The sequence below is a fragment of the Chrysemys picta genome, chromosome 2 (assembly GCF_011386835.1).
Source record: "Chrysemys picta bellii isolate R12L10 chromosome 2, ASM1138683v2, whole genome shotgun sequence".
NCBI classification, from domain to species: domain Eukaryota; kingdom Metazoa; phylum Chordata; order Testudines; family Emydidae; genus Chrysemys; species Chrysemys picta.
The window spans coordinates 201094790-201166878 of record NC_088792.1 but is presented as its reverse complement, the minus strand read 5'-3'; the positions used below and the strand labels follow the sequence as shown (position 1 = coordinate 201166878).

General features: G+C 39.9%; 2 protein-coding genes across 10 annotated transcripts in view; one reads left to right on the top strand and one right to left on the bottom strand.

Annotated features, from left to right (window-relative positions):
• The window catches only part of PSMG2 (proteasome assembly chaperone 2), an 18146-nt gene extending 10033 nt beyond the window's left edge, over positions 1 to 8113 (top strand). The window contains exons 4-7 of one of the 2 annotated variants that reach the window (XM_065585248.1): positions 1145 to 1263; positions 3710 to 3883; positions 6674 to 6794; positions 7776 to 8113. In XM_065585248.1, the coding sequence (XP_065441320.1) occupies positions 1145 to 1263; positions 3710 to 3883; positions 6674 to 6794; positions 7776 to 7871 (510 nt within the window). In that variant the 3' untranslated portion in view covers positions 7872 to 8113. The remainder of the gene's footprint in view (positions 1 to 1144; positions 1264 to 3709; positions 3884 to 6673; positions 6795 to 7775) is intronic. The other variant, XM_065585247.1, reaches the window with a different exon arrangement.
• A 6436-nt stretch (positions 8114 to 14549) lies between these two features.
• Positions 14550 to 70197, bottom strand: PTPN2 (protein tyrosine phosphatase non-receptor type 2). Of its 8 annotated transcripts, none has more exons than XM_065585239.1 (11): positions 69516 to 69772; positions 62299 to 62389; positions 60581 to 60659; positions 47041 to 47141; positions 44123 to 44221; positions 41729 to 41866; positions 32159 to 32368; positions 30780 to 30938; positions 25240 to 25433; positions 19519 to 19722; positions 14550 to 14972 (listed from the first exon to the last, which is right to left on the bottom strand). In XM_065585239.1, exons 2-11 carry the CDS (start codon positions 62368 to 62370, stop codon positions 14951 to 14953), a joined length of 1278 nt encoding a protein of 425 aa, XP_065441311.1. In that variant the 5' UTR covers positions 62371 to 62389; positions 69516 to 69772; the 3' UTR covers positions 14550 to 14950. The 8 variants fall into 8 exon arrangements, with proteins under 8 accessions (XP_065441311.1, XP_065441314.1, XP_065441310.1 ...); XM_065585242.1 differs by having other exon boundaries at positions 19621 to 19722; XM_065585238.1 differs by lacking the exon at positions 60581 to 60659 and having other exon boundaries at positions 69516 to 70197.
• Positions 70198 to 72089: the final 1892 nt, after the last annotated feature.

The following is a 72089-nucleotide window of genomic DNA, read 5'->3' as shown; positions in this document are numbered from 1 at the left end:
CCACTTTTATACTCTCGCACGCTCTACCCAAGGCTGGCCAGGAGTTCTGTCCTGGGATCAAGTTGTTTAAGGTCCGCAGTTGATTTCCGAATTGCTCCAGCTCTCAGGAGGGTTTTAAGTCCTGGTTTGTTTTGTTGGGGGGGGTGGGGGGAGTATTCCGTTCTACGACCTCTGTTCCTGGTGCTTTTTGTACCAGTCCAAACCGGCTTTCTGTGTTTTTTTTCCGCTTTCCCAAAACATACCAGCTCCAGGGACACGAAGCTCTGCGCTCCCCCCCACCCCAGTCTTACCTGTGTTTTCCATCTCTGGAGCCCTGGTTCAGTGGACTTTTTCTTTTCTTATGGCTGGCTGTGGCTGGGTGAGAGAGAAATGCCGCTGCAGACTTTTTGTCTAGTGCCGTGACCTTGGACTGGGGCCAGTGTCGTCTTGTCAGACTGAGCTTGCTAGCTGCAGTGTTGAGTTAACCCGTTCTCTGCTCTCTTTCTCCTTCCCCCTTGGCCTCTTGCAGCCTGCAAAGGAATCTTTCATTCCACACTCACACCTTTGATCCTTCCCAAAATGCCCTGCAATGCTTGCAACATAGTTAGCAATATACAATGCTGATTTGCCTCCCCATGGGACCCCCTGAGGGAGAGAGTCCTTGGGTCTGTGACATATGTACTTTTAGCAGTCTTTCTTCTGGGGTATGCAATGGAGGAGAGTCTAGACTAACCTCCTCCCTAGCCTTAAAAAGAATTTACCTAAGGCGGGAAACCTTTGTTTTGATCCCCATCCTCCTACAGAGGAAAAGAGCCAGCAGTGTCCAAGGTGGTATATGGGGTGTAACGTCACAAGATTTTCCATTAGGAGCTGGATCGGGCTTTTAGATACTAGTGTATGAAAATAGCTGGTAAATGTTGACTTGATTCATAATCATAAACATTGTAGTTAAGCTTGGTTCCATCCTTAACCTTCCACTTAAAAGCTGTATTCTAAAATAAAGACTTAACAGGCATGAGGAAAATCTAGTTTAAGTTAAATGAACATGATCTTGCATCGTCCCTAAACATTAAAAGCATTACAAACCATAAAAATTGTAGCTTTTTGTCATTTCTTAAATACCTAATCTTTCATTCTGCTTCTTCTCCTCCATCTTGATATAAAGAACAAGTATAGGTCATTTTGTCAAACACTGCTTTCTTGGGTGAAAAGCAGTAGATGTGCCAAAGTCATTCTTCTATCAAGCAGCCATGCATATCAGCGTGATGATCAGCAGCTTCATGGGTATGTTCATATGCGTGCTTTAAGGAATTTAATATTCCTGTTCTTTTCCATAAAGTTAACTGACATGTTTCCATTTAGCATAGGTCCCATTACTTTAAGTACATTTGATATGGTTCCTTTTGCTTAGCTGTGTGTGTATAGGTTGTGCAAACTTAATACTAGAGCTGTCAAGTGATTAAAAAAATTAATCGTGTGATTAATCACAGTTGCCGTCAAACTGTTAAACAATATTAGAATGCCATTTATTTAAATATTTTGGGGGTTTTCTATATTTTCAAATATAGGGTCAGGGTTGGGGGTTCTAGGTTTCAACCCTGCTCGGGGCTTTAGCCCCCCCCTCATGGCGTGGGGCTTCAGCCCCCTTGGGGCTCAGAGCTCCAGGCTTCTCCCCCCCCACACTTGGGGTTTCAGCCCAGTGCAGGACTCAGGGCTTCAGTCCCCTCTTGGGGCTGGGGCTGCTCCAGGCCCCATCTGCCGCCTGGGAAGCTGCGGATGAGGCTTCAGCCCCCCACTGCCGGTGCCTCCTGCCCCATCCAAAGGTATGCGATTAACATGTTAAAGAAATTAATGGGTTCATTTTGCTTTCAGTTAATTACAGGGATTAACTGCAATTTGCCCGCTTTACTTAATATGTATGAAATAGAACTGTAAAGGGATGCTTTTAGGTTATAGTTAAAATTGAATTTTAGTTTGCATCTCACTGTATCCTGGCTGTTTTGTTTTTCACATTTCAGCTTGGATAAAAGATGACTCACATTAATTTTCAGTTATTGTTAATTTTTGATCAGTTTAAGCTTCTGCTCTTTTACATTAGCATGACATTGCAATGTTAAGCTTACAAATAATCCAGGGTAATGTTAATTCTTTTAAAAATGAGCATTTTTCAATGATTGAGGGCATCACAATCCATGATTAAAAAATGTGACATCCCTGTTTTTGCAGAAGACCTACTGTTATTTCAGTTAAACAAGTCTTCAGTGTCTTAAAGGAGTCTTGAGATCTATAAATGTTTATCAGTCTGATGGGGATAGGCTGCACCTTAAGGGTACGAGGTGCTATGGGTTCAGCCCATTCCATCATAGTGTGGCCCTTTAAAATTGTGAAAGGTTCTATATCTGTGTGTAATAAAGAAAAAAGGCTGAGGAGATATAGATAGAGAGGAAGTGTGTGAGGGAATGAATGAGGGTGGGAGGAAGTCCTGTCACTGTCTTTAAGAGCCTGGGGCCAGGAGATTTTGCAGAGTGGGTGGGTCGAGATTGCTGTAGTCTCACCAACTGCTGCCTCCTCCTTGATAGCAGGGAGACAGCAGCAGAAAGACTGGCCTGTTGAACTTTCTGAGTTGAACTAATTGGGAAGAAGGAGCCAGTTGAAGGAGAAGCTGGTTGAGGCCCTATAGCTGGCTCAAGTACAAGCCAGCTTCTAGGAGGAAAGCTGAGAACTCCTGGCCTAAGGAGTGCCATAATAACTGCCTGAATTACTCAGCTCCAGGAGGAGAGTATGGGGCTCCTGCCATAAGGGGAGAAACTGACTGTTTGATGTATATATGCTGTTCCACAAGGAGAGCAAGGGGCTCTCAGTTTTGGGAGAGACAGAGGGATTGGCTACCTTACAATGCCAACTCTAGGAAGGGACAAACCAGGACCTGTCTTCTGAACCAGGGCAAGAGCTGATTGGGACTCTTAAATGGACCCACAGTGGGGTGAAAGTGGCACAACTAACAATGAGTTACACTTTATGGAAAGACTTAATAAATCAGACCCCACAAAGGGGATACATGTTTTGAAGCAGGTTAATCAGGGAGACTGATTGAAAGAAACTGGGTAAGGCGAGTGCTGAATGCAATTACTCAGCAGATCAGAGATGGTAGATCCAGTCAGTGAACATTTAAGCTCTGGCCCTGCCTCCAAATTGTAGGCTTGGGAATCGCCTGATTGGAATTGACATGAGCAATCACTTGAACAAGAAAACACGGTTACTAACCTTCTTGTAACTGTTGTTCTTTGGGATGTTGCTCATGTCCATTTCCATACCCACCCGCCTACCCCTCTGTCAGAGTACCCAGCAAGAAGGATCTGAGGGGATGGCAGGTTGGCAGGACCCTATATTGACCATCATGAAGGCATGACCCCAGGGCGCACCCAGACCGACTGTTGGGGGAAAATTTTCTGGCTGCTGAGCACGCGGCTTGCATGCACCTGATTGGAACTGACATGAGCAATCACTAGAAGAAGATTTACTTCCAAAATGTGCCATTGTGTGTGGCAGATTGCTGATCAGCTTAGATTTTTGCAACCTCAGATTAGTCTGTGGGTTTGACTTGTGGAAGAAAGCAATTGCTGTGCGCTTTCATTACCAGGTTGAGGCCCTAGAAGATTACAATTACCCTTTTATACAAGTAACCTATATAACTATTTACAGTATTCTTGCATTTTATGATTTATTCCAGTACTCCACTACGATACTTACTCTCACCTGCTATTCAGAAAACAGCTGGAGATCTAATGCAGAGGCTAAACTGGAAAGAGATGGAAAAAGTTGCTGCTTACCCAGGAGTAAATGATGCAGACATGGTACTACGTATTCCTGGAGGTGGCATCACAACATTATTATTCAGTGAGAGGTGGGTGAGCTGGCTGTTAAAGGGAACCATAGTAAGATGTCAGAAGTCCCTGTTTTTATTACCCAGCTACAATCTACTTTTGCCTGTTTAGTCAGATCCCAGGAAAAATGACCATTCATTGTCTTTTCGTGGGATGCTGTGTATATTATTAGTAATGGTATTCTTCAGAAAAACCTGTAGGCGTAGAACAGGAGATTGTCATCCCCACAACAAACCCGTGATTGAGAGAGGATTTACATGATGTATAAAAACCCTAGCAAAATAGAGCTGCAGCACAGTAGCTAACAATCTGACTTTCATGACTTTTGAGGTGGCTAGAGGGGAAAAGGAGGAAGGCAGCAATCAAGATAATAATTGAAACACTTGCCCTATTTGATTAAGAACAGTCTTCTACCATACGTACTTTAACGTATTTAAGCGCCAAATTAATGCAGAAATTATCTATTATATCAAAATAAGATACAGAAAACTTTCCTTGTTTGTGAGTTTGGTCCATAACAGAGACACATGTTGAGCTAAACAGCTTCTGTAAAGATACTTGCTTTCACGATGATTGAAATAGTTCCCAATGATATGCTCAGTCTTTAGAGAATAAAATTCTAAACTTTGCTTTTGTTGAGTCTTTGGCTTCAGGACCAGCAGACAGTTTTAAAAAAAAGAATGCATTAGGGTAAAAGATTATGCTAAAAGCAAGTCTGAGTTTCAAGAATTTGACCATAAAGCTTACCATGCTGAGTGAGTAAAACAACTTTTGCAATGAAGTGTGTTAAATTATTTTGTGCCAGGTACAAGAATTTACTACTTTCTTAGCATATGTTGCCTTTTAGCCCATCTGAACTTTAGCCTTGACGAGGGTTGAAAATCCTGGCCTGTTCCTTGATGCATGTATTATTTGATCATGGAAGCACAGAGGAGCCCCTATCAAGATCTAGACCCTATTGCACTAGGTGTTGTATAAACACAAAGAGACTATCCCTGCCTTGAAAAGCTTACAATCTAAATTTGCAAAAAGAACAGGAGTACTTGTGGCACCTTAGAGACTAACAAATTTATTAGAGCATAAGCTTTCGTGGACTACAGCCCACTTCTTCGGATGCTGTAGTCCACGAAAGCTTATGCTCTAATAAATTTGTTAGTCTCTAAGGTGCCACAAGTACTCCTGTTCTTTTTGCGGATACAGACTAACACGGCTGCTACTCTGAAATCTAAATTTGATGTGACAAGGGAGGAGATGAGAAAGGAAACAGGTATAGAGAGGTTAAGTGATTTGACCTAGTTCACACAGCAAGTCAGTGGGAGAGCTGGGCCTAGCATCCAGACTTCTTGACTTCCAGTCTACAGGTCTGTGTACACCATGCTGCCTTTCAGAAAGACAGTCTGACATTTTATGCACCAAATACTCTGTATCCCATGCTTCACAAAGGTTAGGCTGAAGATTCAATGTGTCTGCTTTTCTCAGGCTACTATTTTTAATGACTTTCCCAATCTTGAAACTTGAATTGGGTTTAAGCTATTTGTTTTTGTTCTTTTTTTGGGGTGGGGGAGAGATGTGAATTAACATTTATTTCCCCCTTAAGTTTAGAATAAACTTTCATATCTTTTTAAATTTGCCATTTCAAATGGGAAACTTATTTGAACAGTGTCTTCATGTTGTTCAAATACACATTTCATTGAGTATCTCATTCTTCCTTTACGGTGTTTAAGAAAGTAAGAGAATTATTCTTCTACTTGATGACTAGAATGTTACTGTCTGCTAGTTCTGAAACATTTAGTTACTGTTTTCTAACCCAAGTTTTATTGTAATTCCAGGTTGGAAATATTTATAGTTGTATTTGTAATGAATCGCTCATTAGAAATGATGGCTGTTTGAATTACTAATACTTCAATACAAGCTCCCAGTATGGTCGGTGTTTTCCCTCTTCAGGCATGAGGCACATCTTTGTTCATTTTGAAACTGAAGTGAAATTCCTAGGCTAAATATTAAGGGAGGCAGCTTCCAAACTGGATTATATTTAGAATTTTTCTACTTTTCCCCTCAGGCTTATATCAGATGGAGCTCTATCCTCATCCCTAATATCAAGCTACATCCATCCCAAGAATGTGTATTTGTTAGCTCAGTAAAGTTATACTCCCATCATGCCTTTCCTTGTCTTATTCTGTCCCTCTTGAGATTCCTTTCTAGGTCCTTCCTGTTATCTTATGTAAATTATCCTCCATCTATATTCATCTGGTTCCAGCAGCTATTCCATGATTTAACTGCCCATATCCAAGTCCTACCTTCTTTCATAGTGTGGGGGCACTGGTTTTGCACTTTACATATAACCGCTCTACTTTTCAGTGTTTGTAGTACATGAAGAGATTAAGGGTCAATATCAAAGGAAGCTGTATGAATGCCCAAGTAGTAGTACCAAAACCGCAAACTAGCTGTGTAGCAGTTTATAATCAGTACTCCCACAGCATAGGATCTATTCCCCCCAAAAAGTCAAGACCAGTTTGCATCCAAAGAAGTGAGGTTTTTACTCACAAAAGCTTATGCCCAAATAAATCTGTTAGTCTTTAAGGTGCCACCAGACTCCTTGTTGTTTTTGTAGATACAGACTAACATGGCTACCCCCTGATACTTAAGACCAGTTTGTTGACTATCAGAAGGCAAACAAAAAACCTGGATTTTTTTAATTTAAAAAACCAATGGGCTGCTCCTTTTTATGTGTAAAACTAAAAACTGATGTTAAAGTAATCACTGGTGGGGAGTTTTGTGCCAATTGACAATCTGAGCAATTTCTGTTCCAGTTGTTCAAATGGAATTCAAATGGCAGTTCTGTTGAAATTCTGCTCAGAGGGGGACAACATCCCTGATGCACTGGCTCTTGTTAACTATCTTAATGAATGGCTCCAGCTAATTAAAAGTGAAGTAAGTACTCTTTCAGCTAAAGTTTTTGCTTTTAGCTCTTACTGTTTATTTCAGCAGCTCAAAATTAGAGACGCCTTCCCCTTCATGAGGTTGCATGCCAGAGTAAGTGCTGTCCTTTTGTTCCAAGGTTAGTGGAAGCAAACTCAAACCCAGTATGTAGGGCCCTACCAAATTCATGGTCCAGTTTGATCAATTTCATGGCAATAGGATTTTAAAAATCAAATGTCATGATTTCAGCTATTTCAATTTGAAACTTCACAATGTTGTAATTGTAGGGGTCCTAATCCATAAAGGAGGTGTGTGTGGGGTATCACAAGATTATTGTAGCAGGGGGTTGGGATACTGCTGTTGGCAGCGCTGCATTTAGAGCTGGGCTCCTGGCCAGCATCCACCACACTCCAGTTGCCCAGCTCTGAAGGCAGAGCTGGGGGTAGCAGTAGCACAAAAGTAAGGGTGGCATTGTATGGTACTGCCACCCTTGCATCTGTGTGGCTGCTGGCTGGGGCACTCCTTCAGAGTTGGGCACCTAGCCAAAAGCTGCTGCTCTCCAGCTGCCTAGTTCTGAAGGCAGCACAGAAGTAAGAGTGGCAACATTGTGACCCCCCCCCCCCCCCCAAAATAACCTTGCAATGCCCCTGTAACTCCCTTTTGGGTCAAGGCCCCCAATTTGAGAAATGTTGATCTCCCTTGTGAAGTCTGCATAGCATAGGGTAAAAGCTCACACAAGACCAGATTTCATGGTCTGACACGTTTCATGCTGGAAACAAACATTACTGGGGTGGGTTGGAGTTATGAGCCTGTTTGATATTATAGTAGTTCTAAGACAAGCTATAGTGATTATAGGGATGTAAAATGCTGCAGTCCAGTACAGCTGTTACTAAATATCCCCCCCCAAAAGGGAAGGGAAATGGGAAAAGCTGACTTGCCAGCTGGGGTAAATGTAATTCCAAAGTTTGTAAATGTGTTTTGTTCTTAAATCAGCAGAACAGCGATGTGCCAGCTCCTCCTTCACACTGGAAAATACCACATTCTTGGAGATTACTCTTTGGCAGTGGCCTTCCACCTGCACTCTACTGATTTTTCAGAATACCAGACTAATCTCCCTCTAAAGAGTAACAGACAATGTTGTTACTTAGCATTCATTAATATTATGTACATTAATATCCTCTATTTATGCAACCATTTCCTTTGATACAATGTGAATATCAAAATTAATGTAGGTCTCACTTTAACCAAAGAGGTGTATGGTGTGCACAGAAGTTTTTGGTATCTTTTAGTGACTTTTTTCCTAATAAAATACTTAGTTTGTTTTTCTTTTAGAGGGTTAACCACACCATTTAATATCCTGCTCCCCCACCATTGCCATGAGGGTAACAAACTTTGATCCTTAGGAATTGCTATGAGACCCTTTACCCCATCAGCCTACTCCCTCTCCCCCCCCCCCTCATCTTCCTGGCAATCTAAGCAAGCTGCCAGTGGCTCCTAGTCCCTATCTGTGGAGGTACATTGCAGAAGACATATCAGCCTGGACTGTGTTCTCTTTTAACTTTGTTCCACAGGGTGGTAAATGAGACAACCCAGACTCCACCCCTTCCCACAGGCTACAGCTACACTAAAATTAAAACTGTCTAGGGGGATAATCCTTACTAAAGAAGAGAGCAAGGTTGATTGCTGACAGAGAAATGGCTCTAAAATTTAAAGAAAAACACATTTTAGAGTTAAGATTAATTGACTTTGTGCAGCTACAGTGTAGAAGTTAAAGATTTACAGGGCTAAGGCATAATTCAAATAAGTACCTTCTATACTTGTTCATTTAGAAGCTGACCCCCCTGCCCCACAATGGTCAGCTATTTTTACCTAACTCTATTTCAGGGGTTGGAAAACTTTGGCTCTGCCCATTGGTTGTGAACAGCAAACCGTGGCCATGGAGCTGAGGGGCTCTAGGTAAACAAAATGACAATATATTAGATATTCAGCGATTCCATAGAATTTGGGGTAGACCTGTTTATAAGCTAACCCCCACTCTTCAATGTATCACTTTATCAAATATTCAGCTTATGAGTATATACAGTAATTACAAAAGTAACATTGTACTGTTTCAGAAGAGCAGCCATGTTAGTCTGTATCTGCAAAAAGAACAGGAGTACGTGTGGCACCTTAGAGACTAACAAATTTATTAGAGCATAAGCTTTTGTGGACTACAGCCCACTTCTTCGGATGCATCTAGAGTGGAATAAATATTGAGGAGATATATACACACATACAGAGAGCATAAACAGGTGGGAGTTGTCTTACCAACACTGAGAGGCCAATTAAGTAAGAAAAAAAACTTTAAGTGATAATCAAGATAGTCCAGTACAGACAGTTTGAGAAGAAGTGTGAGAATACTTACAAGGGGAGATAGATTCAATGTTTGTAATGGCTCAGCCATTCCCAGTCCTTATTCAATCCTGAGTTGATTGTATCTAGTTTGCATATCAATTCCAGCTCAGCAGTCTCTCATTGGAGTCTGCGCCTCATCAGAGATCTACAACCTATCCTGAAAGATGATCCTTTACTCTCTCAGATCTTGGGAGACAGACCTGTCCTCACTTACAGACAACCCCAAGTTTTTTTTTCTTACTTAATTGGCCTCTCAGAGTTGGTAAGACAACTCCCACCTGTTTATGCTCTCTGTATGTTTGTGTGTGTGTGTGTGTGTATATATATATATATATATATATATAAAAATAATATCAATATTTATTCCACTCTATATGCATCCGAAGAAGTGGGCTGTAGTCCACAAAAGCTTATGCTCTAATAAATGTTAGTCTCTAAGGTGCCACAAGTACTCCTGTTCTATATTGTACTGTGGACATAATCAAACCACTTTAGAAGTAGTCAGATTTTTTTGGTCTCTGGGTATATTAAAGTTGTAATCTACTGCTGAGCACTCTCCAATTGACTCAGGTACTCCACTGGAGCAAGAAGTGTAGGTGGAGTCAATGGGGAAGCACTAGCAGTTGACCTATCACAGTGAAGACACTGGTAAGTAGCTCTCAGTACATCAACTTCAGCTATGCTATTTTCGTAGCTCAAGTTAGACTGATTTAGCTCACCCCACCCCCCCAGCATAGACCAAGCCTCCGTTACAGCCTGCAAACAATGCAGTACCAGTTACACACCACAGAAAGACCTTGTTAGAGCAACTATTTCAGACTATAGCTGTTTGAATGAAGTTCAAATAAATGTTAAGGGGAAGACTTTAGTTTCAAATAGCAGCTAAGCTACTCTATACCTTGCTTAAGTTTAGCTACATGTAGAGTAATACAGGCATGAAACAAAACTGCTACTCGTAATAAGGGGCAAATTATTGGTTTAATTTACTATAAGATAACTGCAGTGTTTAAACAACTGCTGCTTTTAAAAACAATGAGATTTTTACAGTACTGTCTGAAGATTTAAGCTAGTTCACTTTTCTCACTGTTTTTAGAATTATTTAGAAATCAGTCTACAAAGAAATGTTTCATAAGGGAGATGCCTTAGGGCTTAAGAGGAAAGTAGTTCTACCCACGCAAAAACAAAGTATGTGGCCATTAAATAGAACTGCTCTTGAAGGATTTGTGAATGACTGACATGGCATCTTATTCATAATGAAAATAAAGTTGCTCTGAATCAAGAAGTGAGTCTCAGATAATGGCATCCAAAAAGACAATACAGCTCAGAGAAAGGGCTAGGAGTTTAAGTACAATCACTAGAGAAGATTCTGGGACTGTCAAACTTGGTATTACTGGACAGCTCTTAGACAGGTCTGTTATTTCCCATTTCAGTCTCATGCTTGCTTTGAAATATGGCCAGATTAAAAAAATTGCAAAAATAAATTTAATCTTACACAGCTTTCTATAGTCCCCATTTTAGAACAGGATATATGTAAATATACTAACAGTATACAGGACAGGCCCAAGAAAAGAAAGTAACAGAATGCCACTAGCTGTCATCTTCAGCCCCCAACTAAAACCTTTCCAGCACATCAAAGATCTACAACATAGCCTGAAAGATGATCCCTCACTCACAGATCTTGGGAGACAGACCTGTTCTCACTTACAGACAGCTCCCCAAGTTGAAGCAAATACTCACCAGCAACCACACACCACAGAACAAAAAACACTAACCCAGAAACCTATCCTTGCAACAAAGCCCGATGCCAACTCTGTCCACATATCTATTCAAGTGACACCATCATAGGACCTAATCACATCAACCACGCTATCAGGGGCTCGTTCACCTGCACTTCTACCAATGTGATATGTGCCAGCAATGCCCCTCTACCATGTACATTGGTCAAACCGGACAGTCTCTATGCAAAAGAATAAATGGACACAAATCTGACATCAGGAATCATAACATTCAAAAACCAATAGGAGAACACTTCAACCGCTCTGGCCACTCAGTAACAGATTTAAAGGTGGCAATTTTGCAACAGAAAAACTTCAAAAACAGACTCCAACAAGAAACTGCTGAACTTGAATTAATATGCAAACTGGATGCTATCAATTTAGGCTTAAATAGAGACTGGGAATGGCTTAGCGATTACACACATTGAATCTATTTCCCCATGTTAAGTATCCTCACACCCTCTTGTCAAACTGTCTTAAATGTGTTATCTTGATTATCACTACAAAAGCTCATCTTAATTAGCCTCTTAGAGTTGGTAGGGCAACTCCCACCTTTAAGTTCTCTGTATGTATATATATCTCCTCACTATATGTTCCATTTTATGCATCCGATGAAGTGGGCTGTAGCCCACGAAAGCTTATGCTCAAATACATTTGTTAGTCTCTAAGGTACCACAAGTACTCCTGTTCTTTATACTAACAGTGCTTTTCTTCCTAAAGGATCATAACGTTATCTAGAACTAACTTTTGTGGGGAGCAGCTCATCCCCATCTGAACATTACTCAAGTTTAAGGACTTAACTGGCTAAAGGTGGGAGAGGGGTACAACCTGAGTATTTAGCAATCTACTTAATTGAAGGCACAAACATAGTCCCATTTAAAATCAATAGTACTCTCATACTTCAGAACTTTGTTGGATCGTAGCCTGAGGGCTCACCCCTTGCAGGACTGAATTCAAAATCAAAGTAAAAAATGCTGAGCTAGATTTGGGATCTGGAGTAACTTGAATAAAGAGAGTGGAGTCACCGCAGATTTACACCAATATAACAGATTAGAATCTGACGTACTGTATTTAACTGAAGCTGCAAGAATTTAGGGAACCAGAATGCTTAATTGAGAATTTGGACAAGACCTACCTAAGGCTTAACATTCATCTAATTAAGGAAACAGTCAGTCTTCAATGAGTGCAAGAGCTACTTGTGGTGAGTGAGATGCAGAAAGAGGGCTTTAGTGGGGTCCTTTAGTACCACAAGCTGTTACCCTGAACTGCTTCTGAAAAGCTCTTCAGGAAGGACTGATCCTGTACTCATGAATAGTCCCACTGCAATCAGTAAGGGTTTGCAGCTGTGGACCTACCTCCTTTCAGTAGTAATTAATGGTTAGCTTGTTTTTGTGAAAAAATATTTATTACCTCAGGCCTTTTCCAGCTCTATGGGCCTTGTACAATGCAGTTTCATTTTGATCTTTAAAAAAAAAAAAAAAAAAAAACTTGTTCCCTTAAGCTCTCTATTTGGCTGGGCCTGTTGAATAGTTTCAGCTGTTGGGAATCAAAGTGATTGCTTTGTTGAGGCCCTGCAGCAACATCATTCCCAGCAGACTGGAGAGAGAGCCTTAAAGAGATTACTCAATTCTGTATGAGGGATAGTCTTCCTAGACATGTCACCCCTAGCCTCAGCCTGATTTTGTATACGATTTTTAGTTACTTTAGTGCCCCCTCTCACTCCCCCCCCCCCCCCCAAAAAAAAATAGTATGAAAATCCTTGAGTTTCCTTTTTGGATAACACAAACATGTAAGCTACATTCTATCAATTTCCAAAACAAATTCACTCTTAAGCCAAGGCAGAAAAAAGGTCATGAGTTTTAAGTTCAGCATTCAGGCCTTAAAAGAAAGTACTTAACCTATTGTAGGATTAGGACCAGAGTGAATTTTAACTGGCTGTATCCAAATTAGCACACAAAAAAGCAGCTAGCTGCATTTCTGTCATTGGTAAAGTGTTATGAATATTTATAGTAACATGATGAACTATGAAAAACAAGTGCAGATTTTCAGAGCTGTAGGCTTATAAGAATCCTACCTTATAATGTTTACTTCATTATCCAATTCATTAATTTAACCTCCTGTTTTTGAAAGCCCAATTAATATGAAGTTATGGTTGAGATTCAAATGCATGAAAGTCATGGGGGTCATACATACAAATATGTAAAGTGATGTAAATAGGGCCTTATGTAGTTCACAGCCATGGAATATGCCCCAGAAAATTGTGCTCTAGAATCTGAGTTTTCATTTTAACAAGTATTTATAGCCTCATGGGTGCAAAGAAAGCCTTGAAAATATAAGTGAAGTGTAAACTGAGGTAAATAAGTCTCCACACAGCCTGAAACAATAGCTCTGAGGCATGAACTATTCATCTCCATGATTAATAGTAATCTCAAAAGATATTAAGCCTAAAACCAAAGTTATAATTTAGGCCCCAATTCAGAAAAGCATCCCTAATTCAGGACAATTAAACATGCTTTAATGCTATCTTGAATAGGAATGCTTTCCTCAATTGGGGGCTCAAAACCCAACATTAAGTATTTCTCTACTGCTCATTTCAACAGAAACGTTTAACTAGATATGCTTACCTCACGTGCTTCCTCACTTAAGACCCAGTTCCAACACTACCTCCTCCCCCCTGACTACTTCCAAAGTGCAGTTAGATATTGTCAATATAGAAGTCTACTACAACCTGAAAACAAAGTATAGACCGCACAAAAGAAATTGAGTATCAAAATAATTTACAAAGCGTTACTCTGTATTGATTTGTAGACTTTACTTTTTAATTCAACAAAACCCTCAATTTTTAAGTTCACCTAAATTTCCTGAGGACTGCAGAATCCGGGTCCAGTTTGCCACGCAACACAGTGGGCCTTGGATTAGAGCTAAAACAATCAAGATCAGTACATGAGTCAGTTAAATTGATTTAACTGATTCTGAGTGGCTGGAAGAGAAGGGTGCATGAAGAAAAGCAACTAATGGGAGGGTATAAGGTATAGAAGTGCCTACTTTGATTTACACTTCTGGTCCTTCAGTATGCGTGCTATTCCAACATAAACCATTGCAACAATTTTTGTTTAGGTTCTTTGAACTCTAATAGACTCACTTATCTTGCACACTACCTCTGAATTTGGCATATGAAACTCAGTGATTGTTAACTTGGCCATACTGCACAAGTATTAAGGTGTAAATTCAGCAGTATACATAGAATATTAAAGGCATGAACCCATTGAAGCTATAGAGAGATGCCCATTGGCAGTAATTGGCATAATGCAACAGTTTTGCTTGTTGCAAATAGAAGTTTGAGATTTTAAATGGACATAAGAAAATCCAACCATATCATATGGCAGCTTTCTTGCACTGGATTTTGTAGAGTAGCTTGTGCATAAGATTAGAACAGACATGGAAAGTGTTACTGAACCAAGTATTCTTGTTTTCATTATGACTGGAATGTTTGGAAAACGACAGGTAGAGTTCCTAATGGAGGCTACCTCAATACTCAGCATCAAATTTGTAGTTTTCCAGTTGGGTAAGAAAAAGAAAGCCTTGAGATAAATCCCAGTTTTCTTGAAATACTGTTTAATAGTTTTCCCCTAACATAATGCGCACACAACAGTATGTTGTCAATTTAAAAAAATATTTAATGCTGCCAAAAATGTATAAAAATACAATAAAAATGGCAGTACAAAGTATTTTCTAGTTTATTTCTTTTACATCTTTCTACAATTAATACAGGCATTATAAAAAACACAGAAGACAGCAAGTTATTTTGTTTTGCAAAGTAGCATGCTGGTGGTGTTCTTCATCCCCTGGATGTAGTTTACGTTGTAAACAGATAATTATGAGGCCTTCTTGGTATTTATCAGACCTCACTTTTGTTCCCGGAGAGGGGTTCATATCTTGCCTTGCATGTCAATAGTTTGCAATTTATATAGATGCAGAATATTCACAAGTCTTGGAGGTTTAGATGTCAGTCAGTCTCGGCCTACGACATACAACGCAAAACAAAGTCACCAATTCAGTAAAGACTAAAAATCAGTACAGACTAAGGGCTTGGAAGTCACTATAAATTGTAAAGCAAACCCCAAAACTGATAATTTGTTCCAATTTTTCACATTCGTTTCTCAGACTAATTACTCCATTACTATCAGTAGTAAAACTGTTTGAAATGCCAAATCTTTTTCGGAAGAGATACTACAGGTAAGGCAAATGCACATTGGAGAGGGGTTCATATCTTGCCTTGCATGTCCAGCAGGTCACTAAAGCCCGTACCTAACTTTAAGCATGTCAACAGTCCCATTGACTGCAGTGGGACTCCATGAGTATTTTGCTGGACCAGGACCTAATAACTGCTTTTTGAAATCTGAATGCCAGTCCTGTTTTAGAAGTTACAGTTCAAAGCAAAGTGACATTCCAAGTCTAAATTCTCTTGTCCCAATGAGGGAATTCCAAAACAACAATTTTTAATAAAGCAAAGTTTATATGACCAGAAACAAATTAGAAGAACCAACATTCATAAACCCACACTGATTTCTTCCAGAGCACAGTAATCTTTCCTTAAAGTTAATTGACAGCATTGAAAAAATATTTTTTTCACATATCAGGCCTTTTAATGCAAATAAAGACTCAGACAGATGAAATATTTTGAACACATTTATTTTTAGTACACAAGAGTGAGACTGAGCTGAAGCCAGTTAAAAAACAGCTTTAAAAGGCAGGAAGACTATCACACAATTTAACTTTGCCAAATTCCACCCTGTAGTTTAAATCACTTGACCACAATGACAATTTTCCCCATGAGTTACCTCAATTTACATAAGTTTCTTGTGCAGTCATCCAAAAATCTGACATTTAAGTCTAATAAATGAAAAGGTACATTAATGTTGTTGGCCTCTATTATACTTCAAGGCTTTTTCATACCCACCCAATTCACACACTTGCCTTTTTTTATTGTCCATTTGCACTAAGCTGTATATTTTTAAAATACTATATTAAAATAAAAATACATCAGTTAATGAAACGGAACAAGTAATGTTCCAAAAGCTTAATTAAGTTAAGTTTCATTTGCAAATTAAATTTCCCTAAAACGCACCTGTAATTTCTCCAAATCTTTACTTTAGACTGTATTTAATTATTGCTATTGGATAACTCCTGCTCAACAAGTAGTGGGGAAAATATTTACAAGATCGAGGGGCACTCAACACAGCAAGTGGTGCCATTGCAAACAATAGATTTCCCATGCCAGAAAAATATAATTGAATAGAAAACCAAAAGGACTAATTCCAATCCTTATAAAACTAGAATGTGCTACTTATAACTGAGATTCAGGTGTTTGTTAGTTGGTAAAAGGTGAATGAGATTTGTATGAAGCTAATCATCTGAATGTCAGCTTTAAAGTGATCTAATTAAAAAAATAAGTTCTACTATGCTAATTATTCTGGAAAACAATACATATAGGGGAAAAGAGGATCACAGTCAAGATTTCAATCAGAAGCTCAACAGCATTTCAGAACTAGTGTGCCAATCAGGATTTAATATCTCAGAAGAGAAGACTGTTGTCTCATGTTCTCTTTTCACTTAACTGCCACAAAAACAACAAAGTATGCATAGCCTAGATTTTGTAACAACCACCTTCCTGTAAAGTGCTATGAACTAAAGACAAAAGAGGAAATCCTAACCCCACTAAAAAGTCAGTGGGCATTTTGCCATTGATTTTAAATGGAACTAGGATTTTACACCAGGTTCCTTCCTGGAATGTGATAAAAAGCTTCTTTCCCAATCTTATACTGCAGCAGATCGGAGTTTAACATTTTTTTTTGCCTGTCACTGGTGTGATCCTTAAAAATTGTTACAGATGTCTTCACACCTGGTTGTTAATGATGCAGCCAAGCCAACCAAACACAGCTTACCCATAAATTACCAAATTAATTTACAAATGCTACTTTGTGGTGTGAAAAGGAGTGAACACAATGTGAGCATACATGAACGTTCCCAAGAGACCAAGAAAGTCTTCTTGGGGTCTGGGCAATGTAGGAGACAGTTTAGATGGCATCAGGTAAAAGAATTCAAATGACGGTGTTCAAAGATGCATTTAGAGCTTGTCATCAAGACAAGAAAGCAGAAAATGCTTGGAAAAATCCTGCTGCTGAGTCAGGAGATAAATGGAGACTTGCAATTTCAGAGAAAGGGATATTATCTCTCTTGGAGGTTTTTTTTCTTAACTGTTTTCCTTTAAGCACTTTAGGATTTGAAGATCTCATTTCACTTTTATAATAGTACTTCATGGCACAACATACATTTTCCCATAAATAAAACCCAGCCGTTTGTAAGACACTTTACAACAGAAAAGAAATATGGGAAGATTGAGGAGTAAGATATAGGATGGAAAGAGTAATGCACTCTCTCTAGGCTGGGGGTTGATTAGAGTTAGAACAGCTGAAGGTTAAAAAAAGAAAAAAAAAAAAAAAAAACTATTTGGTGGGACAATACCTTCCTAAACACAAAATCTGCACTCTCTCCCTGATTGCTTACCGTCTTGTTACAACAAGTAACCAAATTTACTATTTCTGCCAAAGCAATTACTAAATCTTGGCTCTGCCATGGTTCCAGTACAAGTTGCCATCTTGTTTTAATGGCAGTCTTACAGAAACACAGCTCTGAATACTGTAAGACTCTACCACCTGAAGTCTCATTCTTTTACTAACACCGGGGAATTACACATTTTACTCCTATTCACACTATCTGGAGGTACCTATGTAAATCTATTGCACATCCATGAGACACTCCTCAAAAGTGTATGTTGTTCAGTCATCTAGTAGCACTGCAAAGAAACAGCAACTCAGTTTAGGTCCCATGTTTAATCTCTTGCTACTGAGCTTGCAGGTGGCTGGAGACCTCTCAAAGTGCTTTATTAAGGAGATCACAGTATCATCCCCTTTTTACACATTTGGAAACTGAGGCAGTGAGGTACAGTGATCTGTCCAAGGTCACCCAACAGTCCAGTGGCAGAGCCATGAATAGAACTCAAGTCTCCTGAACTCTGATCCACTGTTCTATCCACTAGGCCACACAGCCTTCCTCCTTAGATGAGAATGATTTGGACAGCTACATACAGACTCCATTGTATAGGTTCCTTTAAGGGAAAGGAAGTTAACAATGGAGCTGGGAAAAGAGCTATTAGATACACTTTTTCATATAAAACAGTGAAAAGTTTATGATCCATCTCAAACTGATCCAAAGGTAAATAAGTACTTCCTTCATCTACTATTCCTGATGAAGTGGCTAACTATTGTGTTTACTATGGTGATAGGCAACTTAAAAAAGTACCTTAAATAGATCTGGCATCCTTAAGACTTTGTCACAGTTCATAAAATGTTATCAAATAGTTGACAATATTCATCTATATTCTGTAGCTAATGCTTTCAATTACTTTTGAAACAAGTTTTTCACAAAAAGTTCAATCAGTTTTAAGTTGCCTTCAATGTGCCATTATTGATGGGTGATAGATTATTATTATTATTATTACACGGAATAAAACTCAAAAAAAAAAATAATAAGATGAGACACAAAATATCACATTTCACATTTAATGGAATGTCAGAACTTTAACAAAACTAGAGCTTCAGAAGTAGCTGAAGTCTTAATACAACTTCCATTAATCAGTTTAACAATTTGCCTCTAAGTCTAGGACTAGCAAACAGCTTTATAAAAAAAAACAAAAAAAAACAACACCAAGCATTTTAAAGCTTTTTTAAATAAGGAAACTGCAAAAACAAAAAATAAATAAATAAAAGGAATGCAGCGTACAGAGTAGAAACTGAAAAGTGCTTCATTAGAACCCTAGCTGCTCATATCAAAAGTCTCATCTTGAAATGTGGGGAATGGATGCACTGTGCACAAAATATCCTATACATTAAGTTCCAAAATCAAATTTTTTTTTTTGTCAAATAAATTTGTACAAACTAAGCTTTTAAAAGTACAGTTAGCTACAAAAAGTAAGATTAAATATGCAGTTATAAAATATATTTATCCTGGGTCATAAGAATATAAAATGTTGATGCCTATGTCAATAGTACATTACACATTACACACATTTAAGGATAACTTCTTTGCATTAATAATGTAAATGATACCACACTGTTTATTGCTTATGTCAGGCATGTAAATTAAAACCCAGATAGCCACAATAGTTAAATTTTCATGGCTCAGGGTCTATCTATCTAGATTCAGTGGAATACCATTTTTAAAAGTATATAAATACAGTTACACAAAGTTTGTACCTGTTTATTTAACAAACGAACAACTTTATTCTGGGTAGCAATTTGCCGTTTGGTTTCAGAAGTACCTGCTGTGAAAGTCCTGAGATGCTGACTGATCAGTTTACATCACTTATCTAGTTTGTGTCTAAACTACTGCACCGATTTTAGGTGTAAGGAGTTTGCTGCTGAAAGTCAAACTCCCTAATGATTGACTTGCAGCAAGATTAGCTGCTACCATAGACAGGCTCACAGTGCAAATAAGTTTTTACTTACAAGGAATGTTCTTGAAAATACAGTTTCCAGCAAGAATAAGCTCCAACTAAAATGACTGTACCAAACCCAATCTTAGTGAGAATAGGTTTCCAATATAACCACCTTTTTCTTTTTCTTTCAGTCTCACTTAGCTTCTGTTTCATCTGATGCACCTTCTGGGCTGTGTAAGCTTTTCTATCCTCTCGCAGCCGTTTCCGAACAGTACTAAAAGAGAGAAAAAACTAAGTTGTGGAATAGAAGTAATTCCTCAAGAGATTAGGAGAAACCCCCTCAACCCAACACACAGAATAGTTAACCAATTTGTGCCGTTTAGGACTAAAACGATGAAGGAGGGAGTGTCGATGAGAATGGTCTTTAATGAAACTGTTCAGGTAATTAGAGTAGCACAGCGTAAATACCCACGCTGTTTTAACATTATTAAGGTTCCAAGTCAAACATCAGGAACTTAGGAAACACCAGAGTTGCAACCTTAATTCTGCCCCCTCTTGCCTACGCATGATAATTTTAATGGCATGATCACATTTTCCCCTGCACAGAACTCTGGCTTCATTCAGTGACTGAGGTTTTTCTGTATTTTGTATGTATATGTATTTTTCTATATTAAATATATAGAATGTACAAAAAAGCACATGTTGAGGGTAACTTCACTGAAGAGGTTACTCAGCCTCTTTCTTGATTGTTGCCTGCAACCCTCCTATCCACACACACAAAACCCTCATGAGTTTAGTGGTACTTTCAATCTGGGCTGGCTGGCACATCTGAGGCTGCAGGCTAAAACCAGAGTGACGCTTTTCCCTCAGACTGATAACCTACACACTTTCCAGTAAGGACACAGGCTAAATCACTTGATGCCGATAGTCCTCCACTGCCTTCCCACAATTCCCCAGGTACCTAAAACAACCAACAAGTTCTCCCACAACTCACTGGCAAAGATCAGAGCAGCTCAGTTTATTGCAACTGAAAGAACCATGGGACATGGTCTTAGCAATACACAATGCCGAGTGCAGAACCAGTGAGGATACAGTAACTCAAGTAGGACTTTGTTCTGTGGCTGCTCACACCAGAAGTAAGCTAACCAGGGTGCTCAGCCTCAGGTTTTGATTACCTGAGTTAACAAGGCTACAGTGAAAACACACCCACACAACTTGTACCTTCAATCCATAGCCAACCTCCTATTGATAATGGGAAGTTGGTACAAAGATTGAGGATAAAATATGGCCCTTGTGTAGTCCAGTTTGCAGAGGTATTGAGCACCAACAGCTCCCACTCACTACAGTTGGGCCTATCAGTGTGTACTACTTCTGAAACTCATACCATAAACGTTTATTTAGAAAAGTTAGCATTGATTTTCCACTGTGGTGAAAAACTGATGTGACGTACTTGTAGGACCACTACTATTTCAGCTCTTTGCAAGCCAAGCTGTCATCTGATTTGTGCATCTGATTGTGATATCATGCGATGAAACCTCCTACATCCAATCAAAACTGGCAACCCTATGGCAAAACTGCTGTTTGTACTGACATAGGAAAACCGCTCCCCATAAATTAAACAAGCTATCCTGATATAAATGCAATTTTGCTAGTATAGCTGTATCTACACTAGAAACTTCTGCCAGTACAGACACACTGGTTAGGGGATCACACATTTTCACACCCTTGGGCAACACTGCTATTCTGGCAGAAGTCTGTATCTTGTATGTCGCTACAAGAGCTACAATGGCACACCTGCAGTGCTACAACTATGCTGCTGTAGCACTTGTACCATAGACACTTAAGCCTATGTTACACCTAAAACTCAGGTCAACCTAGCTACATCACCCAAGGCTGTGAAAAATTTCACACCCTGTATGAAGTAGTTAGGTTATCCTAACCCCTTCCATCAACCTAGCTACTGCCTCTCAGGTCTACATTAAACCTTTACTACAGTGACAGAAGGATTTTCTCTCATTGCCATAGTAAATCTACCCTCTCCCACCCACCCCCCCCCCGAGAGGTGGTAGCTAGGTTAGCAGTGACCCAACTGCATCTATAGCATGGGTTACCTTGACCTAACTACTTCACACAGGTGTGTGAAATTTCTCACAGCCCAGAGCAATGTGACTATGTCGACCTAAGTTTCAAGTCAAGACCAGGCCTTACACAGCCTTTTTATCTGAAAGTTTGAAGCCTTAACAAACAGTAAGCTCCAAAGTTAGCAACTCAATGAGATGGACGGAGTAGTTCAGCCCTTTCAACTGTTGTTCTAGAGCAGTGGTTCCCAAAACTTTAACAGCCCGCAAACCCCTTTCTCTAAATTGTGAAATAGTGAACCCCCTCCTAAAAATTAGTATTTCCAGGGTTTCAAATTTAAATTTCCTCAGTGTGATGGATGCGCTTGCTTTGATCTGCATAGCTCTTGGAAGTCCGGAACCTTTGGAGAAAGATAAAGTCTCAGGTCTGGTTCAGCATCAAGTCTGTTTCTGTATTTCGTTTTCAGATGTGCATACAAGGAAAATGCTTTCTTGCACAAGTATGTTGTTGAAAATGGTAACAAAACTGCAGCAGCTTTTTCTGTCAGAAGGGGGTACTCGTTTCTTAAACTCAGCCAATGACATATTTCTGAAACACCTTTTCAGTTCTTAATCACAGGAGATCTCAATCAATTTCTCTTTTTCCTCCATGTTCAATATCTGTGTTGAGAAAGTGGTATCATCAAAAGGGTTGCGAATCCGGTCATTATCGCCTGATACAGCTGGAAAGTAATCCCTGAAAGTTGTGCAAAGTCCTTTTAGGTGTGCAGTTATATTGGTTTTAGTGCACTGATCCAACTGAAGTTTATGTTCTGCCAGGAAGTCATTAAGATTACTGAAACACTCAGTTTGATTGTTTTCCAAACAACTTTCCCAGAACTGCAACTTCTTTATCATAGATTCAACTCGGTCTTGCACATTGAAAACTGTTATATTGAGACCCTGAAGAGATAAATTTAGGTCATTAATTCTTGAGAAAATATCTGCTAAATAAGCTAGGCTCTGGAGCCAGACATCATTTTCCACTGCATTGTGCAGCACTTCCTGCAGTCCTTCAGGCATGCGTTCTGTTGCGAGGGCTTGTCTATGGATGCTGCAATGAGTCCAAGAGACTTTTGATGCAACCTTTTTTGTTCGAGCTACAAATCCAGGATACCTCCCAGTCATTGATGTGGCCCCATCAGTGCAAATGCTTAGGCAACGAGACCAATCTATTTCGTTTTCTTGAAAATATGCATTAGTCAGATTGAAGATATCTTCTCCAGTTGTACGTTCTTCCAATGGTCGGCAAAACAACAAGTCTTCTTCAACCAGACCTTCATTCACATAACGTACAAACAGTAGCAAAATAGCTAGATTAGCTACATCAGTTGATTCATCCAACTGTATAGCATAATATGGACTATTTTTCACTCTGTACAATTATGGTCTCTACGTTATTTGACATCATTAATTCTTCTTGACAACGTATTATTGGACAAAGGTACCGTGTCAATCCTTTTTGCAGCCTTTTCTCCAAGCATGCAATGAACTATGTCTTTTATACATGGACCAATCAAGCTCTCTGCTATAGTATGGGCTTCTGATGCTTTTGCTACTCAGTAGCTCACGCGGTATGATACTTCAAGTGCATTTTCATTATCAGTACTTGCTTTGGATAGAAAACTGGTAATGTCACTTTTCCTCTCAGCTAATTTTCGCTTGAAAAAAATCAACAGGCTTGTCGAGTTGTACAGGATGCCTAGTTTCTAAATGGCACCGAAGTAGAGAAGGTTTGAAGCAGCTGTTTGCTAGATCACCACCACAAATCACACACAGTGGTTTTGGACATTCTTGATCACCAATGCATGCAAAGCCATATTTTATATAATCATAGTCATATTTTCTTTTCTTTGTAAGTGACTTTCCAGGACCATCATGATCATTAGACGTAGATTTTCCACAGTGTGGACTTGAGGAAACACTAGCTGATTCTTGCGTCTTTACACTTTCCTTTTTCAGCCACTTATCCATTGAACTTGTGTACAAAAGTTCTAATAAAAACACCGAGAGACTGCTAACAACCAACAAACTAGAAAATGAGAAGCTTCACTCAAATCTCACTGAAGCAAAACAGCACTCCAGAGAGAATGACAATTACAGAGGCACCTTAATACTGCTACACTGGCTACAACGTGCTTCTGGCTGGTTTGGCTTCCAAACAGCTTTCCTTCCGCCACAAGGTTCTCTCCCTAGGAGAGTGTCCTGCGAGGGACAAATTAGCTTGGACCACCCCCCACATACAGCACTGCTCCTGCTCACTCTGCCCTCCATGCCAACTTCCCCTGTCTGACAAGGACAGGAGTCTGAGCTGCCACCTGCAGGTCTGGGGGTCTCAGCTGCCACCCTGCCCACCACAGGGCTCAGGCTACTGGCCCCACGCCAGAGCCTGGGCTGCCGGATCCATACTCCCTGGGGCTCCTGCTGCTGGACCCCATTGACCACCCCGGTCAACTGAGCTTGAGCTGCAGGTCCCGCTGACCGCTGGGGCTCAGGCTGCTGGCCCCAACTGCCCGGCTCCACTCTCCCTGAGGCTTGGGACTGCCAGCCCCGCCGGAGCACTGGGGTTTGGGCTGCCGGCTCCAACTGCCCGGCCCCGCTCTCCCTGGGGTCAGGGCTGCCAGCCCCCCCGGAGCGCTGGGGTTCGGGCTGCCAGCTCCCCCACTGACGGGGGGCAGGGCTCGACCTTCCGGCCCCAACTGCCCGGCCCCGCTCTCCCTGGGACTCGGGCTGCCAGCCCCACCAGAGCGCTGGGGTTCGGGCTGCTGGCTGTCCCACTGACGGGGGTCAGGGCTCTAGCTGCCAGCCCCAACTGCCCGGCCCCGCTCTCCTTGGGACTCAGGCTGCCGGCTCCCCCGCTGACAGGGACAGGGCTCGGGCTGCTGGCCCCAACTGCACAGCCCTGCTCTCCCGGGGGCTCTAGTTATCTGTCCTGCAACCGGGTTGCACCTGCTGCCTCCAATGCTGGGGTCCTCTGGCCGCCATTAATGAATTTTTTCTTGCGAACCCCCTTTAACGTTCTGCGAACCCCAGTTTGGGAACCACTGTTCTAGAGTGTTTGCAGAATGACACTTTAAACCTTGTGCTGTAAGCCTTTCCGGTCCCAGAAACCTTGTTATTTTCTCTTTTCTTCTTAAAACCTACTTATTCCCTGTTCAGTACTTTTAAATAAGTGAAGTGATATCAAAGATTGAATAAAATCATGTCTAACACAACCCTCTCAGTTTTGTTGGGAGTCTCCCAGAAGCGGGTTCTATCTCCCTGAGGCTACTGAAGTCAAACTGGGAGCCTCCAGAGGTAAGCACTGCCTGGCCGGAGCCTGCACCCATCATTCTCTGCCTCAGCCCTGAGCCCCCTCCCAGAGCCAGCACCCCAAACCCTCTTCCACACCCCAATCCCTTGCCCCAGGCCTGATCCCTCTCCTAAACCCAAACTCCTTCCCAGAGTCTGCACCCCGCACCCCCTCCTCCACCCCAACCCCCTAGCCCAGTCCTAAGCCCCTTCCAGCATGCAAACTCCCTCCCAGAGCTTGCACCCTGCACCCACTCCTGCACCCTAACCCTCTGCCCCAAGCTCAACCCTGATTAGACAGTTGGCAACCCCACTCCAGGATAAGAAGACTTGTATTAAAAAACAAAAACAAAAACACACAAGTAATTTTTCATGTTGCTTACCTTTCAATGTTTCCATCCATAGTATCTTGTACTTTAGTGGACAGTTCAGTATTTGTTTTCTCCCCCATTTGCTCCTGTTTTTCTAAGCCCACACTGTTCCCATTGTACTTCTCCATATTTATTCTGGTTGGGTGTGGAGGAGACTGCTCAGAACTTGGTGCTTGGTCCTCCTTAGAAAGTTCCTTCCACCGTTTCTAAGAGAGTGAGAAAACAAATTTTTGAATAAAGAAGTCTTCCACAGAATGATCATATAAATAAAAATGTAAATTAAAATTTATATAAAAACTAATTTCTAGATAACAAAGATGTAAGCCACACAGTGATACCTTTATTTACACTGAATAGAGAACAAGTACACCCATCAGTCTTAGCTTCAGTTAACACTAAAACCAAGACTAATTTGAGGGAAATTCGGTTGTTAGAAAACTAGAAGGTCAAGTATACAGCATAGAAATCTGTCCAGGATTAACAAAAATCTGCAAGTGAAAGTTATGGCTGTAAACTCATGGCAATGAAAAAGGTAAGGCTCTTGGGCATGACAGAATACTTGCAGAGATCTAGAAAAGTGGATCTGATTAAACAGATAACCATTGCCTTCTCTGTAATACCTAAGAGCAAGAAACAATACTACAACAATTAAAAAATGCTAAATCATTATTCAAATATTAAAAGTGACAGTGGTGTAACTAGGTTTTTTACTGTTTGCAAGAGACAAAATATTGACAAGAGTTCTTCACAAGAGATATCAGATGTGAAAAGTGTTTTTTGATTAAACAGTCTCTGATATGAACTTTGCTGCTCTACAACTCCATGTAAATCCAAAACTTTTTGTTATCAGCCACCTTCGTCATAAACCTGTGGAAAATCCAGAGAACTGGATAAAATGTCCAAGATGACCTGACAACTAGAAGAAAGTACAGCTGTACACGTCCATATGAATACACAGTCCCTTTGGAATTTCCAATAGTTTTATACAAGGATACTTATTTTTTGGAATTCCTTGTAGCAATGTTTAATGAACTGGTATGCCTTACTCCTGGGACTACAGATTAGATTTCCCTCAGGAAAACGAGAGAGAGAGAGAGAGAGAGAGTCTCTCTCTCTCTCTCTCTCTCTCTGAAGTAGGAGTCCATCTTAGAAAACTACATATTGCAATCAGCATTCATCGTCCCCTCAGAGGAAATCCTGCAGAGTATGAAGTGATTAGAAAATTAACTGTGTATTGGTAATGTTGCTATGGATTGTTGCCTAATGAGCTCAAAAGTGGATACTAAATGACTCCAGGAAAGCTAAGATTCCATTTAAACAAGTGTTTACCTAGCTACCTGTGTTTTATTTGCAGAGATAGAGCTCAAAATGCTAACAGTTTGCCTGGGAGTCTTGTCATTGGAAAAAGGAGAATTTATCCACCAAGAGTGAAGTTATTATTCAGGCAAACTTTTACTAAATTGAGATACATAAGTGACAGTCACCAGTTAGAAACTTATATTAAAACAATTTCCCCCTCCTTCCCAAAAACCACAGCTTGAGAACACTGTGGATGTCAAAAATGGAGTTTATTGGATTCGATGGTGGAAATGCTTCCCTGCTCCACTGCCCCACTCCCTGAAAAGGTCAGCTGCTAGCCCCACTTCTAAAGCCTCAAAACGTGCTCACATCCTGTGGACCTGACGTGATATGCAGGTGGTGAGCTGGCACAGTGCTTAAATATTTAAAGAAAATACAGTTACAGGTGATAGTATAGTCTTATATAAACATTGCAAGACAGGGACAAGGAAGGTGCCAGCAGATTAAAGGGGGAAAGCATTTTATTAAGTAAAGTTCACCAAACCACATCATGCATCTTCAGCAGGGTTTGAAACCTGAACCTTCAGCATTGCAGCACAGACTGCTACCACTTAAGCTACAGGACTAACTACATTAGCAGGAAGCAGCTAGCACCATGTGCTGAATCCAGGAGATGGTCATGGGGAGTATGGCACCCAGGTTCTTCAACCCACATCCCCAAAAGACCCTGCCCCGCATGGAGCCCGTAGGGGATTGGAGAGGAGATGGGATAATAATAATAATAATAATAATAAATGGAGATATCCCATCTCCTAGAACTGGAAGGGACCCTGAAAGGTCATAGAGTCCAGCCCCCTGCCTTCACTAGCAGGACCAAGTACTGATTTTTTGCCCCAGATCCCTAAGCGGCCCCCTCAAGGATTGAACTCACAACCCTGGGTTTAGCAGGCCAATGCTCAAACCACTGAGCTATCCCTCCCCCCATGCTGAGGCCATGTGCCAATTCTTCCCACCCTTCCCTCACTACTCTGGCAGCTTCCAGTACACTTTGTAAATACCCATGTGCTGTGTTGGCATCAGCAATCTCTTTACAATGTTCATGCCAGTTTCCCTGAGGGTCACAAGCAAGCGAAGGGAAATAGGAATTGAACAGTTCATTTTTCAGCCAAACTTAAATGGAATTTCATGGGATGAAGAAAAAGCACTTCTCTAGCCAAAGGATTTTCTCCCTAGTGAATTTCAAAGGCCTGCTGTAAACAGAAATGTTAGAGCTTTCCAGAAAAAGAGTCAGGCAACTACACAGAGAGATTGAGACCAGCTTCCCCTATACTCATATTTACTGGAAGAATGCTTACACAGTAAGCTGTGTAATTAGATCTACGTGGGCAGCCCCTTGAGACTTCAGCATTACAAGTTTTGAGCATAAGACCTCAAAAACTGGAGACGTTAACATAAGAGGAGTGGAGTTTGTCTTCACCTTTGCTAAGACTATGTCTGCACCACCACTTATGTCGGTATAACTTATACTGCTCAGGGGTTTGCCACCCCGAGAGCAACATAAGTTACGTCAACCTAAAGGTTGACATTGACAGTGCTAGGTCAGCAGGAGAGCTTCTCGCACCGACATAGCTACCACCGCCTTCTGGGGGTGGATTAACGAAGTCGATGGGAGAGCTCTCTCCTGTCATCTTAGAGCAGCTACACGAGAGAACTTACAGCGGCACAGGTATAAGCTCTTTTGTGTAGCCATAGCCTAAGTTATTTCTCTCTAGTCCCAGAAAAGCAGTCTACACTAAAATGTTAAAGGTTTTTGTATGTACTGTTACAAGTAATACCTAACCTGATTAGAGAAAAGTTCTCTAATCCTTTCCATTTTACATTTTCAGTTTAATGTACGCATGTGACAGCACTTTGTAAATAACCAGTTTCACTGTTGATGGAACATGCCCTACCTAGCAACATCAAAGCTGAAACTGAAACTAAATGGACAGGCAGCAAGCAGGTGCATGCATAAAAGAACTAGGAAGAAACAGCCTGAGCACACATTCGGTGCTGTTACTCTTAAGCCTACCCAGAGATCCTTCTAAATAAATGAGAAGGAAAAAAAAAAAAAAAAAAATCCATTGATCTTTTTTCAGAAGACACCAAAAATCCAAACACATTTCATGCTTGGCTATTTAAAGGCGTTTTAAATAAGATTTCTGGATGTCAATTAAAACAATTCAAATTGACTCTGGGTTTCATCTGCATTCCAATTTAAAAAACAAAATCTTTAACAGAAGAAGAAAATCAAAATTTACCATTTGATAAGTTATACATCAAACCAAAGTATATCTGTATAGGATAAAATCAATGTCCATATTTCTATTCTATTGTGCAAGTAACTTAAATCCCTCACATACAATAAATCAAGTAACAATTTCCTCCCATGCTATAGTGCTAAACAAACATTTTTAAATAAATTGTGAAGAGCAGCAAGGAAAATTCAAATTAAAGCGGATATCTTCGTTTACTCAAAAGTTCATGAAGTTCTTAAATGCAAATGGGATCAATTATGTACCAGCATACTTTGCAATCACATTGAAACATGTCAAGGATGTGATATCACATCCTTAACATTTAATTTTTACCTTTTCCTCTTAGAACATTCCATTCATTCCAAGACAGACAGAAAAACATTCAATACTTGTTAAGAATAGTACACTTTTCAAAAGTCTTAGCTCCCACATCTTAGGAAAAATGGAAGTAAGTCGTATACAACTGATAACCAGAAATAATTTAAAAAAATACTAATATCCAATAGTTATTCTAAATTTTGAAAGCTAGAGACTAATATAGAATAAAATCTTGAGATTAAAAAAAATTACACAAAAATATTCTCCAAAAGTTACATAAAGCTTACTCCAAAATTCACACATCATTTCAAAAGAAGATGGTAAAAAGCATGTATTGCTGCCAAAAGTTATTCTGAGAAATTGATACAATAGTCCATACATTTCTCAGGGCCTCAGGAAATGCACATGCTAAAAAGGAGGAATTTATATGTCGGAGGGAAAAAAAAGTCTCAGACTATTCAGTAATTTGATTGTGACATTACTGAAATGTGAGGTATGGCCTTTGGTATACAAAGCAGCAAAATGTTCAGGAAGTAAACTCCAAGTTCTGCCAAAAGGAGTAGCAGTCATTTACTGCAGGCTGCTAAGAGCGTTTCTTGGCTAAAATCATTAATGGTGTAAACAGTTAAGTATAGTCATAATGCTAGTCGTAAAGCTGTGTCAGAATACAACCACCTAGTTCTTACATAGCTTAAGTGTGTACCTTGCACCTATTTGGTGTTTAGTGGTTGTGTAAAATTATTTATTTACACACAAGGACAGAATGCGCGTAGGATGGAAACATTTGACAAGACAGTTAGCAAGATCATAGCTGTAATAAACATGCTTTAAGTTATCTACATCTCCATCCACAACTTTTCCATTAAATACCCAATCGATGAAAGCTACATTGAATTTGGCATCCTATTTCTGAAAGCGAAGTAGGTTTGTCAAGTTAATTTACACTTGTCTACAGTATGTTGTTTTTTCAGCAAGAGAAAAAAAACGAACAACAAGATGTACCCTACAAAAAAAAGAGTTCTGTGTCTCCTTGACAAGACATCCTTGAGTGGTTGAAGCTATTGTAAGCGTTATTACCGGAAGGCACATTGAAAACAAAGTTTAGAACTAGTGACTTGTAAAACCTGAACCTTATGAACTGCATTAAATAAACCCAATTAAGCTCATCTAGCTGGTTATACTGACTACAGCTGGTTAATGAAATAACAGTAAGAAAAATGTTACCTGATAGCAAACTTTAACCTTCAGCAGCAGAGTATTTTATTAACAGACAAAGTACAGGTAATTCAGGGAGAAAAGATCCTTGTTCAATTTCACTTGGAAACATGACCTTTCTTTTGTTTTTTTTAAAAAGCTGAAGATACTGATTTAACCTTCCTTATGTTAGTATAGAGTATGCCTGCCATATATCACAGAGCAGGGTACTCACACAAAGGGTTAAAAATTTAGCTGAGACAGGAAGCTGTTTAGGTATAAACAGCTTCAATGCTTGATTAAGAGAAGTTTATCTGCTTAACCAATGCAGAAATGACATGTTTTAAAATAACTAAGAGAACATCAAATTGAATCACCCATTGATATTATAAACATTGCAAATTTGGATTTTTATAGTAGAGTCAGTTTATTCTAAACATTTACCTGTATAGTTGAATCCCCCATGATAAATTTTGCTCCTTCTATTACAGCCATATATGAGAATCTTAGCTGGTCAGGCGTCTGAATAAGTCCCATGCGATACTTTCTCATATCCAATAATACTTGCTTAATGTCCACAGAAGAAGGGTCTTTTTTTTCCATCTGTTAAAAAAAAAAAAAGTCTGGTTAATTATACTAAGAGTTTTGACCTAATCTGTGAAAGTGGGACAACTGTTCTTTAAAAAGAACCAAAAAATAAGGAAAATTTTTAACAGATATTTGAGTCACACAATTTCTACTGAATATATACATCCACCTTTTTACCACATTTCTGTTATAACTGTATGAGAAACTAACATCTGAAACTGATTTCTAAGTTTATTTCTCAAGAGAAAAATCACTTAAAATACTTTTGTATAACACAAAAAGGTATGTTAAAATACAACTGGAGGTTAGTTGAAATCACAAACGCCAATATGCTAGTAATAATTAAAGCCCTGAGTCTTAATACACTTCTATGTGCCTAACTTTACTCATGAATGTGTTTACTTTGCAGGATTGGGGCACAGTAGTTCTGAGTACTACAACTTGGTGCTTAGTTAAAAAGACAGACACATTCAATAGGATGATGGGATAATGTTGGCAGAAGAATGAGTCGACCAAACCATTTGCAAATTTGGGGCATAACACAGACTGGCTAATACCATTATAAACATACTTTGAAAAACAGTGCAGTATGTATTACTTGCTATATGTCCAGTAACTGAACTAATGATTATGTCCTATTAAAAGTAATTTCCCCCAAAAAGAATCAGAAACACTAATCTGATAGATAGACAATGTTTTGCAATAGCGGCTTTTCTTTCAGAGTGTTTAGCTTTATATAAACACTTCAGATTTAATTTAATTTTTTTTAAGTTACAGGAATACTAGAACCACCAAAAAACTCAACAAGCTTCATTCTGTTGCACTATTTTTCTATCTATACTGCTGTTTCCTTCAAGTTTTGTAAAATTAGAAAGCAAATTCCACTTCTAGACAGACTCTGATCAAACAAGTTTCAGATAACAGTGAAGAGCTAAGGGCAAAGTTACAAATCTCTGAAAATAAGGTCTATAAAAAACTAAGGCACATTAAGATCACCAGTTTGAAAACAAGTCTCTATTGTGAAGAGCTTCTACTCATCCCACATTTGTGGAAAAATTATACATTTTCATACATTTATTTAAGCCATCAGAATAAGTGTCAGAGAAACGAAGTAGCTTCCACAGGGTCTTCATTTACCTTCACAAATGTGTGGCTTATTTACAGATATCTGATTTGTAAAGAATGTTCATCAAAAAACTCAAATATAAACCAAAAGCCACCACAGAAACACTTACCAGGACAAGACAGGTGTCTACTAATGAAAATGTGCCAGAGCGTCCTATCCCTGCACTACAGTGAATTACGGCAGGTCCATGTTCAGGACTCAGCGAACCAGATTCTCTGACTTTAAACAAGAAGTTGAGGAATGAAGCTGGGGACTCAGGGACTCCAAAATCTGGCCACGTAGTATAGTGATAATGAGATATCATCCTGGATTCACCACTCTAAAAACGAAAAAAAAAAATACAAAAAATAAAAAATAAAAAAAAATGAACAAAAAGGGTACCTTTGCTTTTGGATAATTATTTTTTTGAGACTCGTCCATCAGTCTAGGCCAAGAGCTACTCAATATTTTAAACCTCTCCGTCAGGTTGACACAAACTGCTTGCTTAAAATTTGCAACCTTAGATTGTTCCCAACAAAAAGTTGGCACTATGACACTTCTTCAAGCACTAGGTCATTATTTGTGACCGACACCTTAGTTATATTTTGTTTTTCATTTTAAAAGCCACACTAAGGTATCTATGGGATCCATTCCCCCACATGCTAACATTACTAAAATTCTAACATTAGTACTTTTCCCCTAAAATTTCCCTCTAACTACTACTAGTGCAGCTCAACTGATGCCAACAGTGAGAGCATCAGTATGGACAGGGCTAGCTCCAGCAGACTGCCAGCATTTTAAGCTGCATGTTGTTTATCCCTGCTCTGAGCAGGGGTGGGCAACATGGTGTTTAAATTGCCTTTAACTGCTGGAACCTTGTCCACACTAGCACTGCCACTAATGGTAGCAACAGTGGGAAAATTTATGGAAAAGTCCTACTGTAGGCAGGGCTTAAAGAGGCCCATATGTCAGAAAATCTTAAGACTTCACTTCTGCTTGAGACAGTCAACCTTGTTATAGATATAGATATAAAATTGTATGGAAAGGCTATTGGGATTATGCAATGTTTTCCTCCTTCCTTGGCTGAGCTCTATGCCAACACACCTCCCAAATGCATTAACCCCGGAGAGCTTCAGGAACCAGCTTTGACTGCATGTCCACTAGACTCACTAAGACCTAGCTGTTCAAGCTACAGGGTTTGTTTACTTTGAGGTGGTTTAATTATGGATATTTAGGATTTTGGAATCTCAAGAAATCAATCTCAGTACCAAGCATCTGTTTTCCCAATACTTTTCTCTAAACTTCCCCAATGTTACCATCTTATTTCTATGTTTTCTTAAAGTGATAGCTAGACCTCTATACATAAAGTGAATAGTTAAAAAAGATTTAATAAGATTCCATTAAAGCTGAAGTATTTTTCTTTAGGTCAATGACAAAGTAAATTGTTTCCATTTTGCAGGACACTAGAGAGCTCCTCTCCTCGTCAGTCCATTGCAAGTTTTTATGAAGTGCAGATTTACTTGAAATAGCATTATTCAGTTCATGTTTATTGTGTCGCAACAACATTTGTTCTGGAAACAAGTTCTTCCACAGTTACAGCTTTTGCTTTCCCCCTCATTTAGGGCCCGATGCTGCAAGGTTCTGAGCAACCTCAAGTTCTGCAGAAGAAAATGTACATTGAGCATGCCAAGTACTATAGAAGTGCAACTCAACCATCTTGTAATACACATTGAAGGGGACAACAGAATCTGATTCTTTGTAGTTTGTTACTAAACAATTTATACATTCACATATATTCTCTTGATGCACAAATTTAGAATAAATAGAATATTCCTATTGGTACAGCAAAGCCAATACAAGCTCCAGCTCCTGAACTTGTATTGGCTTTGCTGTACCAACAGGAATAGAGAGTAGTAAAAATTAGTCTTTGTTCAAACAGATTTGATTTTGAACACACACCGAGTATATCTACTGAGTAAGGTGCCATTTTTATATTGCCACTTTTCAGAGCAGAACTATAATCCAATACCCCCACTTAAATCACTGGTGAGCAACAAAACTGCAGGTTAAAGGACTTAGATTCCTTCACAAGAAGCCCTTTTTGAAGCAAACAAATCACAAAGTTTGCATTGAGTAAATATCTGCCACATAGGACTACATTTTTGAAACCTGAAATAGGTTTTCCTTTTGTAGGAATATAGTGAGATTTTCTTTATCAATATTTGTCTAAGGCAAAGGCTTAATACTAGTTTTATTTATTTTTTTAAAGCAAGCACTTTTACCAGTGAATTGTCCCCAATATTTTGTATTTACACAATGTCCAAGGAGAAGCAAAGCAATTATTTTTCCTGTTAATTTCTTACTTGTATATATATACACACACACACACACACACTAAATTGACAAAAGACCAAATAGTCACTCAAAACAAGACATTTGTACATTTCTATTTCACAATTACAAATTGTTTTAGCTCTTCAGGAAAACATTTGAGGGTAACCATTGGGCACTTGGAGAAAAGATACCTTTTCAAAATTGTAAAAAATGTATTAACACATTTTGAGTTTTTAAATTATTTCTCTTATTAGTATGCTGGTGTAGCATTTCACATCAGCTGTGACACCTAGATGTTGTCTTCTAGTCTTTTCATTCCTACCAACCTCTTTCCTAGAATCGAGATATATCCCTTAGTTTCTGGTAACAGCATATCAATTGAGGCTATTCACTGGCTATTGTTATTTGCTTCTGTGCATGCCGCCAAAATCTGGGTGAGTTACTACACTTCCTCTTGGCCCGGCTCTTAATCTTTATTTGATTTTAACAGTGCATCAGAGCAACATTAATGCTCCAGTTTCTATTCTTGGGCTGTATAGATTATGCTGAGCTATCCTCCAAAATCCCCAAAAGGTAAAGTGGATTTATGGTTCATCCAAAAATTCTCCTTAGATTGGTAAGTGATCCAGGATCCTTTTGACTCTGGCTCAAAGAGTCTAAGCTTCCTCTAGATAGCTTGATTGTACAATCTGTTGAATGACCTCTCTTTGTCACAACAGTTTCATGCAAGGCAAAACTGGCTCAAATACAGTCCTCATCACTTTGCAGGCCCAAACTTCTGAAGACTATGTAAGATGGACACTTGTTCTCACCTAACCTGTCCACAGGTTATCCGAACAATTATCTTGTGTTATATGTTACTATGTACGGGAGGGCAGAGATCTAGTCAAGGAAAACATTATACACTTCTACCTCGATATAACTCTGTCCTTGGGAGCCAAAAAATCTTACTACGTTATAGGTGAAACTGCGTTATATTGAATTTGCTTTGAGCCACTGGAGTGCGCAGCTCCGTCCCCTCCTCCCCGGAGCACTACTTTACGGCGTTATATCCAAATTCGTGTTATATGGGGTCGTGTTATATCGAGGTAGCGGTGTATTTTATAATCCAATTTCTAATCCGCAGAGAGTTTAAGATTCCTCATCAGCTTCAACAGATGATTGCACAGAAATACTGCCAGTCCTGTAAGTTTCCTATCTGATTAAGAGGTACATCTCTACTCTACAATTCATAAAAAACACAAACACACACACAAAAAACAAACACACACAGTTCATCATGCAATCAGCCAGCCAATATATTTACACACAAGGTTTAAACTCATCTCTTCAGTTCGTCCTCATGATTCTAAGGAATGGTAGGAGGGAGAACAGCAAAATAAAGACAATGGATTTCAAGAAGGCAGAGTTCAGCAAACTCAGGGAGTTGGTAGGTAAGATCCCATGGGAAGCAAGTCTAAGGGGAAAAACAATTGAAGACAGTTGGCAATTTTTCAGAGAGACATTATTAAGGGCACAAGAGCAAACTATCCCACTGCATAGGTAAGATAGGAAATATGGCAAGAGACCACCCTGGCTTAACCAAAAAATCAAAAAAGAGGCCTACAAAAAGTGGAAACTAGGTCATATTACAAAGGATGAATATAAACAAATAACACAAGGATGTGGGGACAAAATCAGGTCAAACTAGCTAAAGACATAAAGGGTAACAAAACATTCTACAAATACATTAGAAGCAAGAGGAAGACCAAGGACAGACAGACCCATTACTCAGTGAAGGGGGGGGGGGGGGGGGGAGAACCAGAAAATGTGGAAATAGAGGTGCTTAAGGACTTTTGTTTCGGTTTTCACCAGGAAGGTTGGTGGTGATTGGACATCTAAAATAGTGAATACCAGTGAAAATGAGGTAGGATCAGAAGAGGCTAAAATAGGGAAAGACAAGTTAAAAATGACAGACAAATTAGATGTCTAAGTTACCAGGGCCTGATGAATACTCAAGGAGCTGACTGAGGAGATATCTGAGCCATTAGTGATTATCTTTGAAAAGTCATGGAAGAAGGGAGAAATTCCAGGGGACTGGAAAAGGGCAAGTATAGTACCAATCTATAAAAAGGGAAATAAGGACAACTCAGACCAGTCAGCTTAATTTCTTTACCCTGAAAGATAATGGAGAATAAATAAGAATAAGCAATCAATTTGCAACTATCTAGAAGATAAGGTGATAAGTAATAGTCAGCATGGATTTGTCAAGAGCAAATTATGGCAAACCAAACTGATAGCTTTCTCTGAAAGAGTAACAAGCCTTGTGGATAGGGAGGAAGCAGCAGACATCCTATATCTTGACTTTAGTAAGGCTTTTGATACGGTCTTGCATGACCTTCTAACAAGTAAACTAGGGAAATGCAACCTAGATGGAGCTATTATAAGGTGGGTGCAAAACTGGTTGGAAAACCGTTCCCAGAGACTATTATTAGCAGTTCAGTCACGCTGGAAGGACATAATGAGTGAGGTCTCACAGGGATCAGTTCTGGGTCCGGTTCTGTTCAACATCTTCAGTGATTTAGATAATGGCATAGAGAGTACACTTATAAAGTTTGAGGACACTACCAAGCTGGGAGGGGTTGCAAGTGCTTTGGAGGATAGGATTAAAATTCAAAATGATCTGGACAAACTGGAGAAATGGTCTGAAGTAAATAGGATTCAATAAGGACAAACACAAAGTACTCCACTTAGGAAGGAACAATCAGTTGCACACATACAAAATGAGAAATGACTGCCTAGAAAGGAGTACTTGGGGTCACAGCTAAATGTGAGTTAACAGTGTAACGCTGTTGCAAAAAACAAAAAAAACAAACAAAAACAAACAAACAAAAAAAGGCGAACATCATTCTGGGATGTATTAGCAGGAGTGTTGCAAGCAAGCAAGACACGAGAGGTATTCTTCCGCTCTACTCTGCGCTGATTAGGCTTCAACTGGAGTATTGTGTACAGTTCTGGGCACCACATTTCAGGAAGGACGTGGACATATTGGAGAAAATCCACAGAAGAGCAACAAAAATGATTCAAGGTCTAGAAAACATGACCTACGAGAGAAGATTGAAAAAATTGGATTTGTTTAGTCTGGAAAAGAGAGAAGACTGAGTGGGGACATGATAACAGTTTTCAAGTACGTAAAAGGTTGTTACAAGGAGGAGGAGGGAGAAGAATTGTTCTTCTTACCCTCTGAGGATAGGACAAGAAGCAATGGGCTTAAATTGCAACAAGGGCGGTTTAGGTTGGACATTAGAAAAAACTTCTTACTTGTCGGGGTGGTTAAGCACTGGAATAAATTGCCTAGGGAGTTTGTGGAATCTCCATCATTGGAGATTTAAGAGCAGGTTAGACAAACACCAGTTTAACAACTTAGTCCTGCCATGAGGCAGGAGACTGGACTAGATGACCTCTCAAGGTCCCTTTCAGTCCTATGATTCTATAATGTACACAATAGTACAGAAGGGTTTAAAGAAGTTTCCACCAGGATTTAAATATTTTAAGTCACGATTTGAGGTGGAGAGTGTAATCATGTTACTTCTTTCAAACTGTTTGTTAAATAGCATTTCAGTGAAAAGCCTTCCTAGCTTTACCAAGAGGAAAGAAACTGCAGAGAAGAGACCAAGAAACTACAGAGAAAAATTCCACAAAGATAAGTGCATCAAAACAAAGACCTTCTCTTAAGTCCCAAGTTACTTGTAAATACTCATTCCTCAGATCCTTTCTTGAAAGAGTGCTACAGGATATCAGTATACCAGTAAAATATATTATTAAGCAACTGATGGTTAATATGCCATGTGAACTCCCCCCCAGCATTATTGTAGAAATTCCATTTCTACTTCCCCTTTATGTGCACAAGCAGGTAACACTACACTCATGGACTGCTTTGAAGACATGTACTCTTTTCCTTATACTGCTTAAAGAACACTAAAAAAGAGCTGCTTTTATGTCTCTATAAATCTAACCACCAGGGATCTAGCCTTATCTCCCTTCCAGTGGATACCGTGCTATGGCCTATCTAGGGCCCTACCAAATTCACAATCCATTTTGGTGAATTTCACCGTCATAGGAATTCAAAAATTTGAAATTTCATGTTTTCAGCTATTTAAATTTGAAATTTCATGGTGTTGAAGTAGGGGTCCTGACCCAAAAAGGAGTTGTGGGGTGTGTGTGTGGGTGGGGGGCGGATGGGTTGCAAGGTTATTGTAGGGGAGGCAGTGGTACTGCTACCTTTACTCCTGCACTGTTGTTGGCAGGGACGCTGCCGTCAGAGCTGTGCCACCCCACAACATTTCAAGCCTTTTCTTCGAAGTATGGAGGTGCTAGAGCTTCTCAATGAAACGTTTATGAACATTTCCTCCTAATTTAATTTAATTCTTGGAAACAGCTGACCTGTTTTTGCTAACAGTTTCAAAACAATTCAGCCTGAGGCAGACAACAAACAGTGTGGAAAATTTCAGCTCAGACAGTTAAGTTTTGGCTAAGTTCTTATAATGGAATGCATCAGTCAACTTTAGTAGAGATGGTAGTACCAGCACTATCTAGAATTAAGGCTAAGATTTAATCACGGGTATTTTGGGTAAAAGTCACGGACAGGTCACGGGCAAAACACAAAAAATCATGTCCTGTGACCTGTCCATGACTTTTACTATAAATACCCCTGACTGAATCTGGGACGGGGGCGGGGAGGAGGCCACGCATGGCACCGCTCTGGCTGCTGGCGGGGGAAGGGAAGCCCCAGGTGGCCAGCGACTGCTCTGGGATCACTGCCACGAGCCCCTGAGCTGTGGCTGCTCCTGCCGCCCCCAGGACTGCTGCTCAGGCAGGGTCCCTGGGGCCAGCCGCATCTGCTGCTGCCCGGGGCCGCCAGAACGGCGGCCAGTGCAGCTGGCTGCAGGATCGTGCGAGTGGCTGGCTGCAGAGCTGCTTCAGCAGCGGCCGGTGTGGCTGTCCCCAAGGCCGCCCAAGCAGCTGGCCCAAGAGCCCAACAGCCAGCTGCTCAAGCAGCCCTGGGGTAAGTCACACCAGCTGCTGCAGAAGTCCACGACCTCCCGAACATGGAGCCTTATCTATAATCAAGAAAAATGGGGGAGGGGAATGGAGGACACAAGTGAAGTCCTTGTAAAAAGGAAGAATCAGATTTGCATATTCTGAAAAGGAGCATGTGTTAAGCAAAAATGAGGAAATTGTGTAACATCATCTGTAATACATGGTGCATTATTTTATTTAACTGTTCGTTGGGATCTTTCCAAACACTCTTCCCCTTCTCCAAAAATCATATACTCTATGACCCTGACCACAAAGGGAAGTATAAACATTTGCATGAAATAGAACAGAAACCAATTAATGTGTCCAATACCATGCCTTATACTACTTTGCAGGTAAATGCATTTCTGATAATCGATCTTCAACCGAAAAAACAAGTATATTCAGAAGTTTTCATTTTTCCAGTAACCCTGTAAAATAGCCCTCTCTTTAGAATTCTTCACTCATATATTTTGGCGATGCACTGCAGAGATATGGTGTTGTACCATAAGCAATGTACTGTTGAAGAGTATGAAAGGATTTTACAAATTCAGTAATCCTAGTTTTCCCAGAACTTATGGAAACGTCAGGGTGTTAGCTCTTCAGATAAAGTTGTGTTCTTGATCTTTTGCTCCAGATCTAAAGTTTACACATTTCTCAAATGTATTTGGTACGTTATTAACCAACTAGCTGCATAAAATTTAGAATACGCTGCAAAAGATGCAGGTGAGCGTCACGCATTTAGGACTAAACAGGAATACTGAATTCTTGAGAATTTTATAGCACACTATATGGGGGGAGGGATAGCTCAGTGGTTTGAGCATTGGCCTGCTAAACCCAGGTTTGTGAGCTCAATCCTTGAGGGGGCCATTTAGGGAACTGGGGTAAAAATCTGTCTGGGGATTGGTCCTGCTTTGAGCAGGGGGTTGGACTAGATAACCTCCTGAGGTCCCTTCCAACCCTGATATTCTATGATCTATGACTTATCACAAGTAGAATCAAATACAATCAGCGGTTAGTAGCCACTATGTAAAAGCTTGATGGTTAGAGAGGGAAAGTAATAATTTCAACAGTTAATATTAATTCACAAAAGAATTATTTCCAAGTACTGTTTTGTAAAAAGTTCACAGGATTTCTGTTAAAATGTTATTTTATATACTGGAGGCTTGTAAGAGGACCAGGGCATTTAAATAGTACAGTTACCTTATTACCTTATTCCATTCTTCTGAAATGAGCCAACTTCACATATAAGGATCTATCTAGAGCTCATATGGGCCTGCTTCAGAGGATTAAAAAACCCAAAGCCTTAAATGATGAGCAGCAGTGAAGAGAGAAGCAAAGTGGGGGAATAGGAGAGCTTATGCAATTGATAACTTCTGCACTCCACACTGTCTGAATCTTAGGACAATATCAGCCAAAGTCCAAATGCTTTGTGCGAGTTACTCCAGCTCTAATGCTTGCAGTAACTCTTGGGAGTGGGAAGAGAGGGAGACGAGGACTGTCTATTCAGGCCCTTAAAAACAAAAGCCCCAAAACAACTTTGTGGTATTTGGGGAGACTGCCGGCCCAAGTTGCCAAAAGCAGTGGAGGGCTTCGTTTCCTCAACCACAACCCTTCTTCACCTCTCCCACTAATATTAAAAAAAAAAAAAAAAAGAAAGGATCAGCTGAGTGGGGAGAACCCAAGTCACGAGGACACAGCTGTGTAAAGTTCTACCTTGTCTCACTTTTACTCAGCGAGCTGGGCAATGTGACCACCAGTTGTAGAATGCTGATGTGAAGAAGCGCATGGAGGAGGTTTCAAATTCACTTTCTTCCTAGATATCTTGTGTCAAAGCTTCTTTAATGGCATTATAGATTCAATTAACAATAACCAAAAAAGCAAACATTTTGCAGAACAAACAAGACATTGAAGAAATAGACTATGTTGCCAGCTTCTATCCCCCAATGCTACTGACCAAACTAGATTACAATTATAATCTTAAAAAACCTGCTACTCTGCCATTGCCAATTAAAATTAAACATGGTGTTGGGATACTTTGATTTCCAAGTTAGAGAAATTCAAGATTCAAGATTTCAGCACTTTGAATAGTGGCCTATTAATTTACACACACACACACACACACACACATTCATACACTTGTATGATTATGTCTTTCGCACATATTCAAAGCAAAATAAATGTTATAACCTTTTATGCAAAAATTGGTCTAAGCATGAAATGGTAGTTTGCTACACATATTTCAAACAATACTTATTACATATTTAATCTTATGAATATGAGGTACACATGTATGGAGAAAAATGCTTACATTGATGTTTTCTAATTGTAGTAGGTGTACTGTATAATAGGATTTTACGTCCTCTGATACTAGCCTCACACAAAATCCCGTTTCCTTGAACCTCATGACTTCCTCTTCTTCTGTTGGCCAGTACTGGGCACATTTTACCTAAATTTAAAAAAAGTAAGTAAATATTTGCCCACTGAGACAAGTGACAAAAGTAAAATATGCGGGATCACAGATTCTACATGGGGTGGGGGATATGGATGCATTATGACAGCTTTTCTCTTCATCCTGAATAAAGGAGATAAATGGTAACTGTCATTAAGCTAAAATATGTTAACTAAAACAGTCTTTTCAAGGATATACAGCATCCATTAGTCACATGTATAGTTGAATTTAACAGTGTTTACGTAACTTTCACAAATAATATACATTAAAAAAAAAGTATTAATGCTAACTTGTGGACATGTTTCCAAAGAGTTGAAGCACTATTAAATTAGAGTATTTAGGGCTCAATTCTCCACTACTGAGCACTTCCCACAGTGATTTACATCAGTGCAAACAGAATATAAATGTATATTTAATAGCATTTTACACTCACTTTGTACAGATGTAAATGACTACACCAAGTTCCCAAGTTCATAGGCTTTGCTATTTTAGGGCAAGTTGCTGGTCTACCTATTTCAGTATGCTACTCAATAGGCACTACTACTTAATTCCTCAAAGGCAAAGAGAGAGAGCCACAATTGGACAACATTTTGCATGGGGGAGAGGGATAGAGCAGATTCCTCTCTGACCCCTATCATGAGTATATGCTCTGAAGGATGAGAACTGTTCACTCATGAATAATGCTTAGACTATGCAGGCTGAGATAAAGTTATCCACTCCTTTTAAAAGAAACAAAAAAAAAAGCCATCCACAGTATTGTCTTGATCCCTGGTAGTAGTGAATTCCACAGGATTACTATACACTACATAAAATAGTGTTTTTCTTTATAAATTGTAGCTGTATTGTCAGTTTGGGATTCTTTGTAAAATTTGGGGGCTTGCATATCTGGTTCTAAGTATATATTACACACACATTTATGTGCTTATAACTATGTCCTCCATAATTATGGAATCTCCGTTAGGTCCTGTTAAAATCCTAGTTTTTACATTCTCATCACTTGCAAGTAGTGTTAAACGCTCTAGCCATATACACTACCCTTCTCTTGCCCTTTCCCCAATTCTGATACATCTTGATGTGCACCCAAACACCATACGTGCTTTAAATATTTCTACAATCGACAGACACCTTTACTGAGCTCTTCCAGTGACACTTTTCACCCTTCAGAGCATTCTGCAAGTTCAGTGCCCACCAAGCACATAAAAGAAGTTTATTATTTTTGACAATATGCATTACTTTACATTTATAGAGGTTACATGTCATTTGCCATTGTGCAGCATCATCCCCAAGGTTTTTAAATTAATGCACCATTTATCAGAATCCTTTAGCGCTTACTCACCTATCTGACTGAGTTTGCGCTTAGAAGTGAATGGGACTTTTGCATTTCTTTTGCTTGCATAATTGGATCCCAAAGCTCCAGGCCTAGTACATTAGGCCATCAAACTTTTCTAGCCAAGAATTTTTGAATGACCAGAACTTTATTGCATTTATAGCTAAGAACTACGGCTAATATCTAGATATTTAAAAGAGTCACACATGCTGGCAACAAAAAAAAAGTGCTCTCTCAAGTGATTCATATACTCTAAATTCTCACTGACTTGTAAGGAAGTGAAAACAGACTAGTTTTATTTCTGCTGGTAGCACGAAGTCAGGCTTTCATTATCAATAGCAGTCTATTAACGAAACATTGCTACTGTTAGAACACTTTGAAAAATAGGAAAAAAAAAATCTCAATGGAGTTAAACTTAAGCTAAGTTTCCTACCTTCTACATCTCATCTTGGAACCCACCTAAGCCCTAACTCCTACTCCCATCTTAGTTCTTCCGCTTTTACATCCCCCTGCCTCAGGAATTTTATTTCATCTTTCTAGACCTGTACTTACTGAAATGAATTTCACCTCTTAGCTCCACTATCTCATTTAATAAAGGTATCTTAGCTCTGTACAATTGGAAGAGAGTTGGTAAATACTCTCACTTATCCCCTCAAACTACTTAAAGTTATTTCTAGTCCTGCTTGTAGAATTAGTACAGTATCTCAGTTGTCACAAAAATCAAATGTGATAAAGCAGCCAGCAAGATTAGTGTTCCCATATTGTTATTTAAGCCTCCAGCAACAACAAAAAAGAATGCATCATCTCTTCACAAAAGGACATTCCTAACAATTAAGAAACAACTTTAATATCCCAATTAAGTGTGGTTTGATAGCATTAAAAGTATGTTGTTGATGTATAAGTTGCATTAAATAGCCATTACTTACTGACTCTTTTTCAACAATTCTGTTTAGCATGACAACTGCTCTGGTCTTTTGTTGCCATACCATTAGCCAAAAATGACAACAAGTATTAGGAAGTGGACCCTGTGCGAGTAGGGAAAGAAAGAGGGAAAACATTCACATAGTGCTCAAAACAAGAATCATAATTCAATTATATCTGAAAAATTGTCTTCAAAGAGAACAGTGTAAGACAGGAAACATAAGTCAATTACACAGCTTATACACAAATGCAGAATATAAACATTTATTGAGTTTTTTGGAATGCAACAGTGAGGCATTCCCATTAGCTAGCCTACCACAAAATATTCTGACAGATTCATAATTAAAATGATCAATTTATGAACAGCTTCAGAAAGAAAGTTAATTTACATAAATAGAGCTACACTATATTCCTCATCAATGACAGCCGTTAAAAGAACACTTTATGGATAGGATGTCAGTATCAGAGAGAATTATGCTTTCAGGCATTATTAGTGCAGAATCTGATGGATCCCAACAGTTCTTTTGATAGCTTTTTAAATGGTGAAGACCTGTCTTTCAAATGTAATACTTTTATTGCAGCATTCCATCACCTTACATAATCAGGAACATGATTACTTAAACAGCTGTGAACATCCAAGTATTTCAACATCATTAAGTTTTATAACTAGCACAGCGGTTCTCAACCTGTGGGTCAGGACCCCAAAGTGGGTCTTGACCACATTTTAATGGGGTCGCCAAGGCGGTCGTTAAACTTGTTGGGGCCCGGGGGCTGAAGCCAAAGTCCAAGCCCCACCATTCAGGGCTTAAGTCCTCAAGCTTCAGCACTCCCCAAGGTGAGGGGGCTCAGGCTTCGGTCTCTCTTCCTGGGGTCGTGTAGTAATTTTTGTTGTCAGAAGGGGGTCATGGTGCAATGAAGTTTGAGAAACCCTGAACTAGCAAATTCGAGACAGTGTAAATGGCGAAGTATTGAATTCTACAAGTAAATTTAGTCAAGTTCAAGCACAGAATGAATATGCATTGAAGTCTATTCTTCTGCATGCATACAGCACTGTCAGATAAGGTAATTTTTTGTATTAAAGATTTTTTTTTGCAGACATTTTCCTGTTTAAAAATATTATATAAGATCACAGTTTGGGGGCATTTTCACCATTTCCCTGTCTTCCTCTGTGAAACAGTGATTTTTCACAGGGCCCTATTTATAACTATCCTGGATTTTGTATATAAAGTATGCTTTTTTCCCCCATTATATGCACATTGTGTGAATGACATCTCTCTATGTATGGATCCATTAGACCAGTAGTTTAAAAGCCCACTTCATATACAAAATCCAGGATTCCATATATAGCAAAATACCATCCAAAATGTTGGCTGGATGCTAGTAAAAAAAAATATATAACAAAAAAGTATTTTAAAGCCAGTCTTACTTAAAAGGAGAAGCTGTTTTCAGGCTTATTATTTACATATTAAGCAAATAAAAGTGGTTCAAATTATAAGGCCTTGAAAAATCCACTCAACAATCATGACTAGAAAGCTTCCCCCCCCCAATTCAATCATCCATTTAGAAAAAGATGAAGTTTCTAGACATTTTTTATTGTTGCAAGAAGCCTTCCCAATGTGAACTGAATATACACTGATGCTCCGTTGTTTACCTGAGTCTGCCACAAGAGGTCCAAAAGCTCTAATATTGCTACTGTTGTTTGGCAACACCATGGGCAAGAAATTTACAAGACTTAGGTCAGTTTCATAGCTACTGTTCAGAAACCTGTTGTACCCTGAAATTGTCAAGTATTCCACAGATTTTCCATCAGTTTCATAATGGTCTTGCTTAGAAAAACTGAGAAGTAGCAGAAACAGATTCTGAAATTGTACACGGATGAGGACCTCAAAAATGGAGGATGGAAGGGAATGTAAAGCAGTGGAGACTTCCCACAGCCAGGCTACTATGGAAGGGTGAGGGAAAATAAAAATTCTCCCTTCCCTCAGTAAGGAATTATAGCTTCAAACTGATCTATGGCTATTAGCCAGAACCTGACATGAAAAAGGAAACTCTCCAACCACTAAAATCCAGTACCCTCCCCCAGATTTCTTACCAAGACATTTCTTCTGGACCTCCCTGGTTAGACTTCCCTATATGTCCTGTTTAACAGGTTTAGTCTTCCAGCTACTATCAGAGCTACTATCAAACTATATAAGTTATAATGAATTTCTTGATGGAATTATATTTATAAAGGATACAAGGCAAATGTGTGAGTATGTTAAATTGGAGGAAAATTGTATATTATTTGGGAACTAATAGTAAATCTCAAGCTTTCCTCCGCTACTACTCGAGTAGACGTGAGTTTGCTCATTAATTCAAGGACACTGCTGCATCTATACATTTAAGTTATACAATATTTTACCTCATGTGGAAATATGGAAAGTCTGCCTTAGGAAAGTGTAAGTTAACACTTACTACGAAGCTGTACATGACCTGCTTAAAGACAACTATAGCACACGGAGGATTAAAATAATAAAGGAAAAGAGATTAACGAAGAAACCAAAAACTCTCCTCTGGATTTTTTGGTCAATTCTTACAAATTTGTATGTTGGTACCATTCATGCATGTGTTTTTGTTTAAAAGGAGAGGGAGAAGAGAGTACAACAGATCAAGTAACCATTTGGATATTTTCATAATTGTTGAAAAGAAAAGAAAAATCTGTTTTAGAAATGTTTGAAAACTTTAATATATAGATTGCTATGAAATAATGCCTACCCTGCAAATACCTTATAAAAATTAGAACATCCTTGTAATCAGATCAGACATACTGGCTATTTGTTTCATTTACTGACTGAGGAGAGCAGCAAAGATGGCTTCATTCCCATCCCCATAATGTCCATGTTCTCTATCCCCCATAACAATTTATTATCTAGTTATTACTTACCTGTGTTAAAATATAGTTTCTTTGGGCTTCTTCTATGACTACTAAACTGGCATTGATATAGTCATTCTCTGTGTTCTGCAGTTTTACACGACTATGATCATCTAACAATAGAAACAAAGTTAAAATTAAGACATATGACAAACATATATGGAAGTGAAATTCCTGTGATAATTTCACATATTTCCAGAATTTATCATGTCATGGTGTGATAACAAGGCATAACTGGCACTCATTTGGTCTAAACGCAAAATTCACTCCTACCTTAGTTATGAATGACTAACATCGCCATTCTTAACTATTGCAAATAAAAATGTTAGATATAAAATATATTGTATACACATTAAAAAATCCCATTATCCAAATCTCTTTGGAAACATCCATATTCTCTGTATAATCAGAATTTTGGGTAATCATTCAGAAGTTCTGATAGAAACAGAAGGAAACAGAAGCCAAAGGTGATTTTTGGATAATCTGGGTTTAGATGTACGTATATTTAGAATGGAACTCCCACTTTAAGCCCCAACTCTGCAGCCAGAGCTGCAGCCCCTATGCCCATGCATAGTTCTGCTCACTTCAAATGAACGGAGGCTCACAGAATTTTAATTAGCATTTTCTGACTCCTAACAGATTATCATAAATGGAACGCAAATATGACTGTAGCACATTAACAGATGAGGAAACTGAAACAGAGATCAAGTGACTTGACCAAGGTCACCCAGCAGGCCAGTGACAGAGGTGGGAATTTACTATTTATGGGCCCAATCCTCTCAGTATCCACTCAAAACTCCAGGTTTACTTTAGTGATAATTTTGAATCTTGTCAGGATCAGGATCAGGCCCTATATAAATAGGGATCGTGAAACAAAGGAAATGCAACTGAGGAGGTTAAAATTAGAACCTGGAGCATATATTCTTAACATTGCATTAATCGATTTTTTACACTTAATTGTTTGATAACCTAGTGGCAGATGACATCCTCGTGCTAATTTGCTCCCTAAGGCTTCAGCAAGTAAGTGAGCAATTCAGCAGAAAATCACTAGCCTACAGCCATATTGTCACACACAGTTCCCACATTATCAATATTCAATATATCTTCTTGAAAACAATTTAAAATATGAAATAAAAAAAGGGGGGTTGTCAATGCAGTAACAAGACTGAAATTTTAATCAAGGATCAGGAGATTCACAGTCAAGGTTCCCATAACAATCTTAACTCTCCTCTCTTGCATACTGTAATTATCGCAAACCCAAGCACTTAAAAGGAAATGAACAGGTAAATTTTATATTGTCCACCTCTTTAGAAGATATTTTTTTGTTTTTTTAAGTATACTGAAATGCATCTCTCACCACAACACAACTATCTTAACTCTGATCCATGGATTGTTGAGAATTTTATTTATTTCGCATTATATTTGTTAACTTGATTTCATGATTCACAAATGTAAATGACTAAACTAGGTGCAAAGCACTGAAGAATTAAACCCCTAACATCCAACTGGGCTACCCACCCAATAGAAAAAAAATCCCATTCAAACCAATGAGGGAAAGATTGAGTCCAAAACCACGTACAACAAATCCTTAATAATTTGCCTAAGTATAATCTATTTCTCCAAGACAGCTAGTGCACAAGTTTTCAAAGAGATTTAACCACTCAGAAAATGAGTTAGAGGTAAGCAAAGTATAAAACTCAAGTAAAATATTTCAAACCACAGTGATCTAACAAGAACAATTTGATTTTTCCCCAAAATTTTAGAAACATCCTCCTTTGTCTTCAGAGTTAATGTGGCAAATTTCAAGCCAAAGTATAAGGCTGTACAAGAAAGCAGATTGAAATCATAACTCTGGAAAGACTACTGCCTTTCCAAAAATAACGAGAGTCAAGATTGATGCAGAAACCTAATTTTGTAACTGATGTCCTCCAGGTGGATTACTTTTTAATGAGAAAAAGAGGGAAATGACCCAATGGTACACATTTTATGAAGGACCCCCAAGCATTGGGCTTCTCTCCCTTCTTCCTCTATGCAATAGCCTACATCCATTGACCCTTGAGAGCACAATTGCAAACCCTTAGGGAAGAGAGATGCACTGACGGTTGGGACAATTTTGGTTAGTTTTCTTTCTTGGCTTTGGCAAAAAGTTACTGGTTTAACTATGTTTGCATTAGTATTTCTAGTATGTGGCAAAAGGAGCTGGAGCTATAGGTAGGCTTTTTTATTTTTATTTTTTTTTTTTAAGTTGTATAGCCTCCATATAGAGGTAATACACATGTAAATTACAGATTTAGAGATACTATGTATGTTTTAAGCAAAATATATCTCCTTACATTATATTGCCTGGAAATGAAAATGTTAATAGGTTTATTTTATCTGAAATATTCTACTGGACAGAAACCAAGATCTTTGTAAATATTACATGTCATTTGCCAACAGGAAAAACTTAAGATCTTGTTATAGTAAATCACTCATACAGATGCTAGTGTTCTCGGAAAGATGATGTCAGTAAGCACTGTTAACAGTTTAATCACTCTGCAACTGCTGTATCATTTCCAAATAAGAGATAAAAGACCCCAAAGAGGTTTCACACAGTAACGTGCACTCACAAGGTATTCAGCCTTACTTTTTAAAAACACTACAAGAGACAATGAGTATATTTAAAATTCCACTCTGTAGAACATGGTGAAGAGAATCTTGGGGTCAGGGTAGTGGGAAACGATACCAAAATTTAAGTGCTATCCTATGAATACCAGCCTGTAATCCATCAGACAGAAATACATGCAGTACAAGGATGCATTGATCCTCTCCTTTCCACCAAAAAGAAGGTTCCTGGAAGACACTAGGATCTAGAAAACTCATGTGTGTCCTGGCTTGCTCTACTGAAATCAAACAAGCCAATTTTTGAGTGTTAATGTTTCCAGTCTGTAAATAGTTTCCAGTTATTATTCATTCAATAATTGAACTGATTATATAAATAACAGAACTTCTTCAGATGAAATTTAGTTTAAGGAACACCACTTACCTAAAAATTTATTGTTAGCCATACCAACAGAAACAGCTATGATGTAGGATTTCTAAAATTTCTAATTCAAATTTTCCACTTCAACAGAACGTGCCATTGGCACAAGAAGTGGAAATCTTGAAAAATGCTTCTTATGCTGGTTCCCCTATTAAGAAGGCTTCTATACCCAGAAAAACAACATCTGAAATTAGCAACCTCTTCAGTTACTCTCTTTAGTTGTAGACTTCAGTATGCCAGGATTTTACCCAAACACCATTGTTTTTGATGGGGTCAGAATTTCACGTTTCACCTCTTTGTCCGCTCTCATATACATACAATTGTTTACATATATTAAACAGCCCAGTGGAGAACTTTTGGTACCTCGCCTGCTGCTGTTCTTTCTTCTCCCATTAATTGGTTGTGAGATTTATTTGAAAGTAAGTTCTGTTTCCAGAAATGAAAGCACAATGAGACTTTTAAATGACCTTTGATAAAGTTTAGCAAGCATGATTCCTGTTTCCTAAACATGGCATTATTAATTGCCAGGAGGGTGAAATACTATTTACTGGATTTAAAAAAAAAAGTTAAAAGAAAACGTGGGTGAAAAAGCCCTGAACCATCCCAATGGCCCAGTGTCAGGCACCCTTGCAGACAGCAAACCCTCCTCCCTCACACAGCGAAATCTAAATCTGATTATTCCTAGCTAAGCCATCCAACTCCAATATATTGTAAAATACAGTGCTGACAAACAAGATTCAGAGACTGCATAAAATAAAGGGAAGGCCAAGAGGTTTTCCTCCTTTGCACCATACTACCACTTGCTGTAACAATTAGTGCGGACATGTTGCGTAAATCAAGGCCTAGTCCGTAACTTCAGTATAACCACTGCACAGAGTTCTGATTATATCATACTATGCTTTTACAGCATGATTTTCCAAATATTCCAAGCATCTGCAGTTCCTCCAATTGATTTCACTGTAATTTGTGCGTGTCATTTCTGAAAAATCAGGCCACTAATTTTGAATCAGAATTTGTATCAGCTGTTACATGTTTTGTTTTAGTTACTTTCTGGTGCATCTTTTAGTTTATTCCTAAAGTGCTTATAATGGTAAACTATAAATATCAAAATTTGTATATATTGTTAAAATCTACATCCACAGGATCCATTTCTAGTCAGGGTGGATTTGATTTAAATCAATCAATTTGATTTAAATCGTGATTTAAATCACTAGTCAGGAAGACTCGATTTAATCATGGTTTTCTACATAAAAACACATTCTTATTTGTTGTTATAACCTTAATACATATTCTTCACAACTCAGAGATAAATGTAGGTTTAATTTTTAGAAGTTACACACTATACATTTTTAAATAATGATTTATTTTGAAAACTTTTCCGATTAGTTTTACAGCTATATCAGAAAATGAAGGATTGTTTGGTTATTTCATTTACCAAAAATAACTGAAGCAGATATTTATGAAGTCATAGGGAGGTGAACTATCATTAATATTTGGAGGATTTTCTTGCCATGCTGTATTAGGAGGCGACCACCACCAAACAGACATTTAAATTGTTTTATTTAACTAAAACAACGTTAAGTATTTTGGATGTTTTTCTTCAATAGCAAACATAATATTTTAACAAAACAAACATATGTCTCTCGCTTCTTACACTTATCTCCAGACTTCTTCTCCTTGTCCAGATCTATTCCGCTCCCAACAATCTTCTATTCATTGAACTTTTTGAAACTGCACTTTTAGAGAGAGGTAAGGGATTGACTCTGTGTACACAAATTTGCAGAGGGACAACAGAGTTGAGGTCTGTTATTTCTCACCTCTCTATATTATTTATTTATTTTAAAACATTTTTGCTGTTAACAAGCATGTTACCTCTGGAGACACAAATCCACAGTTTGAGAACAGCAAAAGTAAGCATCTTCGAGGGTATCTTCTAAACCAGGGGTAGGCAACCTATGGCACGCATGCCAAAAGTGGCACACGAGCTGATTTTCAGTGGCACTATCACTACCCGGGTCCTGGCCACCAGTCCGGGGCACTCTGCATTTTAATTTAATTTTAAATGAAGCTTCTTAAATATTTTAAAAAGCTTATTTACGTTACATACAACAATAGTTTAGTTATATATTATAGACTTATAGAAAGGGACCTTCTAAAAATGTTAAAATGTATTACTGGCATGCGAAACCTTAAATTAGAGTGAATAAATGAAGACTCGGCATACCACTTCTGAAAGGTTGCCGACCCCTGTTCTAGACTAAGCACTAAGTCCCATTGGGTAGATAGAAAAATTAATCTAAATAATCTATACAGAAGCCTGTGGAACCCCATAAGATTGGGTCCCTAATCCATGAACTATTGGAACTCATTTACAAAAAACTTTTAAGCATTACATGAATATATTGTCTCGTATGATAGAATTAGAATTTATAATCCCTATTCCATGAGATATCTTTGAGCTATAATTTATCTTAATTAAAACTAATCTTTAGATAGATAAAATGCTTTTTGAGGAAAACACCTATCAAAAAAATCCGATTTAAATAAAAAAAAAAAAATCGGATGTTTTTTTAAATCATTCATTTTTATCCACCCTGTCTCTAGCTCAATTTCTAATACTGATGGCACAGCTGAAGTGCAATATGCCTATTTTTAGCACGACATCTTCCTGATCTAACAATTATGAATTGTGAAGGTGCTAACAGTAAATCTGAGATACAAAACTAAAAATCACACTATAGAGGAACAATCCAATGACTTTGACAGGACAGATAAGAATTTGAAGGCCATTCTTGTAAGAATTATAGCCCCAAAAGTTGTTTTCCTTTTAACAACGTGTTTTCTGAGAAATGGTTTCATCTGTCAGGAAATGACTAGCTTTCAAACTGAACCCAGTGACATTTCAGATAAGCTTCCTCTTTCACTACCATCATACAGTCAAACTGCCCCTTTCTCTACTCTAGAGTAATTTGTACTACCAATCAAATGCCAGAGTACATTTTTTCTATTAGCCTCAGCAAAAATGAGTTTTTATAGCCTTTTCAAAGTTATTTATTTATCCACCACAATTAGATCCACACTAATAAAAAATAAATAAGCTAAAATATTTATGAAATTGTAGACAGTATAAAAATGAACACTTAAATATCTGTTTCAGGTTATATTTGAAGATTCACATGGATTTATGTTGTTTTTGTTTTAACAGTTAATATGGACTATGTTACATATGTTTCAGTGTAGAAGTTTAATTATGCTTTCTCTGTGAAAGAAGCAAATAATAAACTCAAGTGACATGAACCATGTTACAAAGTGCACTGAAAATCAATGGAAAGACTGCCATTAACTTCAGTGGGCTTGGATCAGGCCTGTAATGCCTAAGGCAGTCAAGAACTTAAAAAAAAAAAAAAAAAAAAAAAGCGCTGTTGCTACCTTTTTAGCCTGTATATTGGAGGCATCTCAGCTATAAATTTATGGGCAGACATTAATTGGTTTCACTGTTTGCCACATCTAATCCATAATGCCCAGAAAACAATCTCATGTGACATTGTGAGAAGGTTCTACCAGATTATTATAGTGGATATCTAATCTGTAGTCTTTTTAGAAATTAGTCATCTCTGGGTTTGCTCCCATTGCCCCACGACTCCAAAGCATAGTTTTGCCATTTGATAATTCAGATGAAGCTCAGAAGCTCTCGTCCCATAAATCAGATTTTTTTAAGGATCACAATCTTGGAGAAATAAATGATAAAATTTTCAATTTCAACTCGGAATGATTCGTGCCTCCCTAATAAACTAGTTAGATAGCTTCTAGAGAGCTACCAGCAAGCACAGGCAACTACTATTACCAACACTATAACATTTAAACAAAGTTAAAAGTATATTAAAGTTGCAAAGTCTAGGACTCAAAAGTTACATGTAACAAGATTAAGGATGCCATACAACCTTAATTCAGCATTCTTGTATGTATGTGTTATGATCAGGTTCTGCGTACCCCAGGAGACTAAATTCCACAGCAGCAAGTCCTAAATGCTATGGAATTTTGTGTTTACAGTCATGGAAAAATGTTCACTTATCCCAATATCATGAAATACCCTTTATTGCCCCCACACATACATGACTACCCCTTATTTGAAGATATATTAAAACTTGTAAATACCATTTTAAATATTAATTGAGTTTATGATAATTGTATGGTATACATGAGGGCAGTAGACGTGTACATTTGAGAGAAAAATAGAGGGTAAGCTAATGGAAGTGATGTTTCCCTAAGATGTCCCTTAAAGCATTGTCCCTTATTTTCTATCCAAAGGTGGTCACCTTTGCACGTGCATACACTCACACACCCTTCCTTCATTGCTAATATCTGAAAATACTCATGATGTTAAATTCAACAGTGATTATTTTAAAGGGCAATTTATTTAATTATACTGCTCCTGCAGTGTTGTACAGGTGGCCCAGCTCAGAACCTCCTTCCTTCCCTGTGTGATAAAGAAGGGAGGAGCTTGTGGCTGGCTGCAACAGCTTATCTCCTGGGCCTCAGTTGCTGTGCTGTTCTGCAGACAGAAAGCTTGCTAGCCTACATTTACCTCTCTCCCTACTCCCAGCTGGGAGCTCAACCCTGATTCCCAGCTGTTGCCTGGTTCCATGGAACAGTGCCACGTAATCCAGCTAATACCCTCATGGGAAAACTGGATCGTAAGAGGCAGCTGGAAGCAGGTCCTGCCAAGACAGGAAGAAAGAAAACAAGTCCTAGGATGACTTGCAGCAAAAGTGCTGAATTCTATAGCATCTCAGAAGAAATTCCAGTCATGAAATCAGAGTTCAAGGGGCCTCAACAGATGAATATAGGAGATTACACCACTCAAAGATACTGTTGCAGGCTCTCTAAATACAACTGTATTGGTCTGCACTCAATATTTTTGCTGTTCTCTTTGAACCAGAGAGAGCTACACATACTTTTAAAATTAAAGCTCAAATTCTGGAGCAAAAAATTCTGCAATGAGGAGTGAATTCCCAGGAAAAGGGGAACACGTGGGCCCTTTGACAGACTCTTACCCAGCACTATACACAGGTTCTATGGCAAAGTCAGGAATATAACTCAGCTGTCATGAGTTCAAGCCTACTGCCTTAACTACAAGAGAACATCTTCTCTTCTTACAACCCTGTCCGATTCACCATCAATCTGGTGTGCAAGATGTGGCAGTGCTCTGTAGAACAAATATTCTGTGATAATGTAATTGAACACTATCATAATGCATACACACAAGAGGGCCATCTCAAGGGCATGATGACTGAAGTCAATGGAAACAAGAATTTTTGCTATAAGCTGGGGACTTATCAGTTGGAAGCAACAGAGGAGGAGAAAGACCTGGGTGTACTGGTTGATCACAGGATGACTATGAGCCATCAACATGATGCAGCAATGAAAAAGGCTAATGCACTCCTAGGATGCATCAGGCAAGGTATTTCCAGTAGAGACAGGGAAGTGTTCGTACTAGGGATGTCAAGCATTTAAAAAAATTAATCACGATCACACTGTTTAATAATAGAATACCATTTATATAAATATTTTTGGATGTTTTCCACATTTTCAAATATATTGATTTTAATTACAACACAGAATATAAAGTGTACAATGCTCACTTTATATTGTTTATTATAAATATTTGTAATGTACAAATAAAATAGTATTAAGTGAATTGAGAAATACAAGTACTGTAATACAATCTCGATCATGAAAGTTGAACTTACAAACGTAAAGTTATGTACAAAAAAAACTGCACTCAAAAACAAAACAACGTAAAACTTTAGAGCCTACAAGTCCACTTAGTCCTGATTCTTGTTCAGCCAATCACTCAGACAAACAAGTTTGTTTACATTTGCAGAAGATAATGCTGCCTGCTTCTTGTTTACAATGTCACCTGAAAGTGAGAACAGGCGTTCGCATGGCACCGTTGTAGCAGAGATTGCAAGATATTTACGTGCCAGATGCGCTAAAGATTCAGATGTCCCTTCATGCTTCAATCACCATTCCAGAGGACATGCATCCATGCTGAAGATGGGTTCTGCTCAATAACGATCCAAAGCAGTGCAGACCATGCATGTTCATTTTCATCATCTGAGTCAGATGCCACCAGCAGAAGGTTGATTTTTTTTTTTGGTGGTTCAGGTTCTCTAGTTTCTACACTGAAGCGTTGCTCTTTTAAGACTTATGAAAGCCTGCTCCACACCTCATGTGCCCCTCAGATTTTGGAAGCCACTTCAGATTCTTAAACCTTGGGTCAAGTGCAGTAGCTATCTTTAGAAATCTTACATTGGTACCTTCTATGCGTTTTGTCAAATCTGCCAAGAAAGTGTTCTTAAAACGAACAACATGTGCTGGGTCATCATCAGAGACTGCTATAACATGAAATATATGGCAGAATGCAGATAGAACACAGAGCAGGAGATGTACAATTCTCCCCCAAGGAGTTCAGTCACAAATTTAATTAACGCATTACTTTTTTTTAAACGAGCGTCATCAGCATGAAAGCATGTCCTCTGGAATGGTGGCCAAAGCATGAAGGGACACACGAATGTTTGCTTCCCGGCTCTTTGAGCTCTGGTCAAGTGAAAAATTCTCTAAGTTACATCTGTTCTTATCAGTTTGATATCTGGCACATAAAATACCTTGCAATGCCAGCTACAAAAGTGCCATGCGAACATCTGTTCTCACTTTCAGGTGACATTGTAAACAAGAAGCGGGCAGTATTATCTCCTGTAAATGTAAACAAACTTGTTTCTCTTAGCGATTGGCTGTACAAGAAGTAGGACTGAGTGGACTTGTAGGCTCTGAAGTTTTACATTGCACTCAAAAACAAAAAAGTTATGTAACCAAAAAAAACAACAAAAAACTACATTGTAAGTTCATGATAAAGAAATTGCACAACAGTACTTGTATGAGGTGAACTGAAAAATACTTTTTTTCCTTTTATCATTTTTATAGTGCAAATATTTGTCATAAAAATAATATAAAGTAAGCACTGTGCATTTTCTATTCAGTGTTGTAATTGAAATCAACACATTTGAAAATGTGGAAAAAATCCAAAATATTTAATAAACTTCAATTGGTATTCTATTGTTTAACAGTGCGATTAATCACGATTAAATCTCTTTTTAGTTAATCACAAAATTTATGAGTTAATCAATTTTTTTTTAGTTAACTGCAATCAATCAACAGCCCTAGTTAGTACCATTATATTGCTGAGACCTCATCTGGAATTGTGTGTGCAATTCTGGTTTCCCAGGTTTAAGAAAAATTAATTCAAACTGGAACAGGTGAAGCGAAGGGCTACTAGGATGATTCAAAGTATGGAAAACCTTCCTCATGAGAGGAGACTCAAAGAGCTTGGCTTATTTAGCCTACCCAAAAGAAGGCTGAGGAGAGAGATGATTGTTCTCTATAGACACATCAGAGGGATAAATATTAGGGAGGGAGGGGAGTTATTTAGGTTATTCGCCAATGTGGACATAAGAACAAACAGATATAAACTGCCCATCAACAAGTTTAGGCTCGAAATTAGGTTAAGGTTTCTAAACATCAGAGGAATGAAGTTCTGGAACAGCCTTCCAAGGGGAGCAGTGGGGGCAAAAAGTCTAACTCCCTTCAAGTCTGAGCTTGATAAGTTTATGGAGAGGACTGTATAGTGGGACTGCCTACAATGGCATGTGGCCCATCGGGGATTGCCAGTACCAAAAATCCCTAACAGCTGGAAACAGGACACTAGGTGGGGAGGGCTCAGAATTACTACAGAGAATTCTTCCCCGGGTACCTGCCCACATGTTCAGGGTCTGATTGCCATATTTGGGGTTGGGAAGGAATTTTTCCCCAGGTCAGATTGGCAGAGACGTTGGTGGTTTTTCACCTTCCTCTGCAGCGTGGTGCAGGGTCACTTGCAGGTTTAAACTAGTGTAAATGGTGAATTCTCTGTAGCTTGAAGAAGTCTTTAAACCATGATTTGAGGATTTCAGTAACTTGGTCAGAAGTTAGGGGTCTATTTCAGGAGTGGGTGGGTGAGGTTCTGTGGCCTGCAATGTGCAGGAGGTCAGAATAAATGATCACGATGGTCCCTGTCTATGAAAGATCCCCTTTGACACCAATGGGCTTTGGATCAGGCACTAAGGTTGCACAGGCAACTTTAATGCTAGCATTTCCTTATCTTTTGAGTGCTTGACTTTATGGTCTTAATACTACACCTTTTAATCTAGTTTTTGCAGATAATTAACTACAAAAATTGAAAAACAAGTTCTGTTGTGCAGAACCATACTGTTCTACCCCCCCGTGGGTCATCAGCAGGGTTTAAACCCAGGATTTCCAGATCCACAGTACAGACCTCTACAGCTTGAGTTAAAAGAGCAACTGATATAAGTAGTAGGTTTATCCTCTGCGGAGCAGCTACGATAGAAGTATGAACATACATGGCCAGCAGCTTACACACTATTTACTAGACAGCAGTGGAATGCTCAGAACTCCTCCTCAGTTCTATTCCTGGCTCTGGAGAGTCTAATTGCTACAAACAGCACAATCTAACACAGAGTTAGCCCATTCATTCTGAAAGATAGTTAAGCAGTGGCTGAGACTTGAGTCTGGTATACCAGTTTTATCTGTTCTACTTGTGCAACCTCCCTGTTATCCCATCCGTAAAACAGGAAAAGGGAACAATATGTGCCTTCCTCCCTCAGGGAAGTGTATTGAGCCTTGCTCAGTAACAAGGTCTGTAAGACCACAGTACTAACACCATTCTCATCCCGGGTTCTATATCAGCACTCCTTTGCCTAGGCCAAAGGGATGGCTGTTGCATCTCTCTGAAGCTCTAGTTCTATAGGGCACAGAAACATGCCCAGAGCAGATGGAAAAGTCACTAAGACCCAAGAGAGTGCTCAGTCAGTCAGAATGCAGGAAGGTCTGTCGGGCCTGGCAGGATCTTCAGTGCAGATGCAATGTTCACAGATTTTAGTAACAAGCTTCTAACAGGCTCTATAGGGCATAGCCAAATAATTTTCAAAGGCTTGTAACTAGGCCAAAGCTTGGTGGATTTTCACAGCTACAGGAAAAGGCATCTCTGACTTCAGAACCAAATCTCTGATTAATTTTGAATTCCTGCTCCAATCCATAGAGGCACTGAAGCTTTTTAAAGAAAGGGATGGAAGGTGGGGGGGAATGAATAGAGAGAGAGATCTATTCTTCCTCACTTCATCCTTCCAAGTGATTAAGTTGGGTTGCTGATGTTTACCAGAAAAATTCAGCATGAGACAGATACCAAGCATAGAACAGTTAAAGTTAAAGTTTGGTAAAGCTATAAGCAACTAAAAACAGAACACTTTTTTTTTTTAAAGAAGCTTAAGTCATACCTATAGAGCTGCTACTAGCTCCATAAAGATTAATGTTTTATTAGTAGTATTTTACACCTGTATACACTTTTCATCCAGATATTTCAAAGCACAAAGAAAAATATCCTCATTTTTACAGACAGAAAAACTGAGGCAGAGATATTTACCAAATTTACCTTCGCAGCCACTGATTTTGGTTGCCTAAATCTAAGACATTTTGGGCCTAATTTTGAGACGTGTCAACAACTTACAGTTACCACTCACTTCAACTGGAAATGCAGGTACTCAGCACTTCTCAAAAATAAGACCCCAGGTATGTCAGACTGGGCTCTCAAAAATCAGTTTTGGCCCAAGTGACTTATTCACTATGTGGCTTTGGCTAAGTGGCAGAACTGGAAACAGAAGATGAGTTTCCAGATCTACAGGCTCATGCTCCAGTCACTAGCCATGGTGCCTTTTGAGTCTTCTTCGTCATGTAGGAGAAACCCAACATTAAACGAGGGGTCATAAACCATTAGCCTATTTTGTCTATAATATTTAGAGAGCCTCTAGTCCTGGATTCGCAAAGAAGTAGCATTAAGACTTGTCTTGTCCCTTCTGAACAAGAGTTATGATAGCGGACACTGATTAGGTAATAAGTTTTGATTAAACCATTAATATTTTTATGTAGCAGATAAACATAAGACAAGAGCACTCAAGGTGATATAACATGGAAAACATTATCTGAAATAGTTCTGCAAGTTCTTTGGAAGAGATGGCATGCCAAACCCTTAAATACAGACAAAAACATTTTTTAAAGCCACTAATTCTGACAGATGAAAACATGTACTTTAAATGTTGTTAAAAGACTGATCAACACTAATTCAAATAGTGCTACAACAAACAAAGTTATAAGAGGAATTTCCCTAAAAATATCTTAGCAAGCAACACAGGGCTTCTGTATGAGACACATATCAAAATAAGAATGGATAAATATTGGGGGGGGGGAGGGAGAATCAGATTTAAATCAAATAAGAATAAATCTATTTTAAATAAAATTTGAAAATCTGACAACCTACATTAACATACTTAGCATACTCTATTAATATCATTTAAATTAAATAAAAAAAACCGCTAATATTCAAGTGCTGCCAAAGGTTTGAAGAAAGTCAAAACACTCAACTGGTGGAAGTCACTGGCCAAGTACCTGGAACTAGAGTTTGTTGAAGTACAAAATCAGCTTTAGACAGCAGTAGCCTCTTCTGCAGGGGCAAAGATAATATTTTCTATATTTCAGTTTATTCAGCTAGTTCAGTTCAATGACTAACTAGTTCATTTAACACTGGGAGCTGGAAAACTTATTTTTCTCTTCCAATCTATGAATAAATACTAGGTGGGAGAGGATGAGATCTACTAGTCCTAAAGTCTTGAAAGATACTGTGACCAGAAACAATCAGTTCAATTCACCATCTACAGACCAGAATTCCTTTGCTTAATAAATCAGTTTTAATTTATCAATACATGTTTTCCATTTAATTTTTTTTCTTATGTATCCAGCACAGTTAGGGTAGTTTCATTTAACAAATAAAAACATTTTTAAAATGCTGGTTTTGTGCATTTAACTCCAATTTCCCTCCAAATGCATCTTGACAATTCACAACAAAACAAATCATCTAGTAAATAAGAAATACCATTCACCATTTTCTAACATAATAAAAAGTGTAAAAATATAAGAATCCATAACAAACTCCATAAAAGTATTTAAATAAAGGGGCACAGCTAACAAAGTAGTGGCCAGCCAGAGATTCCAGCCAATAAAAGTAGAAGCAGCCAAATCAGGGACTCCTGTATTGGGATGAGAGGGTAAAATGGGGCACAGCCAGGGTTACCTTCCCAGCACTCCCTTGGACTCAGAACTGTACAAGAGTTAGCACCCTGACTCTCTTGGCACTAAGAACATAGGTGGTGCTGTGCCTTGCCTCCATCCTATGTTATCTAACCTTCAGGGAAACTACAGAGACTCCAGCAAGTAAGAGCAGAAGCAGCCAAATCAGGGATTTCTGGACATGCAGAGACATTTCTACATATGGCTGAACTTTCTCCATCCTGTGCTGATTGGGTACTTGATCCAACCCTCCCTCTCAGTCTCTTCATCTCAGCTTTTTTCTCCTGCCTGGTTCCCCTCAGTCCCTTTCCCTTTAACTAATCCCCCCTCCTAAGCACCCATCTGACACATACCCCCCAAAAAGAATCTTGGCACTAACATGACATTTGCCAACATAACATTGTTTACTCTGCTTGTCTGTTCTACATCTTCATCCACCCTCTGCTTGTCTTGTCTATATAGATTGTAAGCTCTTTGGAGGCAGGGACCACTCTGTTTGTACAGTGCCTATTACAATGGGACCCCTTTAAGGTTGGTCCTTAAGCACTACTGTATTAAACATGATTAATTATAGAAACCAGTGAAAATCAACCTCTCTTTAGGAAAATAAATACAAATGCAAAACAAGATGGAAACTGATTATGTAAATCAAGGTTGCCTGCTTGTTCATTTAAATCATGATTAGAATCAGTGATTTAAAAATTAGTCCACCTTGCTTGCTCACAAACATTTATATATTTGTACACAGTGTCTATAACTACCATTAGAGTAATCACTATAACAGTGTGTTATAACAGCCACTAGTTTATTTTTCCCCCCAAAGGTACATATTTTAACATGCAAGCCAGTTTATAGAAAGACCAAACTTTCTACTGTTTAAAAAACAGATACATCTCAAAAGCAAATCATTTTAGGTTATACATAAAGGGTTCATAAGAATTTCTTTGAAAAGGAAAAAATGAGAAAAATGTTTTCATTATGCATTTAACTACACCGAGCAAAGGATATATACTTACATGGGCTGACATCTCTGTATCTATTTCGATTTCTGTTTTCTGGATATTTTGCAACTCTATGAGGATAGTCATTGGATTTATGCCGAATTTCCTTAAAATTACAAAAATACAGTTTAATAATAAAATCCTCAATTCAGAGTAACATTCTGCACAGCAAAAAAGAGCATCTTCAAGCCAATTAATTAACATTTTAAAATAATCATATTACAGTTCATTGAGGTTCACCTTTGCTCAGAACTTCATTTGTGCCTAGCATTTAACTTGACTATTGAATACTGGCATTTAGAACTATCAGCTTCTTACACTTGTCTAGTCAGTTAACACTGCACAGACAGCATAGACACAATTTGGTGACTTTCACATGGCATGAAACAAGGGAGGATGAAGGATTTGGCATGGCTATGCTCTTCACATATGGCCTCATATGGTGTCTCCCATGCCAAAATGGGGCTTAGATAGGACTAGTACTGTTTTACAGATATCCCCTCTGCACCATGAAGTGTCTGCGAAATCCAATACAGCTCCTCTCTGTTGTCAAGACTGATAGTTCTTGGCGATTTCAGTATCATACAGATAACTGAGTTAGCTCCTGATTTGTAGCTGTGGTAACAATCATGGGACTATTCCAGTTGTCTGACAACTCACACAGGTGACCATATTCAGGGTCTGTTTGGAATGGAACAAAGACAATTAACTCCATCAGAGAGAGGTCACAATACACCATCCCCAGGACAGCAAGGGAAGTATTTTGAGGGTCTGCTCTCAGAAGTTCCTAGAACATGTATATTTCCAGAGTGTTCTGAGAGACAATTCTATTTAACAGTCCAGAAGAACGGGGAAGTAGATTGTGTGAAGGGATGAAGAAGGGGTTTTAGCGATTGGCCCTTGACTAATGATAGTGGCCTCAAAATACAGAATTTCAGAAACATAGAAGAGAAGAGACCTTGAGGGGCCATTCAGTCCAGCGCCCTCTGCTGAGACAGGCCCTAGTATACCCAAATCATCTCTAACAGGTGTTTGTTTAACCTGTTCTTAAAAATCTTCAATGATGGGGATTCCACAGCCTCCCTTGGTAACCTATTCCAGTACTTAACTTTCCTTAAAAGTTACGACATTAGGAAAAACTTACTAACCTACATCTCCCTTGTGGCAGATTAAGCTTATTACTTCTTGACCTACCATCAGAGGACATGGAGAAGAATTTATCCCCATCCTCTCTCTAACAGCCCTTAACATATTGGAGACTTATCAGGTCACCCCTACAGTCTTCTCCCCGCCCCCCAGAAGAAACATGCTCACTTGTTTAAACTTCTCATAGGTCCCGTTTTCTAAATCTTTTATCACTTTTGTTGCTCTCCAATTTGTCTGCATCTTTCTTAAAGTGAAGTGTCCGAAACTGGATACACTACTCCAGCTGAGGCCTTACCAGTGCTGAGTAGAATGGGACAAATGCCTCCCATGACTTCCATACAATACTCCCGTTAATATACCCCAGAAAAGTGCATCACATTGTTGGCTCATATTCAATTTGTGATCCACTATAACCCCCAGATCCTTTTCAGCAATACTATCACCTAGCCAACCAGTCACTCCTGATTTTGTAGTTGTGCATTTGATCTTTCCTTCCTAAGTGTAGTACTTTTCCCTGGTCTTTTCCCAATTTCATCTTGTGGATTTATCAAAGTCATTTTAAATTCTAACCCTGTTCTCCAAAGTGCTAGCAACTCCTCCCATCTTAGTGCCATCTGCAAATTTTATAAGCATACTCTCCACTACATTATCCAAGTCATTAATGAAAATATAGAACAAGTACCTGGCCAACGACAGACCTCTGTGGGACCCCACTGAATATATCCTCCCAGTATGATATTGATCCATTGATAACTACTTTGAGTACAGTCTTTCAACCAGATATACACCCATCTTATAATAATTTCAGCTAGAACACATTTCCCTAGTTTGCTTATAAGAATGTCATGGAAGAACAGTGTCAAAAGTCTTACTAAAACCAAGATACATCATGTCTACTGCTGCTCCCCCGCCCCCGCAAAAAAATAAAAACAACAACATCCACTAAGCCAGGAATCATGACAAAGAAGGAAATTAAGTTGATCTGGCATGATTTATCCTTGAAATCCATGCTGGATATTTCTTATAACGGTATTATCCTGTAGGCACTTACAAACATTGTTTAATAATTTCTTCCAGATATAGAAGTTAGGGAACAAAGAGGATCTGGGGCATAGACCAGTCAGCCTTTTTTAAAAGAACGGTACTATATTTGCCCTTCTCCAGTCCTCCGGGACCTCCCCTGTCCTCCATGAATTCTTAAATACAACTGTCAACTGTGCCAAGAATCCTTTAAGTACACTCGGCTGAACTTTGTCAGGCCTCCCAACTTGAATACATCTAAAATATTCTTCAGTCTGTTCTTTCCCTATTCTGGCTTGTATTCTTTCCACCTTGTTGTTAATGTTAACTGTGTTAAGCATCTGGTCACAACTAATCTTTAAATGAAGTCTGAAGCAAAACAGGCATTAAACTTCTCAGGCCTTCTTGATATCTGTTATCAGACCTGCTATTTAGTTCCACTAAAGAATGGACTACACTTTCCTTCATCCTTTTCTTGCTCCTCAGTAAGAAGAGATTCTGAAAATATGTCTTCCATGTCCCTTGCAAGATGTAACTCATCTTGTGCTTTAGCCTTTCTGATTTTGTCCCTAGATGTTTGCCCTATTCATCTGTATTCACCCTTTGCAATTTGTCCATTCTTCTACTTTTTTACTCCTGGGGGAATTCTGCGCCCCTGTGCAATGCAGAATTTGTGCACAATTTCATGTTTCCACTACAGAATTGGGGCTGTACAGCTGCTGGCAGCCATTAGGGGCTGCTGGACTCTGCAAAGCCCAGCTCTCCAGCTCACAGCAAGTGGAGTGCCCAGTCTGGTGGGGATGGAGGCTCTGCACACTCTGGCTGCCCGGCTTGATCCTCATCCACCCGGGGACAGAAGAGAGCCCAGGAGACCCAGTTCTCACAAAGGGTGAAGAAGGGCAGGCAGCACCACACCACATCCCACAGTAAAGAAGCTGGGGGGACTAAAGACTCTGAGGAGAGGTAGGAGGGAGTCTGGGCTCTGAGGATGCCCTGCAGCTGAGCTCTGAGGGTGCCCCACAGCTGGGCTCGGGGGGGGGGGGGGGGGAGCAGGTGCGGGTGTCTGGGTTGGAGGTGCCCCGTGGCTGGGCTCTAGGTTGTCATGGGGTTTTTTTTTCCCCTTAAACTCTCTCCTCCTGAGGGATTTTTTTTTTTTAAATCGGTATTGTTGGCATACTTGACAGATATTTTGAAATAAATTACAAAAACTGAAACTGGAGTGATTATGTTGTGTAATTTTGACAAAAACTACGCAGAATTTTTAAACATTGTGTGCATAATTTTTAGGTGCAGAATTCCCCCAGGAGTAACTTTTGTAGTTTTCCCTTTGATTTTTAGATGATTAAAGAGCTCTTGATGGAGCCATATTGGCCTCTTACTATTCTTCCCATCTTTCCTTCTCTTCTGGTTAGTCTCCTATTATGCCTTTAATATCTCTAAGTGCCAACTCTCCTGACTTTTTCCCCTTAGATGTTCCTCCCAAGAGCTTACCTACCAGTTTTCAGAGTTTGTTGAAGTCTGCCTTTTTGAAATCTATTGTCCTTATTCTGGTACTCATTCCTCCCTCTCCTTAGGAATCTTGATTCTATCACTTTCACCCAAATTGCCTTTTACCTTCAGATTCACAACCACTTTCTCCCTATTGGTCAGAATCAAGTCTAAAATGCCCACCTCCCCTGCTTACTTCCTCCACCATCTGAAACAAGAAATTCTATTAACGTGTTCCAAGACCTATTACAGATTGTATTTGTGCCCTTCCCCAGCTTCATCCTCCAAGGCCAGCTTCATCTAATACAGTCAAATAGAAAAGATGGCTAGAGTGCCAGGCGTCTGTTGAGTCTGACTAACTGTGACAGAGACTTTTTGTAGTCTCTGTAGTTCTATCTGAGGAGATAAATAAAAGTTTTTTACTTTACAATACACCTTGTCAAGTTCTCTCTCCTTCCTTCGCATCACTGATGCTGCTACTTCTGACAATACGGTCCTACATGACTCAAAAAATATTCTCCCCGTTTTTTCTCTCCAGTAAAGCCATTGAAGGGGTCCTGACTATTCTTTGCCTTGACTATTGTAATCTCCTCATGGACTTCCTTCAATTTACCTTCTGCACCATCCCCATTGCAAAAAAGCCCCACTCTCCTCAAACCTCTTCAAATTGTCTTCACTATTCTTCCTGAAAACAGGCATAATCAGAGAGGATTTCTATGGAACTATAACCTAAAATGAATATTGTCACTTATATTGAAATATCATTACATATAAACAATTTAAACATTTGTGCATTAAAAATCTGCGTGATAAGTGTTGTGTACTTTTCCATAAAAATAAATATCACATTTTTATTTTTAAAAAGTCTCTCTTAAAAAGGTTAGTGCACATTTACTGACAATTTTGGGGCAGCTAAATCTACTAGAGATACAAGAGCTAAAAACAACAAAATTATCCAAAAGAAACCTCTCATCAAAATGCACTTCTTTAAGCCCTTCTCTCTCAATATGCATGTTTACATACAAACCCCTCTGATTTGCCACAAAAGTTAAACTAGCAGAGGATATCATTACAATGACCCAAAATCTGTTGGAGGAGAGTTGACCCTAACCACCCCTCAATCTCTCACTCCAATATCACAGGTTTCAGAGTAGCAGCTGTGTTAGTCTGTATCCGCAAAAAGAACAGGAGTACTTGTGGCACCTTAGAGACTAACAAATTTATTAGAGCATAAGCTTTCGTGGACTACAGCCCACTTCTTCGGATGCATACCAATATCACAGAAGCTCCCACCTTTGAACTAGGCTCCACAACTGGGCAGGCGATACGATCAGGGAGCAGGTGTAATACACAGCATCATCCCAGAGCAAATCCACACAGAAATATCACTGGGGACAAATGCTAGAGAGTCATCATTGCATGGACCCCAGGGAGTAGCACAAAGAAGCCAGTCTTCTATAGAAATTCCTAATCTCTCCCCAGAGAGCCATGGAATTTCTCCACAAACAATGGCAAGTCCATGGAACTAGAGGGCTCACTCTACAAGGAAGGAAATCCCACCTTCTTTCACCTACTGAATTTTTCCTTAGGAATTCCCTGAGCATAATTAGTAGTCTCCCTTGCCGCCAGTATTTATTACCCATCTATATGGGGAGGTTTGGGGGACAGGAGGAGGGGGTAGGAAAGTAATACTTCAGCACATATATCAGACATGTCAATGGTGAAAGTAATTTCATATGAACAGAAATACTTGCATAAAAATATTTTTGCCTCTGTCACAAAAACCCATTTCTCTGGGTTTATATTTTATTTAATAAAATTCCAGAAATATTACAAACAAAATACAAACATTTTAAGGAGCAGAGATAAATGAAAAATTGCTCAAGAGATTACTGAAAACACTTCACAGTGTACAACACCAGAATGGCAGAATTTGGAAATATCTACACAATATAGCTGAATTCAGAACAGAAAACCTGTAACTAACTGAAAAGCCTTCCAGAGCTTTTGCTATTTACATTTTCATGTGAATTTATTCCATCTGGTTTATTTTAATAAAATTAAGATGATTTAGGAAAGAATTTACACACTATGGACATACACCATGCGATATTCTGCATACATTTTGCTAGTAGTGGTGGGCAATATTGGTTACAGAACTACTACTGGTACACTTCGCCATCTGTGAAATTTTGCTTAATTTATTATCGCCTGCCCCGTTAAATTTAAATCTTAGTATTATTTCACTGTTTCAGATACTGTATGTTTTTAAATATATATGCAAATAACAAAGTTTAAGAGTAAAATACATTGCGATTTTAGTTTAACAGAATGAAAGCACAGCATAATGGGATAGGAAGTCAGCAGGTTTGCCATCTGACTTTTACGTATGTCTTAACATGGTTGTGTAGTCACAGCACCAGTGCTGTACAAAAAACACCCCCACAAAGGAAGTAGCTCCCAGTGCTGTCTACGCTGGCATTTTACAGCACTGAAACTTGCAGCACCCAGAGGGAGGTGGGGGGGAGGGTTCACACCCCTAAATGAGTAAGTTGGAGCACTGTAAAGTAGCAGTGCAGACAAGGGCCTTCACAAGTTACATTCACTTAGTGCTGCTTATTCCTCATTTGTAAAACACAGCTAATATCTAATAACTCTGTGGGATGTGATGCAAGCTAGATCAGCAATGTTTGAAAAGCTATTTTATAAAACCTTAACTCAAAGGATAGGAGTGCAAATTATTATTAATCACTACTATTTTTGCTAAAATAGGACACAGTTGCTCTGATTCAGGTGACCCCTCACCCAGGACATTAAAGCCAGTTACTACACATCATGCAACTTCTAGTAACATGACAACGTGTGACGTGGTCCAAGGTATACACAGGGTGTGCCATTAAATCATTACAAGCAATTAACTCTGCCAGAATATTGGCGCTACGCTGTAAACCAAGGGAGTAGCATGAATGCCCCAGCACCACTGCAAAGCTGGCAGCCGCTGCAGCCCTCTGCTAACTCGGGAGTATTTCACAGCTGCCGCTTAGAGGCTTTATACCGCTGCAGACCGAAACCCAGGACGAGAGGCGTCAGCAGCGTGCGAAGGGCAAAGGGGAGCCCGGCAGAGCAGCCTGACAAGCACATCGAGGCACTGCTTCAGGAGGCAGCGCCCGAGAGTCCACTCTAGGAAGTGAGAGCGTCAGAAGGCGAAAACTCATGGTCGCGCATGCGCATCTCAACTCTGCTCTGCCCGCTAGAGTATGCGCACTTCACCCAACACACTCATCCGCTCACCCCCTCGTACTTGACGCATGCGTGCTTCCAACAGCCCTATGCACCTCCTCCCGTTTCCTCGTGGAACATGCGCACTTCCACGGCGCTATTCTCCTCCACCCGCCCCTTCTCGGAACATGCGCAGTGTCGTCACACGGTTTGGTGCTGGCGCTGCCGCGCGCACCTGAAATCAAGCCGTGGCCCAACGACTTCCGCTTCCCAGTACAGGAGAAAAGCCGCGCGTGCCGGCCAGAGCCCCCTGTCTCTCCCTCCCCGCCCCCGATAAAGGGAGTCCCTCGTTCACTCACAAGGTAGCGAGCCTGCCAGTCGTTAGCAGTGTCGATCTCCTGGAACTCCTGCTCTATGGAGGCTGCCATGGCCGCGGCCGGAGCGAGGGTGGCCGCTGGAGTCTTGCAGGCTCATAACCTCTCGCTCGCTTGCTACGCCCAGAGCACGAGCGGCGGCGAGCGCAAGTCCCAGCTCGCCGCGCGCTCCGTCTTTGACTGCCTCACAGTTCGCCGCGGCTCGCTAGTCCCCGCCGCCGTCATGCGCATGCGCGCTCCCAGTCAACCAGCCTCCGCCTACCCGGGGCAGTCGAAACCCCGCCCCAGGGAAAGCACCTGGGCTGACGTCACGATCCGTTCTGGGCCGGGGTGGGAGAACGCACAGGTGGGGAGGGGGCGGGACCGACAGTGCGTTCCCTACCCGCTCCGCTGTGGGTGGGGGAGAACAGCGGGGGCAGGGGTTGAGGCAGGACCGGAGCCCCACCCCTCTCCGCGCCGCACGGGGGTCTCCGCTAATCCCCAGCGCGCGCTGGGCTCGGAGTCCTGCGAGGTGTGACTGGCTGACAAACCCCCAGCAGCGAACGTACAACGCTCAACCGCCAAACACCGGAACGTGCCGAGCGACCGGTGCCCCCGTCACCTTAACTCTGCCCTGTGGGAGCGCTGCCCAAGCCCAGCCCCATGTGTGCCCGCTGCCTTTGCCGGCAGGGCGCGTTCCCCGGGGAGCACAGCCAGGGGCCACTGGCATAGAGTCAAACACCTCTTTGCTGCGGCTGGGAGCGGTCTGAGTGAGCTGCACTGACCAGGAGCAGCCTGCACCCGCCCTGCATTCAAACACTTAGCCCAGTCTACAGAAATGCCGGCCTGCCTGGTCACTTTACAGTCTCTTTACACACAAAATGCCATCTGACCTTTCTTTTCACTTACCCATCACTGCATCTGCAGGTCGCTCTCATATCTCACCTCTGTGCTGACAGTTCCCATGGCAAGATCATCCCTGTACATAAGTTCTGATATAATCTTCAGAAGTCAGCACTGAAATGAGGCAATATCTCAAAGTACTGGTGCACGTCTTTCTTTAGATCACACATGCTGAGGAGACAGGGAGTGGGTGTCACTCTCTAAGTGAAGCAGGACTCCCAATCACCGCTATGCCAAGCTGTTCCAATTAATCCCTTCATTTAATACAGCTACACCTAATACAGCTGGAGTGTATGCAGATAATTTCCAGTGGCTATTATCAGCTCCAGGAGGCTAGAGCAGGGGTGGGCAAACTTTTTGGCCCAAGGACCACATCTGGGCATAGAAATTGTATGGCGGGCCATGAATGTTTATGAAATTGGGGTTGGAGTGCGGGAGGGGGTGAGGGCTCTGGCTGAGGGTGTGGGCCCCGGGGTGGGGCCAGAAATGAGTTCAGAAGTCTCCGGATGGGCTGGGGATGAAGCGTTTGGGGTGTAGGAGGGTGCTCTGGGCTGGGACTGAGGGATTCAGAGGGTGTGAGGGGGATCAGGGCTGAGGCAGGGGGTTGGGGCTCCAACTGGTGGTGAGAGCTCTGGGGTGGGGCTGAGGATGAGGGTTTAGGAGACAGGAGGGTGCTCCAGGCTGGGACCAAGTGCTTCGGAGGGAGGGGGATCAGGGCTGGGGCAAAGGGTTGGGTTGCAGGGAGGTGGCTCAGGTGTGTGGGCTCCGGGTGGCACTTACCTCAAGCGGCTCCCAGAAGCAGCGGCATATACCCCCTCTGGCTCCTACACAGACGCACGGCCAGGTGGCTCTGTTGCGCGCTGCTCCGTCCGCAGGTGCCGCCCCTGTAGCTCCCGTTGGCTGCAGTTCCCGGCCAGTGGGAGCTGAGGAGGCGACATTTTGGGCGGGGGCAGCATGTGGAGCAGAGCTCCCTGGCTGCCCCTACATGTAGGAGCTGGAGGAGGGACATTCCGCTGCTTCCGGGAGCCGAATGGTGCGGCCCTTGACCCTACTCCCCAGCTGGTGCACTGGAGTGGGGCAAGCCCCAGATCCCGCTCCCTAGTGGGAGCTCGAGGGCAGATTAAAACAGCTGGTGGGCCAGATCCAGCCCGTGGGCCGTAGTTTGCCCACCCCTGGACTAGAGTTAAGGTTATGTTGGTATGTCCCTTCACTCTGTATTTCCTGGTCTTCAGAAGTTGAAGTTTGATTACCTAAACCATAGGCTCCGGGGCTGGAGCACCCATGGAAAAAAATTGGTGGGTGCTCAGCACCCACCGGCAGCTCCATGCCCCACCCCCCCAGCTCCAGCTTACCTCCGCCTCCTCCGCGAGTGCGCCACCGTGTCCTGCTTCTCCCTCCCCACAGCGCTTGCGCCGCAAAACAGCTGATTCGCGGGGCAGGGAGGGAAAGGGAACGCGGCGCGCTGGGGGGAGAGGTGGGGCCGGGGCAGGGATTTGGGGAAGGGATCCAACAGGGGCAGGGAGGGGGCGAAGTTAGGATGGGGACTTTGGGTATGGGGTTGGAATGGGGGCGGGGAAAGGGTGGAGTCAGGGCGGGGGGGCGTGAGCACTCACCGGCGCTGGAGAAAGTTGGCACCTATGACCTAAGCCAGTGTTTTGCAAACCATGGGTTGCGACC

Coding starts and splice junctions, on each gene's coding strand:
- PTPN2 (XM_065585238.1), bottom strand. CDS start 69,584: ATGGCAGCCTCCATAGAGCAGGAGTTCCAGGAGATCGACACTGCTAAC. Junction 32,369..41,728: donor TACAATTAGAAAACATCAAT/GTAAGCATTTTT, acceptor TTTCGTTTTTAG/AGTGGTGAATCCAGGATGAT. Junction 25,434..30,779: donor TGGGGGATTCAACTATACAG/GTAAATGTTTAG, acceptor TCACTCTCTTAG/AAACGGTGGAAGGAACTTTC.